We start from the raw sequence: 72,089 nt of genomic DNA on the forward strand, positions 1-72,089 counted from the left end.
ACGTGAGGAGGGGGGATAATGTAATTGGTTAATACAAACCATTAAAAATGCACGGAAGTATGTTTTTAACACAAACCTACGTTTTTTTAAATGGAACCCCGTTAGTTTTGATACCACATCTGAACATATAAACAAATACGTAATCGTTGCTGTTTGTTGCATTGTAAAATGTTAATTACATCCGGAGATATTGTAACCTAAAGTTGACGCTTGAGTACCACTCCTCCGTTGTTCGATCGTGTGTATCGGAGAGCACCGAATTACGCAGGGATCCAAAGGGAACGGTACGGACCATATGTACAGAAGGGACAGGAACAACACATTACGTCCACATGCTAACACCTTTTTATTGGTCTTTTTCACTGAAGCACTTGTACATTACCATGAGGGTGAGGTACATGCACACGGAGTGGAATAGAGTGTGTCCCGCCATGTCAGGCCAATAGATGTTCAATGTGGTGGCCATCATTCGCTGCACACAATTGCAATCTCTGGCGTAATGAATGTCGTACACGCCGCAGAACATCTGGTGTAATGTCGGCGCAGGCTGCCACAACACGTTGTTTCATATCCTCTGGCATTGTAGACACATCACGGTACACATTCTCCTTTAACGTACCCCACAGAAAGAAGTCCAGAGGTGTAAGATCAGGAGAACGGGGTGGCCAATTTATGCGTCCTCCACGTCCTATGAAAAGCCCGTCGAACGTGTACCTCTTCCCTCATGGTAATGTACATGTGCGTCAGTGAAAAAGACCAATAAAAAGGTGTTAGCATGTAGACGTAATGTGCTGTTCCAGTCTCTTCTGTACCTAAGGTCCATCACACGATCGACCAGCGGATGAGTGGTGCTCAAGCGTCAAATTTAGGTTACAATATCTTCGGATGTAATTAACATTTTACAGTGCAACAAACGGCACTGATTACGAATTTGTATATGTGTTCAGATGTGCTAACAACAAAACTAACGGCGTTCCATTAAAAAAAAACGTAGGTTTGTGTTAAAAAACATACCTCCTTGCATTTTTTAATGGTTTGTATTAACCAATTACACTAGCCCCTCTCCTCACGTTCGGTCTATGGAATTGATTCGTCAGTATTTTATGTGGTTTACGAAATATATCCAGCGGTAATGTTAGGTGACTCACCCTGTATAGAAGAGGGCAGAACGAATGGTCACAGGTTTGTTTGACCCGCAGGAGGGTGTCACAGAGATGTTGAATAAACTCAACTGGCACTATCCCGATGAAATCACCTAAAACCGTTTGACGACCAACCTTCAATGGTGAATTTAGGAGGATACTACAACCCCCTATATTTCGCTCCCATAGGGACCGTGAGGACAAGATTTGGTTTAAATGGCTCTGAGCACTATGGGACTTAACTTATGAGGTCATCAGTCTCCCAGAACGTAGAACTATTTAAACCTAACTAACCTAAGGACATCACATACATCCAAGCCCGAGGCAGGATTCGAACCTGCCACCGTAGCGGTCACGCGCATCCAACTTCAGATGTCATCAGTGCCCAGGAACTTAGAGCTACTGAAGCCCAACAAACCCAAGGACTTCGCACACATCCAAGCCCGAGGGTGGATTCGAACCTGCGACCGTAGCGCCTAGAACCGCTTGGCCACTTCGGCCGGCACAAGATTTGGTTAATTACAGCATGCTGATAGGCGTTTATACAATAGTCCCCCCCCCCCCCCCCCTTCATATGAGAGTGGAACGAAACAAACTGTAACAATTGGTACAGTGGGATGTACCGTCTGCCTGCACTTCAAAATGGTATTCTGAATGTAGATATAGATGTAGATTTCTTCCGATCTGGTGTAACTAAATTAAAATGAAGTCGATTTTTAATGCAAGTTAATTAAATCATTGAATAGCACTCGTATCAGAAGTGTAGGATAAACTGTCCCTAACTGAAAAAAAATAAATTATCATAAAAACTAGCTAACACGAGATAGGACACTAATAAACGTTAAATTATAAATTTTAACTTTCATTTCGAGTCAGTGTTAATGGTTTTGTATCATTAAAGTCTCTTCGGTATTTCATAGGTCAGGATTGATGAACTAGATAACACCATGAATATTGTTCAGAATACTTTATTCCACAAGACAGCTACATCAGCTACACCAGAGTCCAGCGATAGAGTAAGAGAAGTGGGAGGTTAAAGGGAGATCGGCCAATCGGAGTCAAGCACCACAATTCCCCCTCTCTCCCACTCCCCTCTCGTGTAACAGGAGTCATTAGAGGTCTATGGTCTGCACAGTAAGAGGACCAAGCAAACCCTTTATGGCTGCGGCGAATTCTTCTACACTTACACTGTTAATTGCGAAGAAGAGGAGATTGTGTCTCAGGGAGACGTCAAGTGAAATTTTATTTGCTTCTGTAACTAGGTAAACGTTTCATTAATTTTTAGAGGATTTAGGGGTTGCAGTATTCAACCTCGCTACGACAACCCTGTGCTTATTAATCACTGTATCCGTTTTGATGCTCGTTATTAGCTCAGGATTATTAGTTACTACGAGGTCAAATGTGTTTTCACAACCGTTTACTAATCGCGTGGGCTCATGAACTAGATACTCGAAATAATCTTTAGAGAGTGCGTTTAATACAATTTCGGATGATGTTTTATGCGTACCTCCGAGTTTAAACATGTGTTTTCACCAATATATGAAGGATAAATTAAAGTAGACACCAACTATAATAGTATTAGTCTGGTACGTGTTTGAAATTAAACTCAAGTTGTCTTTGAAACTTTCAGAAATTGTATCCTCTGAGTTGGGAGGTAGGTAAAAGGATCTAATAATTATTTTATTCCGGTTGCCAAGAACGACCTCTACCCGTACTAACTCACAGGGAGTATCTACTTCAATTTCGCTACAAGATGAGGTACTCTGAGAGCATAAACATCCACCACCAACTATATTTAGTCTATCCTTTCGGAAAACCGTTTGTATATTAGCAAAAACTTCGGCTGAACTTGTCTCAGCTTTCAGTGCCTATAACGACTTGAGCATCAGTCCCTACTGTTAGCTTGGAGCTCTGGTAATTTCCCAACACAGCTACGTCGATTTACGACTGTTTCTACGTTCTTCCTATGTCCGACATGAACCCTTTGAGACTGAAGCCCTTTTCGTATTTCCTCTAGACTCTCTGACCCACCAAACAGCACAGTCCACTCCGCAGAGCCCCTCCTACGTAAGTATCTGTCTCCTACATGTAGTGGACTTCAGACCTGTTCAGTGCAACTCGAAACCCCACTACACTATAGCGCAAGTATTGGAATCTGCAGCCTGCGTCGTCGCAGAACCGCCTGAGCCTCTGATTCAGACCCTTCTCCGGGCTCTGTACCAACGCCTCGCAAACGGTCCTGCCGACTTATTGTGAGCTCTGCTTTCATCTCGCAAGGAAGACTGGCAGCCTTTACTTCTGTTAGCCGCTTGAAATCAGGGAGAATCTCTTCCGATCAAAAGAGACACACATCATTGGTACCGACATGATCAATGAACTGAAGTTGGCGGCACTATGTGCTCTTCGTGGCATCAGGAAGGAGTCTTTCAACGTCTACAGTGATTCCACCCGGTATGTACCCCTCCTTAGCAGCCAACTCCCTAAAGAGATCCAAAACTTAAATAACATTGGAGCTCCCAACAACCAATAGCCCCACTCTCTGTGACTGTCTGGATCTTGCAGGCTGAGAGGTACCTTCGGAATCATGACAAGCGACTGAGGGACAGTGTCAGCCACAGACAGCACCTGTAAATTTTTTTTCAGACTGACGGGGGAGGCATTACGTGCGGCCACCTGGAAAGTCTTCCACCGCCTGCTACGCCCCTAGGAGACCTTCCATTCGATTCAAAATGGTTCAAATGTCTCTGAGCACTATGGGACTTAAGATATTAGGTCATCAATCCCTTTAGAACTTAGAACTACTTAAACCTTACTAACCTAAGGACATCACACACATCCATGCCCGAGGCAGGATTCGAACCTGCGACCGTAGCAGCCGCGCGGCTCAAGACTGAGCGCCTATAACCGTGAGACCACCGCGGCCGGCCCTTCCATTCGACCGTGCGTGAGTATTTAATCTCAGTGTGGTCACTTGTGCGGGCCTATTGGTTGACTCAGACTTGCTGGACGGCCGTCGGATCCACACGGCCGGCCCACAACAGTGGCTCCCATCGACTTCACCTTCAAGCTGTGTAACCGAAACCATCAGCCTGGAGCTTAGAGTGAAGTGTCATCAACTCGGCTCTCATCCGCACACAGCCATCACAGTCTCTGTCCATACCAAAGGCTGTGTAAAACTGCGCTACACAGACAATCAATGACAATCGACACACTCTTCAGAACTCTATCTGTAGACACGAAGGAAAACGTGAGAACAGTGTCCAATAAATTAGATTGACAGGCAGAGATTTGAAAACTGAATTACCACTACACACAGACTGGACTACATAATTCGCTCCTGATTAAGTTCTTGTAATGTGCCACAAAATCGGTTTTCTTTCCGACGCTACTGAAAACGCGAGAACTGTGTCTAACAAATATTAAATTAACACGCAGAAACCAAGGCACAAAGATGAAGCTATACAATTCGCTTCTGGTTAGATAATTTCTTCAAAAAATATAGGTCATCTGTATCTACAGATACGGTGCCAAAATCCCCTGATGTAGACTCTAAGTACCGACGCATTGTCAACATATTTCCTGCTGCCTCCAAAGAAGAAAACTATCGATATCTGCGACTGGTTCGGAAGTTGTAGGTTGGGCTGCAAATAGACTATGCTACACAAACTACGGATGACATTCTAAGAGAATTCTGTGTGGTGTAGCGATATTCATTGATGTTGTAAGCTTAAGACGCGTCTCAGATCTGCAGAATGCGTTCCCGCTGTCGGATGAGTGCCAAACGTTCTATCTGTGCTCACTGGCTGATTGCCACCTATTTCGCTCGTATGTTATGCAGATCGTATACGTTATGCAAAAATCAGTGGATTTATGAAGTCATTTGACATATACCAATTGATATAAAATTCTGTAGAGCAGTTCAGAACAGCAATGGTTAACTGTTGAACGGTTGTCAGTTTCACAGTTGAATTAATTTTGGAGACACACATAATGTATTCACAGTTCCGAACACAGACAACCATTAGTTGTATGAGGAAAAAAGTACATTGAAATTTCATACCGCATCAGGAATCGGCTCCGAATTTCCGCTTTACGCGAGCTTTCACTTAAATGGCTTCAGGTATTCATGCACGAATCACAGCCGGACCCTAATTTGCATATGCTGTCGCTGCTGTGTGTCACAACCTGTACTCGTACACACAATATACATTGTAATTCCCATACAGGGGAAGACATTTTGCTTCGGAGCCTCTGCCTGGTATCGGCAGATAAATATGATATTGCAGTGTCTGTGTCGTTAAGAACAACGATGCAATGTCCGTCCCGACATCCTTGCATGCATCCGTGCAGTGAATGAAGGTAGAATTTTTTTATTTATAATGAGTGTGTGTTTGAATCATCTGTAATCGTGCAGTGAGTAACATACGTGGTATGCTGTGTTTAGTGTAAAATAGCCAGTGCAAGGATCGTAGAAACATTATTTTCTTACTGTCCTTAAGACATGTAACAATGAAGTTATTTACAGCTTATTTACTTATGGGGACTTCCATATTCTTTGAACGATTTAAGTAAATTTAAATTTGGGATTGGTCAACAAGGGAATCTGAGACTGGTCAACGAGAAACATAACCGTACTGTCTGCGAAAATCTGTATGGATGATTGGCTATGGTATGTACACTAGCTCGCACTAATTTCAATATACCTAATAACTCATACCTAATTTCCTGTAGATACCGTATAATAACATGGCTTTTGCTGAGAAAGCCGCGCGGGGTAGTCTCCTGTCAGAGGTTCGAGTCCTCCCTCCGGAATGGGTGTGTGTGTTGTCATTAGCGTAAGTTAGTTTAAGTTAAATTAAGTAGTATGCTTAGGGACCGATGGGCTTCGCAGTTTGGTCCTATAAGACCTTACCACAAATTTACAATTTTATTGTTTAGAGGCGAAATAATGGTATAACACTGATAAACATGTCCAGTTATGCGTGTTTGCTCTCATGTACAACGTGTGACGCGCATATAAAATAGTTACCCATACTGGCATGTTTGTTTATCTGTGCGACGAGTAAATGCCCTTTCCATACGTTGATGTTGTTCCCTGTAGTGTTATGATGACCGCAGTGTACGCCTAGCACTAGTTCGATACATACTATATGGTCATGGTACTTCAGCTTCTTAGTTACAGTTGATAGTGTCCGCATCCTTATTATAGACCCAAGAGGTGACATTTGACAGACAAAAGTGTTGCAGTTGCGGCAATCAGACAAGTAGCTTTACCTATGCCCCAATCTGCGAAACAGTATGGTTTGTCTGTAGGGGGAGTGAACTATATCCTTCATCCCTAGAAAACAGTAATTGGCGTCTAATTCCCTGTAGGTGTAATAACGCGGCTATGGTTGAGAAGCAAAGGAATAGTATAACAATGATGAACATGTCCGGATATATGTGTTTGTTCTCATGTACAACGTGCAATATTATCCAGAAGAGTGTTGTGTACATGGAAAATAACTACCCGAACTGGTATGTTTGTTTACTTGTGTGACGAACCACTTCTAAGTCTACCTCATATAATAACTATAACTGATGACAAATCTATCAGAATTACTACTAAGAGAAATAGGTTCACAACGATTTCCGCAGAGTTGGTGAAAATGAACAACATGAACATACTAGTATCTATTGCAAGAGTAAAAAGGATATTAATCTATGCCAGCTTGGAAGGGTGTGTGTTCTGAAGCTCATGACGAAGAAGAAGAATTCGAATAGGCTAGGAAGCATGATGAGTGAAAGATTCTGTGTGGTCGTCTCAAAGCACTGATTGTAATTGTACTGAAATTCTCTAGCAAGAAGCGGACAGTTCACAGAGCAAGCAAGGAACATCTCTTGAGTACTCTTAAGGATTTGTGCGATCATGCGGACTTGCAATACGTATAAAAACTTATCGACCGCTTGCCTCGAGTTTGTGAGGCATTTATTATATGTAACTGAGCCTATTTTGATCAGAGTAAAATACAATCTTTCTATTTCTATTACATATGTTTAAGTGTATACGATTATATTTTTGGAGAAATAAGGTAATGTATGTGTCCACGTTTGATATATCAAATAACAATCATGATTTATGGGAATTAATGAGCGGTACTGTACCAGTCAGTCAGAAGAGGGAATGCTCAGGTCTTCTGAAGACGAGAGAAATTTGCACACATTCTTGTCAGGGAGACGTGAGTCAGGTACTGCAGAGTGTGGACCAATGGTTATTAAAATGTTGTAATTTAATGCCGCTAACATAATGGTACATCAAGATGGATGCCGCATATGCCACTCTAGAAGCCAAAATGCAGCAGTTGAGAGGGGTTAACGACAGCTACCGAAGAATGTAGAAGATTTCGTGTAACGGTCACGACGGCAGTGGCACTCCCACCTGGGCATTGTAATGCCACTTCCTCGGACGAGAAATGAAAATCAAAAATTAGCCCGAAAATTCTCAAAGATTTCCGGAAAACAAGTTCCAAATTTCATGAAAAATGAACAAGCAAACAAAGTTCCAGTTCACTCTATTATTTGGATATAAACCAGTAACTGAATCAGGAATATAATACTTAGTAATTTATTAACATACGAAAGGAAGATAGGATTCCAGTCAAATCCAACTCAAAATTCAAAATCATACTAAATGGCGAAACTATTATAATTAAATTTCGCAATGTAGAACCAACGTTCCCAAAGAACGTGTGAGTTGTCTTTGAGATTCGTGAGTAATGGCTAAGGATAATTCAATCCATTGTCACTACGTCACGAGAGTTAGCCGAAGCAGGTCATACTTTTGAATGCTCGTATATATAGGCGCAATTAGATTGGTTTTTTTTTCAGAATTGATTATTGCGATCTACTATGACGCAGTGAAACGATACTTTCACTTCAAACGCTACGTTATTTAGAATTCGGATTGAGGGCTTACATATATTAGACAGAAGTTCCTTTTAATTAGATAACCTGAAGTTAACACTATTTAGGAAGTGAACACAGATAGACAATTTCATTCTTAATAACTAATGGACTATGGAACTTGGCGATAGTTACGAAGCATATAATTTATAAGTCCCCTCAACACCTGGGAAAGCTTCTTACTCACGGCTCTGTTAGGAAGTGACTAATGTTGTGTAATAAACGAGCATATAATGTCAATTCACGCATTTATCATTCAAGTTTTACAATTTATATTATAGATTTGAGATTACAACCAGTCTATAGGGAATTTGGTGTCGCTTGAACTAATTTGAACTTATCATTAATATTATAATAGCAACTGATAAACCATCGATTATAAACGATTTAACTACGACATTTGGTGAAGTAAATATCGCGCAGAATTCGTGAGTTCAGTTAATCAATGTTCTGTTTGTAACGTCGATACCGATACGTAATAAATAACAATCTCACTGTTCTACCGCTGAGTGTTAGCCAAGACCGGAGATCCGAAGGACGTTACAGCATTCTGCGTTCGATGTGTTGGCCAGGGCAGAGGACTTCCGTCGGAGGTGAAGGTGGCTGCAGCAAGACTAATGGAGTGCATGTAAACTCTTTGTTACTCCAGCAACCTACAGCAGACCGAGGTGTACGCTCACTTCCGGCGATCTGGTCCAGTGTGAACCCACGGCCTCCATATTACACGGAAGCGGTAATGCCAGCTGTCGATGTCGCTTCCCACGACGGCGCGACCTGGTGTCACGAAAGCGACGGTAGGTGCTGCCCTAATAGTGCCAAGGCCTTGCATGACCGGCATTCCTCGGCAGAGCTGCGACATATGTGGCGGCTTTATGCACTTCTTTTGTCGCTGGCGTGTCTGCTGTGTTCCGCCCAGTGGAGGCGCGTGTCGGGCGCTGGTAGGCGTCCCGCTGCTCGGCGACTATGAGGCCATCCAAGCGACACTCGCATAGTCCGGCAGCGGCCTGTACGAGGGAAGACGTTGGCAGACTCGCGGTAACAACCAGTGCAAAACGGACGCCCTCTCCTATCCCCGCTGTGTCGACATGCCACGTCTGGCAGGGTGTAAAATGACCGAAAGTTTGAATCATCAATGATTCCAGAAGTTTCGATAATTATTGGGAACCTCCAGACTTTCTTCTGATGGGTGACAAAATTCCGTAGAGCTTGTTATGTGGTCATAATTCCGAACTTCAAAATACTTAGTGCTGGTGAACAGTGCAATACTGACCGAACATTCCAAAACTGACAACTAGCGTTGAATTTTCGAAGCGTTTGTTGAATGTTGTAGGTTGCAGTTCTTTAGACATAAGGTTGCATGCTTAATGCTTATGTTAGCTACTATTGAGAGGAAGTGCAATGTACGTGAATGTGATAATGTTAGCTATGATCAACTGTTTGATTTTACATCAAGGCTGGACATGGTAGCAGCTTGTTTAGTGTTCAAGTAGTAATACAGCACAAACGTTTTACGTAGAACTTCTTTTATTCGATTGATTCATTTGGACCTATGAGAAAGAATCCTCATAGCAGCAGGAATCACAACGTTTTATCCATATTACTGATACGTATAGTGCAGTCTGTTTTTTAAACAGCTTTTCCAGGTTGAACTACACTATAGGCCGAGGAAGCGAGTAAATTAAAGCAGCCCGACAAACTACCCCACTGTAGTCGCCGTTGACAGTTAAATTATACCTGTACGGTTCACTGTGATAAAACTGCATGAGAACGAGCATCATTCCCTTAAAACGGAAGAATCATCAATGATACTTACGATGACTTTAAGAAGCCAAATAACAGTTTCGTGAAGCTATGTACTTTGATCAGTACTGATGCCTACACACACAATGAACATATTTTCCTTGACAAATTTTGTTTTCTTACGTCTCACGTTCTGTCTCCAGAGTCAAAGTTACACGATGTCAAGCTGTTTATAGCATCGCTATTAAAATGGGAACAAAAGAGTTCTCTGTGGTAATCAAAATCAATGCAGTACCTCCTTCTTATTTCTGACTATATAATGGCTATTGGTTTTAAAAAGTGGCCCCCGTGAAAAAAGAAAAAAATCGGCTCCTTCAGTACCGTCACTTGCATCTTACACAATTATATTAATATACATACATCGGGTCACTAGGGATTGAACACTCCAATAAAAAATGTAATAAAATACATAACAGTGCATTAAAAAGCGGTACTAAGGTCTCAGCAGGGGTTTAACACGCTGTTAAAAATACCAATTCGTTACATACACTTCTAGTAACAACATGCTTTTATGGCCCAGAAAAATTCTTACAGTAGATTTTTAAATACAAAGCAGACATAGGCTAATTAGTAATAAGTAGAAAAGACAAAACTGAGGACGAATTTCTTAAAGAGGAGGGATCTGTCACGCCACACAATAATGTAGGGTAGGGAATCAGATATTCTTATTGAAACTCATTCGCATTGTCACAAGCGATGTCAGGTTAAGCCAGAGACAAAAGCTGAAGCAAGAAGCGTATCGGTATGTCGCGAGTGTGTCAGTCCTTTGATACAGTACGACACCGTTTGGCTACGGTCGCAGGTTCGAATCCTGCCTCGGGCATGGATGTGTGTGATGTCTTTAAGTTAGTCAGGTTTAAGTCGTTCTAAGTTCTAGGGGACTAATGACCACAGCACTTGAGTCCCATAGTGCTCAGAGCCATTTGAACCATTTGACACCGTTTGCTGAGTGAGAACAGGCATTCAGAAGAAAGAATACCGCGACAGAAACCAAAAAGAAGTGAGACAAGCATATTCGTTAGCTTGCAAGACGTGACAGAAACTGCATCTGATACACAAGGACATGTAGGAGGACCTGATACAGCAGTTAACAAAATGCAGATACAGCAGTTAAATTAATGCGTCAGAATAAGGAGTAAAAGTGCGGCCATTATGAACCGAGCCCCGCCTGACAGCCTCGCCCTAGCCCCATTGAAATACTACAGTATTCGAGCTCTCCCCAGTTGATCGTTAGGATCGATTGCATTAACAATAAGAGTTCCTGATCATATGATTATGATAATATGTCCTACATTGTCCACCACAGGCTATGAAGCAGCGGAAGATGTACACGACATGATGGTCCTCACCTTATGTACCCCATGCTTCTCGCTGCCTAGCATGTTTTTTTTTTTTTTTTGTCATCAGTCTACTGACTGGTTTGATGCGGCCCGCCACGAATTCCTTCCCTGTGCTAACCTCTTCATCTCACAGTAGCACTTGCAACCTACGTCCTCAATTATTTGCTTGACGTATTCCAATCTCTGTCTTCCTCTATAGTTTTTACCCTCTACAGCTCTCTCTAGTACCATGGAAGTCATTCCCTCATGTCTTAGCAGATGTCCTATCATCCTGTCCCTTCTCCTTATCAGTGTTTTCCACATATTCCTTCCCTCTCCGATTCTTCGTATAACCTCCTCATTCCTTACCTTATCAGTCCACCTAATTTTCAACATTCGTCTATAGCACCACATCTCAAATGCTTCGATTCTCTTCTGTTCCCGTGTTCCCACAGTCCATGTTTCACTACCATAGAATGCTGTAGTCCAGACGTACATCCTCAGAAATTTCTTCCTCAAATTAAGGCCGGTATTTGATATTAGTAGACTTCTCTTGTCCAGAAATGCCTTTTTTGCCATACCGAGTCTGCTTTTGATGTCCTCCTTGCTCCGTCCGTCATTGGTTATTTTACTGCCTAGGTAGCAGAATTCCTTAAGTTCATTGACTTCGTGACCATCAATCCTGATGTTAAGTTTCTCGCTGTTCTCATTTCTGCTACTTCTCATTACCTTCGTCTTTCTCCGATTTACTCTCAAACCATACTGTGTACTCATTAGACTGTTCATTCCGTTCAGCAGATCATTTAATTCTTCTTCACTTCCACTCAGGATAGCAATGTCATCAGCGAATCTTATCATTGATATCCTTTCACCTTGTATTTTAATTCCACTCCTGAACCTTTCTTTTATTTCCATCATTGCTTCCTCGATGTACAGATTGAAGAGTAGGGGCGAAAGGCTACAGCCTTGTCTTACTCCCTTCTTAATACGAGCACTTCATTCTTGATCGTCCACTCTTATTATTCCCTCTTGATTGTTGTATATATTGTATATGACCCGTCTCTCCCTATAGCTTACCCCAACTTTTTTCAGAATCTCGAACAGCTTGCACCATTTTATATTGTTGAACCTAGCATGTACTGATGGAGAAACCGGCTCTCTTTTAACAGTACCACAACGCAGAGTGTTGCCAGCACTGAACTTCGAGACAGCAACCAGCAACAGGGTGCGTTGGAGTCCCTACTCCTGCTCAACATTCAGGAGGCACCAGGTGCTGAGACCTACCGGGCCAGCAGAAAGGGGGTGGACCGATCTCACCATTTTGATTCGTCATCAACGGTCATCGTAGAATTTGCAGTGGGGCGAAGTACACTCCTGCAGCCATCACGAGATCACTTCGTGCTAGCCAAAGGGCACCCCTGCTCGCTGGCATCCCTCCGTGGGGTGACACCGCTGAGGTGTTGCGACACTGCCGAGTTCGTGTGGGAGAACACAAGTGGAGATTGTGGTGTCACCGCCAGACACCACACTTGCTAGGTGGTAGCCTTTAAATCGGCCGCGGTCCGGTTGTATACGTCGGACCCGGGTGTCGCCACTATCAATGATTGCACGCCGAGCGCCGCCACGCGGCAGGTCTAGAGAGACTTCCTAGCACTCTCCCCAGTTGTACAGCCGACTTTGCTAGCGTTGGGTCACTGACTTCTACGCTCTCATTTGCCGAGACAATAGTTAGCATAGCCTTCAGCTACGTTAATTGCTACGACCTAGCAAGGCGCCATTATCTGTTGCTATTGATGCTGTGAATCATGTACCATAAAGAGCGACGTTCTCCATTAATGGATTAAAGTTAAGTATTCCACCAGCTACGTCCGTTTTTCTCAATTCTAATTCCCTTGTCATGTTCCAGACCTCACGCCAGCCTGCGTGAGCTGAGACGCGTGCATTTCGGCCTCCTTTAAGGAACACGGTTGGCTCTCCTGCCAACCATAACAGAGATAGTCCTGGCTTTCGCGACAGATAGTGTCAGGACGGTGCAGTGGTTAACGCAGTTGCCTAGTAACGAGGAAATCCATGGCTGTAGTCCCGATCCAGCACACATTTTCACTGGCACGCGCCAATTTTGCACCAAACCCCTATGCAGCGCCTACCATCAGCTCGTCCCCCATTCTTTCCTTTCTCCCTTCTCCTCTTTCAGTATCTATAGTATGTATCACAACTGCGAATTCCACGTGGTGTCTCTTCTTTCAGACATGGCCGAAAGAACAGACACAGCGCCTTCATGTAAACGAAAGAATGCTTGCTTTCTACCATTCGGGTTTCACTTCTTTTTATCTGCGAGGGATTTTTCGCGATCTATATCACAGGTGATTTTCCTGTAAATAAAAGTTTCATACTATGATATTTCTAGTTACGTTTCTATATTACATTTTTCTGCTATTCTCTTAATGCCACGAAAGAAACAATGGTTTGGACAGCACCTTTAATTGGATTAAATCTTAGTTTGGTTCTACATACGATTTGGAAATGTTTTTAATCTATATGCGTCGTCTGGAGCTGTACTTGGTTGACTGCGTGCAACAGCATGTCCAGATATTCACTTCAACACTTCACTTTCACTATGTGTTGGTTATGAGTGTTTTGTGCATACACTGCCAATGTCGCTGTGAGGTTTTCGATCGACTTTTGTTTAGATATGTTGTGATTGTTTCAAGTTTGATGTTAGTTTTCTTCTTATATGAGTGTATATGTTACTGTGCGGCATGGTTTCCCTATGTAAAGGGGGGAGTTTTGAGTGGAGGGAATCGCAATTTTCTTTTTTTCTGTGTGTTTGTGGTGGGAAGAATTAGTATGTAAATATTTAATCTTGTTATGTTATTCATCCTTTTATATTATTGTTTTACTGACTAACATGATCAGTGAATTATTCCTTGTATCTATTTGGTAATTTATTACTTTTCTTTTTAATTGCAAGGACTCTTTGTGTACGAAAGTTTTCCTGTAAAGTTTTCCTGTATTCTTTATTCTAATAATTTTCATATCCTGTTCTATGTTCAGCACCAGGCGTATTAGATGTTGAGCAGAGGTATCATGGCTATTATCATACTTCAAGCACCTTACATACTATTTTGGTCTAGTGTTTGCCTTTTACGGACACCAGTCTGTCTCTGGTGGACCATTCTTGCACATCTCGCCAAAAATTAAAATCTGCAAAACTTTACTTATGTTCATCGAAACGCCACTATAACATCTCTAAAAACCTCTTTCGTAGAAGTGATTTAGCTGTGGTAAAAATATCCCAGCCGTAAAAATTTTGAACCAAAATACGTAAGGTTACGTAATCCAGAAGTGATGGCATAGAGGTGAAATTCTGTAGCATGCAGAGTCTGCAGTTTGTGTGGAAACAGCCTGCAAATCTATCTGCACAGGAAGTGGTAACGTAAATCCCCTGACAGTTCTGTATGACATGCGAGAGCACCGCGAAGTGGAGAGGATAGAATATCCTGTGGGATGAGCAGACGGCAGAACCAACTGGGAGCTAATTCACCCGTCAGGCGCAGATCCGAGGATTACGCTTCTCTTCCGATGGCTTCTGATATCGTTTCGCCAAAGAGACGCTGAACGCTGCCTCCACCTTGTCAGCTTTCGTCGTAGTGTATAACATTACTTGCTCGCTTCCCTTGTGGCACATATTCGAGCAAACAAAGATGTCCACTGGGGTTTTATTATGTTTGTAGTAGGATTTGCTATCAAAGCAACAGTTAATTACGTGTACTAGCTCACAAGTTATAAGCAGGATTGTGGGACTGGGTAATAAATTGAAACTGTTAGGGCGATTCTAATGAAGATCGTCAAACTGAGCGAAAACGAAATGCAAAACTGTCTGTAGCGTAAGCAGAGTTCCTGGACCAAAAATAGCGCGTATTCTAAAAAATGCACAAATATTTCACTTGTTCTCGGAGATTTTTCTTTGGTTTCATATCAGAAATTTTAGGTCAGACTCTTATTAAAATTCGAATTCTTTTTTATCACAAGCGTTTCTCACATTACACGGTGATTAAACTGTAACGTCTTGTGTGACTGAAAGAGCACGTTGGTATTGTTGTTGGTTAAGGAAATTAACAATGCTGAAATTTTTTAAAGGCGGGGAGTTGTATACTTTCAATTACAGCTCTGATTCTAATTTATGTATCTCTATCTAATCCTAAGCGCACAAATGTAGAGACGGTAATAGGCGTAGCGCATCGCCATGTGGGAAACAGTATGTTTTTTTGGCCTGATTTGCAAATCGCATCCACCTGAGATAATAAAATAGAATCATGTTTCCACCAGCATGTAACACTGAGGCTTACAATGCTTTAAACATATGGTTCTCTTCTATGCCATATAATCGTATTTTCGTCTCATTCTTACCTGAGAATTATCGGTTCTGGCCAGATTAGAAACAATTAGCTACGTTGTCACATACACAATGGTACTATGAGTGTAAGTCGCGAACATACTAATAAAAACTGCAAAGACCAACAACTTACCATGCCCCAGTTCGATCGCCGGCCTGAGTGGCCGTGCGGTTCTAGGCGCTACAGTCTGGAACCGAGCGACCGCTACGATCGCAGGTTCAAATCTTGCCTCGGGCATGGATATGTGTGATGTCCTTAGGTTAGTTATGTTTAATTAGTTCTACGTTTTAGGCGACTGATGACCTCAGAAATTAAGTCTCATAGTGCTCAGAGCCACTTGAACCATTTGAGCCCAGTTAGTTCTCATATTCTTGTAGATGAAGTCATAGCATAACATTCATAGCCACTTCCACAATAAACTTTTCACCAATACGTGACGCTGCCCTACCGTATTCATTTTTCTCCCGTATACCGGAAAAGATTAACTGATGATGGAAACCCGTGTTCCAGGCCGTCATCCTCTGATGCTACAGAGCACTGGATTCGCTAGAGAGAAGGCCTTTGTGCGCAGCAGCATGTTCCTCTCTTCCACTGGCGATCATGGAATAAGTCACAATCACTGAATAACAGATAACATTGCAAGACATTCCGCCTATGGTCCATCGACGTACAAAGTCACGTTTGCTGCCGAACAGTTGGCCTAGAGAGACACGCCGGCGTCAAGTTTCAGAACACCAGTTCCTATCCTCGATTTGTTCCTCAGCACACCATCTACAATCCCTAGAAATTTTTCGCAATATTTCGGCGACATCCAGTACATACAGGGTATTGGGAAATTCGCTTTATAAACTTCTAGGGCATGTGGAGGGTAATGAGTGCATGATGTTTTGAATAGGAACCCATGTCCGAAAACGTACCGTTTTTGTTCTACGATCGATTCAGATGTTTAGTTCATCCACTTCTTATATGAAAGCGCGGTGTCTGTTCCTTCGAATGAACAGACACCACGCAGATACCGCTGCTGTGAAACACTGTATGTAAGGGAAGGGATTCACTGCAATCAGCTGCAGCGGAACATTAAGCGGAATCAGCAGCGACGAGCGAAAATGGTTACCGCACCCGGTTTCGAACCCGGGACCTCCTGTTTACCAGGCAGGTGTGGTAACCAGTAGGCCATCCGGGACACAGGGACTGCTAATAGGTGCTGCTTGGTAGGAGTGTAAATCGGCCCTGAAGCGTATAGAAATTACCGCATCAGCCCAACAAGCAGGACATCCCGGGTTCGAATCCCGGTCCGGTACACGTTCTCGCTCGTCGCTGCTGATTCCGGTTAATGTTCCGCTGCAGCTGATAGCAGTGATCCACACTTCATTTACATACAATCATCCACTTCTGCTCGAGGAATTCTATTAGGTTTGACGCATATTCTGTTTCACACTCTCCATGCCACCGGTATCTCTTCTAAATTTCCAGTGCAGCGATCAGAGCTCGAGCCAACAGACCATCTTCTGTTCCTTTAGGAGTCTCGTAAATTAATCTTGGATGTGTCACCACAAGGAACAGTCTATAAGAGTTAAATCTGGCGATCGCGGTGGCCACCCAGTTGGATCCACTCGGCCTATCCACGTTTCATCGTATCATCTGTTGAGACATTTCCGAACTGCACGTGAGACGTGATGTGGCCCACCATCATGCTGAAATCACGTCAGGTGACCGTCTGACGTAGAACATGTCATCCTGTCTATCCTACTGCATACCATAATAAGCAACTCTGATACTTTTGTCTTTCAAAGGGTCCAAATGGCTCTGAGTACTGTGGGACTTAACATCTGAGGTCATCAGTACCCTAGATTCAGAACTACTTAAACCTAACTAACACACACATCCATGCCTGAGGCAGGATTCGAACCTGAGACTGTAGCAGCGGCGCGATTCAGGACTGAAGCGCCTAGAACCGCTCGGTTTTTGTCTTGCCTTCAGCAGACGTAAGGCGCTACACATCTGAACTGAAGCCGTCGTTGAAAATAAACGGTACATTTCCAGGCATATGGGCTCTTCTTCAGAATTTCATGCACTCACTGCCTTGTAAAACGGTACGTGTCCGGGCATGGGTTCTTATCCGGAATATTATGTACCCCCTGCCTTCTACAAGTCCAATGAGCTTGTAACGGGAATTTCAAAGACCCTGTATATCCACTCTTACATCTACAAACATCCAATATAAGTTATTTCCACCATTAAGCAATACAGTAATTCTGCCATGCTTCTGTACCAAGTGTTTTAAAGATTACGCTAGTTTCGTATAAAGTAATATTGTTGGAAGGAGTGCTCATATTCTAGTTTTTATGCTTACATTTGAGAAATGAAGTAATCCTGGTATCTGCAGCGACATTATGAGAATGAACATGATACTAAATAGCAGCTACTCATCAACACTAATCATTCCTAATACTTTGTAAGATTCTTCCTGGAAAATAGTAAATCAAATTTAGCATATTTTTCGATTCTTTGCGTTGAAACAATGTGGCGGAAAACAAAAATAAAGCGACGTTTATACATAATCTAAAAGTGGAATTTCCTCTCCGAAATCCGTTCTAAATATTCAGAACGAAATCAAAAGAGAAGGGTTGTGGTCTGTAGTTCGAATATTAATGTTACTAAATATGCGATCAGGAATTGTGCATGAACATCCGGATTACGGTCATGATAAAGATGCGTACTGCGTCGCAAGCGGAACACTGAAACAGCAGATGCAACAAAATAGGGTACCTGCACACAGCCGGCTCAGCCCGGAAAGTTTTGGTTCCCTACTGGTTTTATATCCCCGTCTGATAATTTGATCAGCGTCAACAGTATTTCCATTCATCGAAAGTTACATAAATATTTCTCAGAGTATCGGATTTCATACTGTCATCTGGTTATATGACCAGCATATACAGTGCCTCTCTTCATCAGAAAGGTTTATAAATTCACCTACAGTATTATTCTCATACACTGGAACTACGCTGCGATACCTCTCCTCTCCATCGTGACCAAAATCCGCCTCCATCACCGCTAGAAGCAACTATCTCTGATAGTTCTGCCATTGCCAGATCACATCAGTGTCAGTCTAAATAATGAGTTCTTTCGAAAGCAGATAGTAAAGATACAAAGTAATTGTGTAATGGTTTAAAGAAGAGTTCGTTCATTGGAAAGCAGGGTGTTCTTTTTAGAGCATAAGTGGCTCCTTTGTAGCAATGAACAGAAACACATGAATACAAGAGATCATTTACTTTGTAGGCTGGGCGTCGAAAAACCATCGAAATGCTGCTGTATTATTTTACTGATGTTCAACTAACAATGGTAGTATCTTCACAATTAGTCGTAAACATGTTCATTCATTGACGAAATCCAGCACTTATTACAATGAATTGCGGCTTTCTTGGTCACTAACAGAATAAAAAAGAAACCAAAAATTGTGATGTAGTATCCTATAACCGAGTCATTCGTGGTTGCACTTAGCATAATGCGTGAGTCATTATTGGTTGGATACAAAGCGAAACGGATTTCGGAATGAATTTAAAAAGAGAACAACAAGAAAAATAGTAATTACCAGTATTACAGGTTTTTAGTTTGGTGTTTCATCTGGATTATCCTTGTGGCATATTTCGACAGCTTTCGTCATAGTCAAGTGCCAAAAATGTGTCATATTCATAAATTTTAATTACATTTCGTTTGTCGCTAGCATATACGTCGTAGGTGAGCACTGCTGAAGTTTTCATTTTTCCTCTAAAATGAGAACTGCAAATGCTACCTACTTATGAACAAAACATCTTGCGATTGCATTTTAGCTCACAGTGTGCCGTATTTTTTCAGCGGTGTTAGTTACATTAAAGGAAACACAATGAAGTACTTTCACAGACAAAGCTGTTTGTCTGCAGTTACTGTGGCACAACGAACAAAATAGAGGAGCTCAGCCAGACATGTTCTGTGGAACTTTCAAGCCTCAAATGAATACTTCATCATACGGATTTCTGGGTGCAACCCGTGTAAGCAACAGACAAGGAAGATAATAAATATACATGTCACTAAGAAGAAAGTATATAGAAATTTTTACATTTTTAATCCTGTTTTACAAGTTATGGCGATATTTTGTCAGAGGTAGTAGTTTTAAAATTATATTTGTTTCTTACTAATTGTTAGCCCCACACAAAAAGCATTTACGATTAATCACTGAACCTTTCAGTAAATTTAAGTTTTGTCTTTTGAATGATTTATAACATTGTCCAGCTCTGGAGGCTAGTTTGTACTAACTAAATTCATCGGTAATAAACAAAAACGTAAGTGTAATATTCACAATTAGTGACAAGTAATACTTTTAATTGTCATATTAATCAACTGTCCCAAGTTTGCCCACGCGTAAAAGAAAATAACGGGCGTATTCTTATGTTGGTGCAGTTCCTGAATTCTGTGCACAATACGAGGTCCTGTTGGTTTTCATAGAAGTTGAAGCACTTCTTCCTGTCAACCTCGTAACTTTCGCTCAACACATTACTTGTGTTCTACCACGATCCTCTATGTCCTTCTTCCTCTACTATCACGTCCAGTGCTGCCAGTAACCAGTAATTAAATCTATCTGCCTGTAACTTTTCTTTACTGTGCTAAATTTTGTAAAGTAATACAAACTGCGCTTATTGCTACAACAGCTATTGCTGGTTTCACTATTTACGTTTTGTTACTACTTTGTATTGTATTCACATTACATGTACTTTTTTATAAAATAATGTACAAATGATAATTAATTCTGAGAGCCAGACAGGTATAAAAGAGTGCCCCATGATGCTACACTTCTGTAGATTGTACATTAACATTAAAGAAGCGATACGTAAAGTATACAAGGCCCTCTGGGATAAGTGTATAACTGTAGCAAAGATGAAAACATGCTCGTAGACCTTGTTGTATGCACTTTACTGTACATGTTTTCTTGTTCTTCTCGATACGACCACGTAGAATGAAAAACAAAGACCTTGCTGTAGTACATGGCCAGTACCTGACATTCCAGCTGCACACCACACAACAGGGTGCTCTGGGTTGCCACCCAGTCAAGACGCCTGCAACACAACCACAGTTCACCTTGCTGGCGTCAGCTGCCGCATTATGCAAGGGCACCACATACGACGGCTACAGCAGGCACTAGTAGCTCGGCAACCAATGTGAGTTCCAGTCTCGACATTGCAAGTCCGCGAGGGTCCTCGTCGGTGCAGCACCGCCGATCAGATCATAAGACATCATCGCTAGTGCACCCTACATAGACTTTGCCTATGGTATGGTTTCTTTGTGGTCTCTGACATACTGTGTTTCCAGCAAGTATCTTCAAGAACTCTGATTGTCTTAGTGATAAACTCTCATCAAATCAGAATGAAGTTTTAATTGCCTTCCTTCGAAACTGTTTTAGCTGATATCTAGTACCAAACGTCATATAGTATTTTCTGTATTAGTGATAAAGTACTATTGTTACTGGCTGTCTGGGCACATTCCTTGTAGTATGCATGGGTTTAGAGCTCATGTTTACTAGACTTTCACCTCTCAAATGTCGTTCCTGTCATATCTCTGATTATTTAATATTCCTCATGGGACACGCTGTGTAAGTCAAGCAGAGACGAATGGGGAAACGTATGAGCGATGGAATAGGGCGCAAATGGGGAAATCCATTGACACAAGCGAAACTGATAAGGACAGAGTGTTGTGGACAGGCGTGTGGGAACGACCATCATGCAAAGGGCGAAGCTGTTCGGCTTTCGTTCGATGCTGTCCTGAGCCTCTATGGAGAGTGGTAGCCGGTGGAGAACTGAGTAATAGGAGACAAGGTGTTGGGCGTTCACTCTTCTGCATCTAAATTATTACTTTGCAGTTCACACTTAAGTCCCTGGAGAAAGGTTCTTCCAATTATCCACAACGCTGCTCTGCAATTCACATGTGACTGGCTGGCGGCGTTTTCTTCGAATCACCTTTCTCTACCGTTCCACTGTCTGACAACTCATGGGACATATTAACACTTGATTCGTTTTGTTCAGTCTCGAACTTCGCTTATTTTATTAACATGATCATTTGTCCCTATGGTGGATGGCAACAATAAAACATTTACACATTTCGAGGAGAAAGTTGGTAAATGAAATTTCGTGAAAATATCTCGCCGCAACGAAAACTGTCTTTATTTTAATAATTGCCACCCAAACTCACCTATCATATCAGTGACCTTTTCTCGCCTAGTTCGAGATAATACAAAACGAGGTTACCTACTCTGGACTTTTTCGGTGTCTTTTATCACAGAAGTGGAGTTCGGAGGTCGCATGTTCTATAAAACAGGATAGGTGATTATCTGTTAGATATCTGGCGACAGAATACAATGCTAGAGCAGGCGCAAGTGTTTCGGAGCTCACCATTCAGTACACGTTGTTCACCATGGGAGTCCGCAGTAGACGTGATCATATGTTACCTGACATCGCGTCAGTGTTCTGCTGATAGTTTTTTCTCATGCTTTTTCAAATATTTGTGAGACAAACTTTCCTCGGTATAAATGTAAAATAAATCCAGCACAAATAAGCGTAGGCATAAGCATACATGGTATACTTCTCAACTAGCCAGTACGAAAATCAGATCGTTAATTTATTTAGATTTTTATAGACTGCACGAAACAGATATGGCTATGTTAAAATCACTTAAGAATATGAAAGGATTATAAGCGAGCACTCAATGAGGCAAAGAAAGAAAGTGACATGTTTAGCATAGCGTCATCCAAAAATACCTACAAAAATATGGAGTGTAACGAACACAGCAGCAAAAAAAAAAAAAAAAAAAAAAAAAAAAAAAAAAAAAAAAAAAAAAAAAAATTTGAATTTAATATCTTTTATGCAGAGTGTCTTACGAAGCTTTTGAAAGCATTGTTAGGCCTCATGTAACGGTATCTGATATTATAAAATGCCACAATGTGAGCTATGCATTGAAAAACAGTTTTTTTCTCCAAAGTAAAACTATATGTTGTCTTAACTATTCTAAATAATGTTACACCTTCTTATGGTGTAGATATATATGATCTCCCTAGAATTTTTTTTTAATAGATAGTTGGTTGTACCCCCCCACCCCCACCCCCTCCCCCCCATGAACCATGGACCTTGTCGTTGGTGGGGAGGCTTGCGTGCCTCAGCGATACAGATTAGCTGTACCGTAGGTACAACCACAACGGAGGGGTATCTGTTGAGAGGCCAGACAAACGTGTGGTTACTGAAGAGGGGCAGCAGCCTTTTCAGTAGGTGCAAGGGCAACAGTCTGGACGATTGACTGATCTGGCCTTGTAACAATAACCAAAACGGCCTTGCTTTGCTGGTACTGCGAACGGCTGAAAGCAAGGGGAAACTACGGTCGTAATTTTTCCCGAGGGCATGCAGCTTTACTGTATGATTAAATGATGATGCGTCCTCTTGGGTAAAATATTCCGGAGGTAAAATAGTCCCCCATTCGGATCTCCGGGCGGGGACTACTGAAGGGGATGCCGTTATCAGGAGACAGAAAGCTGGCGTTCTACGGATCGGAGCGTAGAATGTCAGATCCCCTAATCGGGCAGGTAGGTTAGAAAATTTAAATAGGGAAATGGATAGGTTAAGGTTAGATATAGTGGGAATTAGTGAAGTTCGGTGGCAGGAGGAACAAGACTTCTGGTCAGGTGACTACAGGGTTATAAACACAAAATAAAATAGGGGTAATGCAGGAGTAGGTTTAATAATGAATAGGAAAATAGGAATACGGGTAAGCTACTACAAACAGCATAGTGAACGCATTATTGTGGCCAAGATAGATACGAAGCCCACACCTACTACAGTAGTACAAGTTTATATGCCAACTAGCTCTGCAGATGAAAAGGAAATTGAAGAAATATATGATGAAATAAAAGAAATTATTCAGATAGAAAATTTAATAGTCATAGGTGATTTGAATTCAAGTGTAGGAAAAGGGAGAGAAGGAAACGTAGTAGGTGAATATGGATTGGGGGTAAGAAATGAAAGAGGAAGCCGCCTAGTAGAATTTTGCACAGAGCACAACTTAATCATAGCTAACACTTGGTTTCAGAATCATGAAAGGAGGTTGTATACATGGAAGGACCCTGAAGATACTAAAAGGTATCAGATAGATTATATAATGGTAAGACAGAGATTTAGGAACCAGGTTTTAAATTGTAAGACATTTCCAGGGGCAGATGTGGACTCTGGCCACAATGTATTGGTTATGAACTGTAGATTAAAACTGAAGAAACTGCAAAAAGGTGGGAATTTAAGACATAGGACCTGCATAAACTGAAAGAACCAGAAGTTGTTCAGAGTTTCAGGGAGAGCATAACGGAACAATTGACAGAAACAAGGGAAAGAAATACAGTAGAAGAAGAATGGGTAGTTTTGAGGGATGAAGTAGTGAAGGCAGCAGAGGATCAAGTAGGTAAAAAGACGAGGGCTAGTAGAAATCCTTGGGTAACAGAAGAAATATTGAATTTAATTGATGAAAGGAGAAAATATAAAAATGCAGTAAATGAAGCAGGCAAAAAGGAATACAGACGTCTCAAAAATGATATCGACAGGAAATGCAAAATGGCTAAGCAGGGGTGGGTCGAGGACAAATGTAAGGATGTAGAGGCTTATCTCACTAGGGGTAAGATAGATACAGCCTACAGGAAAATTAAAGAGACCTTTGGAGAAAAGAGAACCACTTGTATGAATATCAAGAGTTCAGATGGAAACCCAGTTCTAAGCAAAGAAGGGAAAGCAGAAAGGTGGAAGGAGTATATAGAGGGTCTATATAAGGGCGATGTACTTCTGGACAATATATGGAATTGGAAGAGGATGTAGATGAAGATCAAATGGGAGATACGATACTGCGTGAAGAGTTTGACAGAGCACTGAAAGACCTGAGTCGAAGCAAGGCCCCCGGAGTAGACAACATTCCATTGGAACTACTGATGGCCTCGGGAGAGCCAGTGCTTACAAAACTCTACCATCCGATGAGCAAGATGTATGAAACAGGCAAAATACCCTCAGTCTTCAAGAGAAATATAATAATTCCAATCCCAAAGAAAGCAGGGGTTGACAGTTGTGAAAATTACCGAACAATCAGTTTAATAAGCCACAGCTGCAAAATACTAACTCGAATTCTTTACAGACGAATGGAAAAACTAGTGGAAGCCGACCTCGGGGAAGATCAGTTTGGATTCCGCAGAAATACTGGAACATGTGAGGCAATACTGACCTTACGACTTATCTTAGAAGAAAGATTAAGGAAACGCAAACCTATGTTTCTAGCATTTGTAGACTTAGAGGAAGCTTTTGACAATGTTGACTGGAATACCCTCTTTCAAATTCTCAAGGTAGCAGGGGTAAAATACAGGGAACGAAAGGCTATTTGCAATTTGTACATAAACCCGATGGCAGTTATAATAGTCGAGGGACACGAAAGGGAAGCAGTGGTTGGGAAGGGAGTAAGACAGGGTTGCAGCCTCTCCCCGATGTCATTCAATCTGTACATTGAGCAAGCAGTAAAGGAAACAAAAGAAAAATTCGGAGTAGGTATTAAAATCCATCGAGAAGAAATAAAAACTTTGAGGTTCGCCGATGACATTGTAATTCTGTCAGAGACAGCAAAGGACTTGGAAGAGCAGTTGAATGGAATGGACCTTGTCTTGAAAGGAGGATATAAGATGAACATCAACAAAAGCAAAACGAGAATAATGGAATGTAGTCTAATTAAGTTGGGTGATGCTGAGGGAATTAGATTAGGAAATGAGACTCTTAAAGTAGTAAAGGAGTTTTGCTATTTTGGGGAGCAAAATAACTGATGATGGTCGAAGTAGAGAGGATAGACAATGTAGACTGGCAATGGCAAGGAAAGCGTTTCTGAAGAAGAGAAATTTGTTAACATCGAGTATAGATTTAAGTGTCAGGAAGTCGTTTCTGAAAGTATTTGTATGGAGTGTAGCCATGTATGGAAGTGAAACATGGACGATAAATAGTTTAGACAAGAAGAGAATAGAAGCTTTCGAAATGTGGTGCTACAGGAGAATGCTGAAGATTAGATGGGTAGATCACATAACTAATGAGGAAGTATTGAATAGGATTGGGGAGAAGAGAAGTTTGTGGCACAGCTTGACTAGAAGAAGGGATCGTTTGGTAGGACATGTTCTGAGCCATCAAGGGATCACCCATTTAGTATTGGAGGGCAGCGTGGAGGGTAAAAATCGTAGAGGGAGACCAAGAGATGGATACACTAAGCAGATTCAGAAGGATGTAGGTTGCAGTAGGTACTGGGAGATGAAGAAGCTTGCACAGGATAGAGTAGCATGGAAAGCTGCATCAAACCAGTCTCAGGACTGAAGACAACAACAACAGCAACAGTTGGTTGTATAGTATTTCCTCTTACTTTTTCCATAAATAAATGTTGAAGTAAAAGTGTATTTCCAAGGATGTTGGAATTATCAATATTTGTGCCTATTTATAAGAAGAGAAACAGAAATTGACACCAGTGTTTTCCAAAGTTTTAGAATCAGTCATCTATTACAAGTAGTGTTATTATTTGGAATACAATAACATGCACTCTGCTGCTCAGCATTAGGAAGGGCAAATCTACTGTTCATTCAATTGATTCTTTGATTAAAATAGTGCTTACTGCTTATTAGGAGAGAAGCTTTACTCAGGCTAATTTTTATGGTCTTACAAAAGCCTTCAACTGTGCAGAGCATGATATACTTCTCAACACACTACTTCATTATGGAATCATTAACAACAAAGTAGGTAACATTTTAAAACATTTCTTATAACCGTAAGCAAATTGGGTTTATTATAAAGGAGAGGTTACTAATAGCTGAAATTAAGGATGGAGGGTCACCATGTAATTATAGACGATTTTTTGTTTTATATAAATGCTCAGTTCATTCTCTGAGCCGATGCCACCACATTCTTCAGTGTCTGTTGACACTGCAATACCAATCTAATTATAATTAAGGACATCCTATCACAGACATCAATCTGGTTTCAAGCTAATGTATTCCTCCTCCACACAGAAAAACTAGTAAAATTCCATATAATTTACGGGATTAGCCACTAGAAGAGAAGTAAATTGGCCTCAGATCCACACATTAAGTATGATAGTGCAAGGTTGTCTAGAGTACTGTACTTGTTAAAAAATTTAAAATGTCATGTACCCTTGGCCTATGTACGATTAGCCTATTTTGCTTTTTTTTCACGGTATTGTATCCTACGTGCTTTTACTTTGGGGAAATAGCACTCATGTTTAGATCATTATGGTACTTACAAAGAAAGTTATTAAGATTGTTACAAACTCAGAAAAAACTTGCCCATTGCAGCCCATTGTTTCTGTACCTAAACATACGAGGGTTGGAACTTAAATACTGGCAACTACTTATTCAAAACCGATACAAAAGATTTACTGTCCTTCAAAGTCGTCACCAGCGTTGTGTAGAGCCCATTGCCAGCGATGTGGAAGGCGTAGGAGTAGTGTATCCTTAGCAGAGCCTGTATCCTTAGCAGAGCCTGTTCTGATGATGGTGCGAATAGAGCGGTCTACTGCCTGTTGAATCTCTGGAGCAGTTCTGAAGCGAACACCATCTTAGGAATTATGTAAAAGTCACAAGGACTTAAGTATGAAGGAGGGTACAGTATTTCCCAGTCCCACAGACTGAACAGAGAACCCACAGCTTGCGCTGTATGCACCCACGCATTTCGTGTAAAATGTTGGGTGTGTTGCGCAGAAAGTGTCGCCGCTTCTTTCGCAAAGCTCGTCGCAGGTGATGCTCCAAAAACGAACAGTAATACTGTGCATTTACGGTCTGCCATGGAGGAACGTATTAGGTTAGGATAACACCACCACAGTCGTACACGAGAATCGCCTCAATTTTAGACCGCTCCATTCTCTCCATGAACAGAACAGGCTCTGCTAACGGTATACTACGATTTCCACATCGCTGGCAACGAGTTCTACACCACACCGGTGACTAGTTTGAAGGACAATAACAGGTGAAAACATGTAACTGTTTTGTATCGGTTGAGAATAATTACTTGCTACTATTTAAGGGAACGTCACCTACTTCACGGGGATTGTTTCACCTTGATATTTCATTGCTTTGTCCGATTCTTCTCGCAATATTGTATCTGCCATCTCAACTTCTCTTTCAGTAATATTTTCCAGAAATTGTTTTCTTAAAGAAAGACCCACCCCTTATATTCCCTCGACTTTTCAGCTTTCCTTTCGTTGTTTAGTACTGACTTGCAATTGGAGCGTATGATATTCATAGAGCTGATTCCCTTTTCTAATAAAGTCTCTTTAATTTTTATCTAGGTGGTATCTGCCGTTCCCTAATCATGTGTGATTGTACAGTATATCTTTAGTCTCGTATCCATTTTTGATTTAGCCATTCTGCACACTGCACTTTCTGTCTCTTGGTAGTTTTATTCCATTAGCATCCGTCATCTGCTACATTTTTTAGGATTTTTCCTTTCTTCAGATAAACTCACTATCTCTTACGCTATCCAAAGATATCTATTAGGCTTTCTTCTTTTACCTATGTGTTCCTCTACTGACTTTCATGTTTCCTGTTTCAAAACTATCAGGTTTCATTCCTCTTCCGTGTTTGTGTCCAACGGTGCTTAAGGATTCCTATGGATCTATCACAAACGTATGGTTCCTTCATTGTTTCCATATCGTGCCTCCATTTTCTATCCTTTTGCGATTTTTTCATTTTATAACCAATAACGTAAGGGCAGCGTTCACTTCTACTCCTGGAACTATATTAGTTTAAAATCTAGTTTCTAAACTTCTGCCTTACCTCTATATAACCACTTAACCTAACAGTATCCTTCCACGAATACAGCTATCTTGCATAGTTCCTAAACCTAGCCTTAGCGATGATAAACTTTATGTTCTGTGTGGAATTCTACCAGCCAACCCCGCATTCATTTTACCCGTCCATCCTGTCGTACTGCATTGCGCAACATTATTCAAGTATCACTTAAACCCCTAGTTGTCTCCCATTGAAACACACTAACCATGAAATTTGGCTCAAATTTGTCTACAAAATTTCTCTGTAGTCATGCAAAGGCATGACGCCCTGCGAACTCATCCTCAATTTCAGTTGGGCGCCGTCATATGCGGGAAAGAAGGCCACAGATGAGCAATTCATGTGAGGTGTTAAGTGGATTCATGATGTCACGCTAGCACCAAATCATCACAGATCTGCCCAATGCCACCGTAGACGTGTCACACGTTAGGGTTCCCCACATTTAACCCCTTCTTTTGAAGTCTCTACGATGGAGGTCAGAACCGTGACACCCAACGTTGAAATCACGCGGTTTTCTTATGATGATAGAGGGATATATTTCAGATTCTCAGAATCGACACAAAAGGCTTCAGGGGATGGCATTAAAAGACGTCAATGGAACCACCCCGTCCCTTAGGACGTTGATTCCCACGCGTTTCGCGTTCGAAAACGACGCTTCGCAGTGGGATGAGCGACAGGACAACGTTCGACACTGCTGCCATCCGCCGGGTGTTTACCTCACACTCTGACACCGTAAGGTTGCAGCCCAATTTAACGGGATCTGACCACTTTCGAGCGTAACATGAGAGCAATTTCGTCTCTGTTGCACAGCGTGCTATCACTAAGTATCATTGAAGTCCATTCGATGAAATTTGAACGTGATGCGAAGCAGCTAAGGGTGATTATGCTTTTCAGCCGTCTTGTTTCGCGCCGCCTTGTGGCGTGATCACGGGTCGAGGCAACATTAACACGTGCGTGAATAACACCGCAAAGGGTCCTTGTAAGATCCCCAGTTCGGCAAGTCACCCACGCACCTCTGTTGAGGACTTGCAAATGTATCTGTAGGACGCTTCGACACCAGTACAGTTATAACGTTGCTCTGAAGCTTGAGGGTTAGGCAGTCACTTCGAGAACTTTCCCTACTATCTAATTTCAGTCACCCACCAGCATTACATTTTCATCTCTCTTAAATACTGAATAATTACCTTCATATCAGCACTAATTCTTTCTATTTCTTGATCGTATGCAGTCCTATGTTGCTTATAAGCTTCTCGAGACTGTCTTGGGTACAATAACGGGTTCATTGTGCTGTTAATAGTAACTTAACACATTCACATTTTTTATACAGTAGTAGGAGTGCTGTTGCATTACACCTGTTTGATTTTGTATTGATAATCCTGTACCGTTTTGACCAGACGTCCTTCCCCTCCTCTCATCTCGTATATCTAAAGTCAACGTGTCCCCTTCCCATTTTAAATTCTCTGTCTTACCTACAAAAGAAATCTAACATTCCTCACTCTGACCTAAAAAACGCCAGTTTTATTTTTCATGAGGACAACATACTTTTGAGCTGTCCTCGTCCGGAAGTCCAAAGGAAGGAGTGTTTTATCTTCCCCGTATTTTACCCAAGTGGTTGGAGTCTATATAAAGTTACACAGTATAACTGCATGATCTCAGCAGAAAATCTTGTCTACAGCTTGCACATGCTTTCAGTCGTTCGCTGTACCAGCACAGCAAGGCCACGTTATCTAATACCACAATCCCAGAATAAACAGTCACACTGTTGCCAGTGCAAGTTCTGGAAAGGTTGCTGGAGCTGTTCAGGAACCATGTCTTAATTTGGTTGCATTTAAGGTAATGACTGTCTGTATCATTGAGGTACATGAACAATCCCATCTTGGCAATGGCCATGATTCATGATGAAACATAACCGCGGTAAATTATAAAAAGCAGGGATCAATTAATTGTGCTTCACGTCACGTCACGTATTTTTGGGGAAAAAAATCTGTCGCTATCGATACAACAGATTTTAGAAATAACATCTGTGTTAAGGGAGATTTTGTGTGTGGAGTGTATTAGGTGAGTGGAATGGATAACAGAAGAAAGGTAAACTGTACACATGTAATAAACTTTTAATTTTACATTACATAGTTAATTTAACAATGGAAATTGAAAATTATTTGTTCATACCGTCAGGGTGTTACTGGGAGGCCGACCCTGTGCAGATGGATACCTCCTTCATCCATTTGTTGAAACTTTCTTGCTTCCCAGCTGGGGATGCACTGTGTCACTGTGTTGTAATCTTGGTAGGAGCCTTCGGATTGTTGACATTGACAAACAATTTGTTGACCTTGCTCGTTTAGAGACGGTGTTCAATGCAATGGTAAGAACTTTCCAAAGTCGAGATCACATAACAAATTCTTTATTTGTAAACAACCAGTGTCGACAGATTTTACTGTCATCTTCAGGTCTCTTAAAATTTATGTTATGAAATGAAGACACTTCATAACAGAAACTTCTGAACACCTGAATATGACAGCAAAGTCAGGAGGAACCTTTTGTATCTAAATAAAGAAATAATAAATGCGATCTTTGCTTTACAAATTTTTTACCAAGTCAGTCAAATTGCTCCCTCTGATTTCTCAACACGAGAAAACTGAAAGTAATGCGATGATTAAAAATTTCGTGAAAGGTTACCTCACATTTTGACATTTTTCTTGATTTGTCATGTAGTCCCATGAATAAGCTCGTAAACAGATTTCCTCATTCTGATACATGGAGTGCGTTGTATGGGCGTTTAGCCATGTAGTGACAGATCTCTTGCAAGTAGGGAGTGGCTAAAAGTCTGGTGGCATGATTGCTAGTAACTCAAAATGGTCGGTCGCAGTTTAATTTATCAGGATGAGTATTAGTTCACTAGTTTTATGAAGTTTTGCAACCATTCGACACTGAATCCTGTGCACCAGAGATTATGGTTCACTGCATGTGTGGCAGGCGTCGCTCCTGATCACGTGTATAAAGTTATTCTTCAATGGATTCAGAAAATCTTATACATGAGGTCCAAAGTAAAATATACTGCTTAAAAAATGTATTTGAGGCAGAATTTATTAATTCAGTCAATAAGTGTATATTGAAAAAGAATAAGGATGGCCCTCAAATGGGATCCAAGCGGAGTGTTATAACAGTTCAGCCATCTGATCAGGCGAATGAAGAAGTATTTTTAGTAGACTACCATATTTACGTTCCATCTCGAAGCAAACTGACTATTCTATGATATGCAAGAACATCATTCGCGCATGTTTGGCTCTTCTAACCAAAGTGCACGACGTAGACCTAAAGAAAGTGTTTTCCTGTAACAAATACAATGTAGCGGTTGTTTAATGTATTAAATGAGATGATTTTCCGAAAAATACGTAGGGTAAACCGGCAGGTCTTTTAGTAAAATGTTCCAGGAACCTTAGTTTAAGAAATTACAAATTTGCATTAACCTCGCTCCTACAGAAAGATGGCATAGTATCACAGGTGTTGCTGAAAATATTGTAATTATACATAGAAAAGAAAATGGACACATTTTAAATGTACTGGAGGAAGAGAAAATTTTTAGTTACAGAAAAGGTAGTAAACAGAACATGTTGAATAGTCAATTGGACTTGAAGCATCAAAATATTTTGAAACATTGATTGCTTGTACAGTTAACTTTAATGCATGAGAGCAACCCAGTGTACAGTGTGACACAGCATCCATGTGATAGTTATTATTTACCTGCACAGTCACTCTTTCCTGGTGGCCACTGGAGGAATGTCTACTTTAGCAAACTGCGCCTTCCGCGTCTTATTTGAGATAGGTAAGTAAGCGGCATGCCTATATTATCCTGCTTTATACCTACGATCTTAAATTACTTCCTCCATTAATTACATTATGAGATATACCTTCGAAATTGCTTTCACCCTCCAGAGTTGTTTCTTTTTCTTATAGATACTTTGTATGGTGGCGTGGTCTCCTGACATTCATTTCCTCCATATTCCGTCCTCACAGTCGTATTCTGCACATCAAGATGCTTCAATCTAATCCAAACTCGATAAGGTAGAGTTAATTGTGTATGAATTCATGTAAGTGATATTCTAATCTAATAAGTAAATCGCAAGTGCGCACCAAGGATGAAAAAATCGAGGCTGGTGTACACAACATGAGGGCCATAGGAATTTTCATTCTAGGGAGGCGGCCAGCCTGCTGGGAGGCTCCTCCCTTCAGAAGGGTGGGTAGGCGCACACCTACTTAGCCAGAACGACCACCTAGAGAGAGGACAGTTTTTGGCAGAGCGGAAGGATAACAACCTCGTGTTCGACTTAGAAGCAAATTCCGCTACATGATGTGGGAGCGCCCAGAAGACACAATTTTTGAAGGACTGACTGTGTAGTTATGGAGTTGTCACAGGAGGGCAGTTTACGCATAACAGAGATGCTACATCTTTCTGCATTGGTCGATTTGAACGAAACGTCATTCTCCCATTTAAAAGAGCACCTTTGATTGTTGGAATATTTCTGACATAAAAGGAGTGAGGGAAGACAGCGAATGATATAACCTGCCAACGTTTCCAGAAAAAGGTTTCGTTCCATTGTCGCTTTTGGAGTGGGAACATATAACAAGAGCGAGTGCAACATACGTGTACGCAAAGAGTGAGGAATTGTACTTCACTGGGAGAATCACCTATGTCGTTAGTGAATCAGAGTGATACTCTACATTGAGTTGCTCTCGATTAAGTGTTGTTCAATGTGTAGGCTTCCACACTCATTGTGCGGTGTGCACACGGACAGAGTACTAATTAGAGTGGCATCGCGGTGGACTGGTTATCTGACCGGTGTACCATGTCAATAGTTAGCCTAGGGGTGGATAGTAGTCCTTGAATTCATCAAAACATAGGGAGAGTTTGACTGGAAAAAGTCAATCGAGATAGAAAGAGATAGTTGTGTTATTTGTCAGCAGTGAGTGACGCAGGCAGCAGTCGTCATAGCTCATGGTATTTTCCGCTACAGCGTCTGCGATTTCCATCTGTCCTCCATAACAGTACACTCCATTACATTTCTAACAGGACAGCCTTGACCATACCTAAAAAAAAGTCATTCAAGTTGTGTAGGCGTGATTCTCAGCCATTCTTCCGGGTAAATAACATTCTTAAAGAAATGGGAGAAAAGAACCTTTGCATACTTTGTAAATTAATAGCATTCCTATCCATAAAAGGCAATGTACTGTTCCGAAAAGAACCCGGAAATTTATTAACTTATAAGAAAACTTTTCACTTGATTTCTCAGAATTTTTTTGCAATAAATAATATTTTTGTTCGTTTAATGATTTTCTTATACTAACTAGCAGTACTCCAGTACCCAAGTGATCCACTAGTTCCGCAAGAATATGGAATATTTTTGTGTCTTTTCCTTACAGCGGACGACTCCAAAAGATCTTTGTTGCTAAATTTTTTTCAAGCAGTTATTGTTGGTATATTAAGGTCATCTGTCTGACTTCTGTAGTAGTGTGACGTGAAAATTATTTTTTACAGAAGCGAAAGGGTATTTGCTGGATCAATTCACCTTGCAACTTGACAAAATAAAACCCACACACTCACTACTTCTACAAGCAATGAACGGCCAGTATATCAGTTAGATTTACCTGGCAATATTATCACAATAATTAGATGGAGCACCTTCTCTGTTAGCTTTCGTTCTTTTGGATTTTTCCAAGTGTTGAAAATATTTTCAGGATGGGAAAATCTAGACTAAGAATGTTTAGTTCATCTATTATTAACTACTGTAGTAAACTTTAAGCATAAGACTTGAAATTACCTTTTATGTAATAGTATAAATTTGCTTACAATTTATAATTATATTTGAGTTCTTAGATATGTATGCTGCACACAAAGATGTTGTTGCAAATCTTGAAACCGGTAGTGTGGTCAGTTATAACAACCAATGGTGTTTTTCGTTCATCATGACTTTCAGGGTCTGCCTGCGGCATACATTTTCTTTGCAGTCTTCTCTCTGGGATTGATGGCTCTTGCTTTTATGTAGCTCTTCTGCATTTGGCATAATCGCATGCAGCAATGTGTGAATGGTACATTTGTGTAGTCCATGAGCACTGTTTTGGACTCTTGTCTGTATCTGTCGCACAAGACCTCTGTCGGTCTGGCATCGTTGTTTTCTGTGTTTTAGGGTATCCTGCATAATACCGCACTGTGAGATAAAACAAATTAGGCTGAGAAACCTTTCGTCTAGGCTTACAAATACGGGGTATATGTAGCCATAAACAAGGCTACAAGCACAGTAGTCAGTTGACCATATGAAATTGAAACCAATTCCGCCATAAAACATTTTTTAAAATTTTTTACTTTATCTTTATTAACAATTTCATAAATGTACATAAGCATCAAATTAACACTTCTAGCATTTTTTAAAAAATTTTCATTCATCTATGAAGAAGTAAAATCTAATAATTAAAAATTTTCAGTAAGTATCCTGTGTTGAGCATCGTATGTAAGATTCTTCTGTGATGTCACAATATTCTTTCTGCGAGTCATATTAATTATTTAAATCAGATAATTTGTTACAAAATTATATTAACTAATATCAAGACTTGCTTTCGGTTGTGTAACTTTTCCAAAACCGAGAAATTCATTGTAGGTTTTGAGAAAATTATTTAGAGGATTGATGTTCCACATCTCGTGTGCGAAAATTTCGTTTCTTCCATTTTTCAGGTATACATTCTGTAGGATGATTTGATCGGATAATGAAGACGACTGATTATTCTTACAATTTGTCTGAGATGTAACAAATACGAAATTTGGTATATCAAATTCTACTGACTTATAGTAATTAATAATATTTAGTTCAAAATTATTCTTACCACTCAGTACTGCAACTTCTGGGGTTTGAAGTTCATAAAAAGATATTGGAGGCATCGGATTTTTCAGTATGTTTTCGCTTTGTTCTAACTAGCAGTCTGCATCATTAACAACTGGTACACGAATTTCCATGGATTCTGCAACAATTTTTCCTTTTGTTGGAAGAGAGTCTTTTGTTTCAATTCCTGCATCATTATAATCAGATCATCGAAGAACAGAATCTCCAGCACTTGATGACGATGTAAAATTTACTGTTAAATCTCCCTCCACATAATTTGCTTATAATCTTAAAAAAAACACCAAGAATTCCTAATGGATAAAGCATTTCATTTTTCTTGCCCTTTATTTTTCAACTATTAAGTATATGCCCTTCCATGCATATTTTATCAGCAAGGGATGAATGCAAATGCAGTAACACTGATGAGGAAATAAGAGGATGATCTATTCTGGACATAACATTATATCCCACCTTTATGGTTACTATTTCCACAGGAGCGACAGGTCACTACGTGTGGGGTTGAGTGGGTTGCAAGAGTTTTCAACTTGTTCAGGTTGAACCCTACTGTCGCCTACGGTACTCCAGATCCGCTGCCAAGCATATGCACCGTACCAGAGATCTCCTCCTCCGTCGCAGCTGCTGTTGGGGCTTCACCCACAACCTTGGGCTAGGGTCGTGCATCAAACCGCTTCAAACTGGGGTGAGAGAGATAGGAAACTCAAAACACCTTCAGGCCTGGAAACCTAATACCATTCGGGTCGAAAAACAAGAGTTGGCCAACGGAGGCCGACAGGAAAGGAAACAGGAGGAGTCTGACACAAGTAAGTGGAAGCAATATCAGACTCAGCTCGGGGCCCCATGGATGCCACCCACAAACTTCTAGATGAAGTCTCCAGTTGTTTGGGTCGAGAGAAAGCTATGAACGCTGGGCAAATTCGTGGCTTTTAAATACGAACCAGGCGATGTAGTGCCTGTGGCGAGGACACTCCGCCTGCGTCTGCAAAGGTGAGGATAACAACACGGCGAGTCGTATTTACCGGTTTCAAGCATTGCCGTGAGTGAGGGAGCCAGGGATGACTCTAGTCGGTGGGGTAGCCCATTGCAGCTAACTGACTGGGCCTCAAGCTGGGCAGCCCCAAGCCAATAAGGTGCCAGTCCGTCCCCCACCTTGCACTTCTATGGGTATATGGAGCAGCAACCATCTCGCAGTGCTTGATACAAGGTGGGTTACTGACGCACCTGGAAAAAACAACTTTAAAGTAGCTCATATGAGCAAAACCAACTATTCAATAACCCGATTTGCACAAGGAATGTCAGAACTATGTTACCCAGATATGACTCTACTACAGATGCTGCCCCTACAGTCAGAAAAACAGCCATAATTGACAGAGAACACCTGCTTCTTCACGTTGATGTGGCTGCTATACAGGAAACTCGTCTCTCTGGGGAAGGCAGCCTGCGTGAAGATAATTACATCTTGTTCTGGAAAGGGAGAGAAACTAGAGAAAGACGTGAACACGGAGTTGGCTTTGCAGTGCGAAACAGTCTTCTCAGCTGCTGCGAACAACCCAAAATCTATGTCTGAACGATTAAAAACTTTGAGATTAAAGACAACATCAGGCTCAGTCACGTTAATCTCTGATTATGTTCCCACTATGAGAGCGCCACCTGAAGTCAAAGACAAGTTCTATGAAGACCTGCAGAAATGCCTGTAAAATGTTCGTGGATCAGATAAACTCATGTTACTGGGAGACGTTAATGCCAGAGTTGGGAATAAACGGAACAACTGGGCCGACTGCAGTGACCCATACGGCATTGGAAATATGAATGAGAACGGTCAGCGAGTGCTGGAACTTTGCACCTGTCTTTCTCTCTGCATCACTTACACTTACTTCCAGAACAGAAACGTGCACAAAGTAACATGGAAACACCCACCTTCAGGCTATTGGCATCAGCTCGACTTCATCATAACCAGAAGAAGCGACCTACGTCATGTCCTTAATTCCGGCATTTATCACAGTGCTGAATGTGGTACTGATCACTCTTTAGTTATGACCAAATCACAGTTCGCACCAAAGAAGATTCACTCAGCTGAAAGTTTTTGTCGAATAGTGAAGATCAACACCAAAGCCATTCAAGATGATGCCCTATACAAAAACTTCTGTGAAGAAATTGAGATGAAACTGAATCCTGAGCAATTTATAACTGCACAGAGAGCCGAAAATTTGTGGCATCTAGCTAAAGAAAATAGACAGCTATCGGAACATTTTGGATGCAGGGTAGGACTCAAAGTGACTGGTTTACTGAATGTGAAAGTGAGTTGTGTCCATATATAGACAAGAAACGTAATGCTCATATACAGGTTTTGAATAATCCTAAAGACCAACGAGCAATAGCTAAATACAAGCCCTGCAAAGAAGATCTACAACGAGTTTCTCGCCATTGCGCTAATAGATATTGGACCAACATTTGTAAAACTATTCATATCTGCAGAGATTATAGTGCCATGTATCAAGGCATCAAAAAAGCCATTGGACCAACAAGCAGGAAGTTCGCTGCAATAGATGATCTAGATGGAGACCCCATCGACAATAAAAACCAGCAGCTAGATAGATGGCTGCAGCACTGTGCTAAACTATACTCTGAAGAGGTCAACATTTCTTCAGATGCTCTAGGTACTTTACCAACTTACTCAGTTATGTCTGAGCTTGATGATCCTCCCACTTTTGAAGAATTAAAACTCGCACTTAAAAGTCTAAAGGTAGGCTAGAGTACAGGCCGTGATAACTTACCAGCAGAAATCATCAAACTTGACTATGTTTTGCCGATATTGTATCAAATCTCACTGCAGTGCTGGGAAGAAGGCACAGTACCTCAAGACATGCGAGATGCAAATATAATAACAATCTATAAGGGAAAAGGCGACAGAGGTAACTGTAACAACTATAGAGGAATATCTCTCTTGCGCATTGCTGGAAAGGCGTATGCAGGGATAATCCTGAAGAGACTGGAACCTTGGCTGCTCGGATCTACCCTCAGTCACAGTGTGGATTTAGAACTGGCAGATCCACAAGTGACACGATATTCACCTTGCGCCAACTACAAGAGAAGTGTTGCGAACACAGAGTGCCGTTATATGTGGCTTTTGTTGACCTCAACAAAGCCTTTGACACCGTCAGTAGGGAGTAACTCTACAGTATATTGGAAAAAATTGGATGTCCCCAACTTTGCTGTCTTTAATAAGATCTTTTCATGACAATATGCGTGGCTCTATAATCTCCGATGGCAGAACATCTAAACCATTCAGTATGAACAGTGGCGTAGGACAAGGCTGTGTGTTGGCACCTACACTTTTTTTGAATTTTCCTCTCGAGTCTGCTCCAAGTGTCTTTAGAGAATTGCAATGTAGGAGTACATCTGCATACTAGGAAAGATGGAAGGCTTTTCAATGTCAGTCTTCTGAAGAGTAAGACAAAGCGCTATGAGATAGTCGCTCATGAACTCCTGTATGCTGATGACACTGCAATTGTTGCGAACTCCGCAGAAGAGCTGCAAGAGCTAGTATCAAGATTTAGTCACTCATGACACCTACTCTTGATGAGTGTAAACAGCAGTAAGGCCGTAATTATGGTTCAGGGTACTAACACAAAGCTCAATATCACACTAGATGGCACTACTCTGCAAGTCGTAAATAACGTCTGCTATTTTGGATCGACTATAGAATCAAACATGTCTGTTGACAAGGAAATTAATGCTCGCATTGGAAAAGCTGTGACTACTTTTGGCCAACTGTCTACATGTGTTGGGAAAACAACGAACTCTCTCTGACCACCAAAATTCTTGTGTATCGAAGTTGCGTCCTCAGCATCCTTTTGTATGCACCAGAAACATGGACTATCTATGGTAAACAAGAACGTCGCCTTAATGCTTTCCACATCGGTGATTGAGATCTATCCTCGGAGTAACGTGGAAGGACCGAGTGAGCAACGAAGCAGTGCTATCTAAAACTAACTGCAACAGTATTACAGCTATCTTGAAGCAGAGACGACTCCGCTGCCTGGGACACGTCCACCGTTTGGATTCTGACAGATTACCACGTGAGGTGATGCGTGGCGAGATCTCTATAGCCAAAAGACCTGTAGGACGTCCTGTATTGAGGTTCAAGGACTCCTGTAAACGAGATATGGAGAGCTCTGGAATCGACACAAAGGGATGGGAGGCACAGGCTAGCATGAAACCAGAGTGGCGTGATGATATATCATCTGGAATTTCGAATCATGATGAAGGCTTGTTAGAAAGATTAAGTCAGAAAAAGCTTGGCAATGCTACCACTGCTCCTGCCTCAGCAGCCAGATAAACTTGTGACAATTGTGGCAAGAGATGCCTGGCTCCCATTGGCTTGACAAGTCATGAAAAAATGCAACCTATAAACACATAGACACTGCAACAATCATCTACCAAGATATCGTGGCCAATATATATTATGGTTACTAAATCAAAACGTTTTGTCACATAACTATCGATTAATTGGATAATATGTGCCATCACTTCCAATAATGCTGAAATTCTTTTGTAATTGGGCATGATTAGAATGAAGCCAATTATCACCAATATTTACATTAGTTTCAATATCCATGTTGGGTACATATAATTATTTTTAGTCTTCCCATTCACAGGGAATGAGCAAAACTGATAACTTGCAAGTTTGTTTATGATGCAGACAAATAGTGATTTAGCTACTGCTGATTATTAAGAAAAAAAATTATGAAGCGATTTCTAAAACAACTTTTACACTAGCTCCATTGATGTCAATCAGATTACCATTTTCATCTGTTACAGTTATTTCTACATTTTGAAACTGTCGCAGCCTACCAACCTCGTCTGTGCATTGGGTCTTGCTGTATCACTTCAGCTAAGTAATGTGGATTTATGGACAGGTACTATGGTGCTATAGTTTTATACTTGACATGGCCAAACTTTGGCATGCAATAGTTTAGTGTCAATAGCTTCTGAAGAATGCCAAATTATTTTGGCTGAAATCTAGGTAAAGATAGGCTTCTATATGCAACTGAGGCTGACATGATATATAATTTAATTTGTTTTTATGATATTTCACATCAAGATAATCATAATAATAAACGTAAGTAGTACACTTTAGAATATGTGAAGAATTAGCAATTAGAAGTGACTCATACTTATTAACTATGTATTAAATAACGATTCTGTCATTTATCAGATTTGAAAAGATAATTTTTACAAACGTAATGAGTATTATTTCCTTTAAACTGAAAGGGAAAATTGAGCAATTCACAGTTCCTCAACTTCACGATGTTTGGGAAGGTCAAAAGGATAACTACACAGTTGTTCAATGACATTATTACTGTAAGACAAAGAATTTAAAAGGATATAGTAAATTAACGATAGCTGACCTAATGGCATTTATTATAGGCATCATACAGTGAAAGTGGGTTCCCCCTCAAGTCGAATGTTTGGCAACAATTACCTGATCATAACACTGATAATTATGATGAAATTTTCCACACTAACTATGGTCAATCATAAAAAAATATTTTCATTTCCTACCAATGTGTTTGTGAAACTGAAAACCAAAGATTAACCATTGAAAAATATTTCTATTTCTACGGATGTGTTTGCAAACCAGAAAATTAATGAAAACCATCGAAAAAAATATTTCAATTTTCTACTGATGTGTTTGTGAAAGAGACAACTGAAGGTAAATCATTGAAAAAATATTTCCATTTTCTACCAACATGTTTGCAAAACAAAAAATCGAACTAATGAAGAAAACTAATTCCCTTTTAAGCTTATTTATTTGAGAAACCAAGAGCCAAGAAAACGGTTAGAGATTATGCAGTCGATACTGTATTTTTAACCAGATTCAAACAATAAATTTTGAAAATAACATCAATTCAGTTGAACATAATCATTTCTTGAGTGCAGTAAAACCGAAAATTATGAGAAATTGTAAAAGACAGCTTAAGAATACATCGTGGATTGAAATAAATTTAAGATATTGTTGTACCAAATGCCAAGGAGCAGAAATATTATGGAATATGGTTTCCAAACACAGAACTTATATGCTCACTTATAAAAGAGAATTAATTAAAAATATTTTATTGGTAGACAATACATTTTATCAAGTATGGATGATTTTCAAGTGCATGGATCTGGATGGTCATTACAAAATATTGTTGGTTCATAATTAGGAATTACCAGATATTTTCCACTGAGAAGACCATCTTACATTGTGTTATCAAATGAAAGAAAAAGTAAAAAAAAGCATGTATTAATGTGAAAAATAAGGATCAAAAATATTCTCTTTGGGCTATAAAATCAACATTGTATCCTGTAGATAAAAACTCAGAAAGGGTAACAAAACATAAAAATATCCCTTACAGTTGTCCATCAAGAAATAGGCTATGTTGCTTTATGTCCAGGATTAGACAAGTTTTGTTGCAGCACACAGCTAGTGCGTAGTTTATGTACCCAGGAATATTCATTTTTTGTGCATTTGTGATAGTGCTGATGCATCTGGTTTATACTCATTTATTACAACATAAAAAACACAGTTCATTGTGAACAATAATGTTTCTACATAATTATTCATAGAGCAGAATTCAAATAACTAAGTCTGTCAAATCCTCATGAGTTTCACAAAATTCGTTGATAGTCTCTTCAGGGGAGTAATTAGTTTCTCCAGTATTGGATGCTAACAAATTCTTGTAGAAAGCCAGTTCTTCATTAACCTTTCACTCCAATCCAAAATGTTTTTGTAGCAAATGCTCTACATCCTTAATCTTGGCTATGTTCAAGGGCACTCCTGAGGACACAACTTGTTGAACCTTCATGTTCATCAAACGTTTACCTTTCTTTATCATGAACCTTCCTGAATAACAGTCTACATTGTAATTCAGTTCTCCTTGTACTGTCACGCTTCCTTCAGACGTTTTACACAAGATGAACCGCTTTGCTGAAGAAAATTTGAAATGACAGCTACTTGATTTTTTCATCATATTGCCAGCAGTCTTCTTCCAGTCTCGCATTGTGCAATCCACACCCAATTTAGAAACCTGAGCATGCGATGCGAAAATATCTTCATGCTCTTTTGGGTTTCTAATTACTGTCCTGGTCTTAATGTCCTTTGTTTTTCCTAATACTCTGTCCAATGGCAGAAAGGAGTGTCCTGGAATGGGAAATATCAGTTCAATATGCTTCATATTTGGAGGACTTACTTTTGAGAGAAAATAGCAGCACATCATTATCACTGCAGAGTTTCTTTTCTGTCCTCCGCAGCCATCAGCACAAAGTCGCAAACTTGAGTAGTTCGATAAATCACATTTAGAAAGTCTGTCAAATATTGCGAAGGATATCTCATTTGATCCCTTTTCGTATTCAAGTTCCATCCACGTATATGTTATTACATTTTGTGTTGTCAATGCAGTATGTGAATGGCCCATCACAACTGCAGAATTATAGGTATATATCTGACGACTGTAGTACGCAATTTGATCCGGTATTCTAGAATTAACCAGATTTTTCTGACAGTCAAATGACATTGTGATCATATCATGCCTTTTTTCTTGCACCTTTGCGTAAAAAGCTTTAGCTTCTGACTTCTGATTCCTAAACTGGATAATCATCGAATTCTTTTCTTTCGTATCCTTTGCGTGCTCAATTTTTCCCTTTAATCATCGAATTCTTTTCTTACGTATCCTTTGCGTGCTCAATTTTTCCCTTAAGTTCAATGCACGTAGAACAAAACCGATGTTGTAACCCGTTGTGAAAATGTTGCGAAAGAACCATCGCTTCATCTCATATCATGACAAACCTTTGCGTTATACATCCTGTGTCACTTCTCAGTGCTTAAGTTTCCGGGAAAATATTTTCTTTGTAACGATTTTCCTCGACAATAGTGACTTTCACAGCACTTAAAAAGTTCAATAAAAGACTTTACAAAAAATGGCTCTGAGCACTATGGGACTTAACATCTATGGTCGTCAGTCCTCTAGAACTTAGAACTACTTAAACCTAACTAACCTAAGGGTTGTATACAAAACACTCAGACATCACGAGGCAGAGAAAATCTCTGAGCCCGCCGGGAATCGAACCCGGTAACTGGTGTGTGGGGAGCGAGAACGCTACCCCAAAAGACTTTACAGATTGTCTTTTTGCATCGTACTGTGGCCCGTCGTTTTCTCAACCTTTATACATTCACTGATCATTGACACGAGAGCCTAAATCAGTCGTGTAAACACACTGCACAAATGTGACATCTTTCTTACCATTTATATTTTTCCTTGGTTTTCTTCCATAGAGCAGGATCACTTTAATGGCATCTTGGTTTGCATTTGGGAGCTACAGTAATTCTTTCTTCCATCATAATCCTATTTTGTCAGAAAACTGCACACGTCTTCAGACTTTACCGACGACAACTGTAAAAACGCCGGCAAAATATCACGCGTTTCCTTTCACTGGAATATGAAGAATTTAATTGGATGGTAGGATGAGACGACTACTGGAACGACACTCTGAGCAAATAAGGCAATTTTAGGAACAATGACCGATTTTTAGCCAATGATTTCTATGGTAAAGAAAAACTTTTAAGTGAATATAGACTAATCAGTCAATGCGACAGGTACTGAAGAAAATCGGAATAGGCATCACTCATTTCATAAAAAAAATTGATAAGACTGGTTTAGGAATGGACTGCACAATTAACGTATCTATCAATGTCTATTCGTTGATGAAAAGTACCAAGTGCATCCATTAAAAATTTCGAAATGTAACAAAGAGAAACATATAAACCAACTTTATTTCAAGAAAGAAAGGAATTAAAACTGTTGTTACATAAAATAATTACTAGACTATTTCCAGTCAAATTATTAAAGACGAAGAAGCAATATTTATTCGTGATTTTGGTTTATTCCTTTTCACAGGCAAAGAAAAATTAGATAATCACAAACCAAATTGTTTCACTAGCAAACCACTAAAAGTATAAATGCTAGAGAAAGGTTCATATGTTAATTTTAAATATTATCAACACACACAGAAAGTTCCATTTGTGATTTTGAAAGTTTACTGTTATAGATGGAAGACTGTCAACTCAATCCAGAAAATTCATATACAATGAAATATCAAAAAAATGAAACAAGAATTCTGTCATTACATCAAGTGTGCTAATGGGTTTTACAAAGATGGTCCTGTTTATAGACGACCAAATTTTGATAAGCAACTTATTGAATGCATAAAAAATAAGTTGAAAAAATTGGAAGAATTTATTCTGAAACTAAAGAAACGAGTCCATGGTAAAGCTGAAGTTTGTTCACTGTGTAGATGGTTTGTTCACTGTGTAGATGTCATTATACAAGAAACTACAAAAAGGTTCGACATTACGATCGTTTGATTGAAATATATATCCATTATGTAATGAATGTAATTTACAGGTAAAACATTTGAACGTTGTTCCAATTTATTTACATAATTTATCTGGATATGATTCTCATGGGTTTGTGAAAGAACTTGGGTATGATAAGAAAGAAAAAGATTTAGTACCTAACAATGAAGATAGATATGTTAGTTTTGGTAAAAGGACAGAAGGTCTGAAAGTGAGATTTATTGACACATTTAAATTTATGGCTTCTTCAAGAGAGCAAATGAAAAATATTAAGAATTTTTCAAAGCAGAATTATTTAATTTAGTGATCAGAAAAGGTGTCTACCATATGATTACGTGGATTCTTGGAAGAAATTTGAAGAGACACAATTACGAACAAAAGAAAACTTTTACAATAAACTGAATGACTGTGAAATAAGTGATGAAGATTACAAATATACAATAAGAAAAATCTTGGTGAATATAATGACTGGTGTTTGGAAACTGATGTTTTGTTATTGGCTGATGTGTTTGAAAATCTTAGCAAAACTTGTGTACAAGCTTATAATTTAGACCTTACTTGGTATCTTACAGCTCCTCGTTTGTGTTGGAATGCGATGTTGAAAATGACTCAACAGCCACTTGATTTCTTACATGATTATGGTATGATTCTGATGATTGAAAAGGGAATAAGAGGAGGAATATCACAATGCTGCAAGAGTAATGTAATGACAAACAAGAAATATCTGAGTGCTGGCAATATGATTAAGATATCACATTATTAAGCTTCTTTATATGCAAACAATTTATATGGATATGCTATGAGTCTATATTTACCATATAGAGGATCTGAATGCGATGAACCACATTCTTTCAACTGTAGAAAAGTAAGTGAAATGTCAGCTACTGCTAAAATGGATGAATTTTTGAAGCTGATTTAGAATATCCAAATGAATTACATGATTTACATAGATATTAATCACTTGTATCTGAAAATAAAATTCTGCCTAACACTAAAGAAAGCAAGTTGATGACTACTCTGATTGACAAGCATAATTATGTAGTTCATTATAGAAAACTTGAACAGTATATCTCTCTTGGAATGAAACTCACAAAAATATCCACGGTCTTAAAATTTAAATAATCTTATTAGTTGAATTCACAAATGTGAACTAAAGCAAAAGATCATTTTTGAAAAATTTCTACAGATCGCTCTACAATTCTGTGTTTGGTAAGACAATGGAAAACATAAGAAACAGAGTGGATATAAAATTAGTATCAGATGGAGAAAAATGTGACAAATTAATAGCAAAACCAAACTATAGAGGAATAACCATTTTTAATGAAAATCTTGTGGTCAATCATATGAACAAGACAAAACACATATAATACACCCATATATATCAGGATGAGCATACTTGATGTAACTAGAGAGTTGATGTATGATTTTTACTATAGCATAATGAAACCAAAATATGGAAAAATTTTGAGTTGTGTTATCAAGATATGGAAAGTTATTTCTACTGTATAGAAACTAAGGATTTTTATAAAGACATCAAATCAATGACTGATTACTTTGATACAAGTGATTATCCAACATATAATATTTATGCAATTACACAAGTAAACCAGAAACATTTACAAAAAATTAAAGGTAAATCTAATGGAAATATAATGGAATAATTTTGGGGTTTGAGAGCTAAGTGTACACTTATAAAGTTGGCAAAAAAATCGAGGAAAAATCAAAAGTAATTCCAAAACGTGTAGTCAAAAGTCTAGTAAGATTGTTTACAAAAGATTGTCTGTTTAACAAAAGATGACATTACAGAAAAATCAATATGGTTTAAACTGAAAGAGATGTAATTTACATAGTTAAAGTAAACAAGAAAGTATTGAGTCCTCAAGATAATATAAGATGTTCTCGAAAATGTAATAGATTCACTACCATATGGACATTACAAATTATAAGAATCTAAAGACACGTAACGTGTATCCACAGGACATGTGGCCTGTAGTTGAAGAAGTGTGATGATGATCTCTCCATTGGCAAAAAATTCCGGAATAGTCCCACATTCGGATCTCCAGGAGGGGACTGCCAAGGGGGAGGTTACCATGAGAAAAAGATTGAATAATCAACGAAAGGATAACGTTCTACGACTCGGGGCGTGGAATGTCAGAAGCTTGAACGTGGTAGGGAAACTATAATATCTGAAAAGGGAAATGCAAAGGCTTAATCTAGATATACTAGATATAGTAGGGGTCAGTGAAGTGAAGTGGAAGGAAGACAAGGATTTCTGGTCAGATGAGTATCGGGTAATATCAACAGCAGCAGAAAATGGTATGACAGGTGTAGGATTCGTTATGAATAGGAAGGTAGGGCAGAGGGTCTGTTATTGTGAACAGTTCAGTGACCGGGATATTCTAATCAGAATCGACAGCAGACCAACACCGACAACGATTGATCAGGTATACATGCCGACGTCGCGTGCTGAAGATGAACAGATAGAGAAAGTGTATGAGGATCTTGAAAGGGTAATGCAGTATGTAAAGCGGGATGAACATCTGATAGTCATGGGCGACTGGAATGGAGTTGTAGTGGAAGGAGTAGAAGAAAAGGTTATAGGAGAATATGGGCTTGGGACAAGGAATGAAATAGTAGAGGGCCTAACTGAGTTCTGTAACAAGTGTCAGCTAGTAAAAGCGAATACCCTGTCCAAGAATCACAAGAGGAGGAGTTATACTTGGAAAAGGCCGGTAGATACAGGAAGATTTCAATTAGATTACATCATGGTCAGACACAGATTCCGAAATCAAATACGGGATTGTAAGGGGTACCCACGAGCAGATACAGACTCAGATGACAATATAGTAGTGATGAAGAGTAGGTTGATGTTCAAGACATTAGCCAGGAAGAATCAATACGCAATGAAGTGGGATACAGAAGTTCTAGGGAATGACGAGATACGTTTGAAGTTCTCTAACTCTATAGACACAGCAATAAGGAATAGTGCAGTAGGCAGTACAGTTGAAGAGGAATGGACATCGCCGGCAGCGGTGGTCTCGCGGTTCTAGGCCCGCAGTCCGGTACCTACGGTCGCAGGTTAGTTAGGTTTAAGTAGTTCTAAGTTCTAGGGGACTAATGACCACAGCAGTTTAGTCCCATAGTGCTCAGAGCCATTTTTGAATGGACATCTCTAAAAAGGGCCATCACAGAAGTTGGGAAGGAAAATGTAGGTACAAAGAAGTTAGCTGCAAAGAAACCATGGGTAACAGAGGAAATACTTCAGTTGATTGATGAAAGGAGGACGTACAAACATGTTCCGGGAAAATCAGGAATACAGAAATACAAGTCACTGAGGAATGAAATAAATAGGAAGTGCAGGGATGCTAAGACGAAATGGCTGCAGGAAAAATGTGAAGACATCGAAAATATATGATTGTCGGAAGGACAGACTCAGCATACAGGAAAGTCAAAACAACCTTTGGTGACATTAAAAGCAACGGTGGTAACATTAAGAGTGCAACTGGAATTCCACTGTTAAATGCAGAGGAAAGAGCAGATAGGTGGAAAGAATACATTGAAAGCCTCTATGAGGGTGAAGATTTGTCTGATGTGATAGAAGGAGAAACAGGAGTCGATTTAGAAGAGATAGGGGATCCAGTATTAGAATCGGAATTTAAAAGAGCTTTGGAGGACTTACAGTCAAATAAGGCAGAAGGGATAGATAACATTCCATCAGAATTTCTAAAATCATTAGGGGAAGTGGCAACAAAACGACCATTCACGTTGATGTGTAGAATATATGAGTCGGGCGACATACCATCTGACTTTCGGAAAAGCATCATCCACACAATTCCGAAGACGGCAAGAGCCGACAAGTGCGAGAATTATCGCACAATCAGCTTAACAGCTCATGCATCGAAGCTGCTTACAAGAATAATATTCAGAAGAATGGAAAAGACAATTGTGAATGCGATAAGTGACGATAAGTTTGGCTTTAGAAAAAGTAAAGGCACGAGAGATGCAATTCTGACGTTACGGCTAGTAATGGAAGCCAGGCTAAAGAAAAATCAAGACACGTTCATAGAATTTGTCGACCTGGAAAAAGCGTTCGATAATATAAAATGGTGCAAGCTGTTCGAGATACTGAAAAAAGTAGGGGTAAGCTATAGGGAGAGACGGGTCATATGCAATACGTACAACAAGCAAGAGGGAATAATAAGTGTGGACGATCATGAACGAAGTGCTCGTATTAAGAAGGGTGTAAGACAAGGCTGTAGCCTTTCGCCCCTACTCTTCAATCTGTACATCGAGGAAGCAATGATGGAAATAAAAGAAAGGTTTAGGAGTGGAATTAAAATACAAGGTGAAAGGATATCAATGATACGTTTCGCTCGTGACATTGCTATCCTGAGTGAAAGTGAAGAAGAATTAAATGATCTGCTGAACGGAATGAACAGTCTAATGAGTACACAGTATGGTTTGAGAGTAAATCGGAGAAAGACGAAGGTAATGAGAGGTAGTAGAAATGAGAACAGCGAGAAACTTAATATCAGGATTGATGGTCACGAAGTCAATGAAGTTAAGGAATTCTGCTACCTAGGCAGTAAAATAACCAATGACGGAAAGAGCAAGGACGACATCAAAAGCAGACTCGCTATGGCATAAAAGGCATTTCTGGCCAAGAGAAGTCTACTAATATCAAATAGCGGCCTTAATTTGAGGAAGAAATTTCTGAGGATGTACGTCTGGAGTACAGCAATGTATGGTAGTGGAACATGGACTGTGAGAAAACCGGAACAGAAGAGAATCGAAGCATTTGAGATGTGGTGCTATAGACGAATGTTGAAAATTAGGTGGACTGATAAGGTAAGGAATGAGGAGGATCTATGCAGAATCGGAGAGGAATGGAATATGTGGAAAACACTGATAAGGAGAAGGGACAGGATGATAGGACATCTGCTAAGACATGAGGGAATGACTTCCATGGTACTAGAGGGAGTTGTAGAGGGCAAAAACTGTAGAGGAAGACAGATATTGGAATACATCCAGCAAATAATTGAGGTCGTAGGTTGCAAGTGCTACTCTGAGATGAAGAGGTTAGCACAGGAAAGGAATTCGTGGTGGGCCGTATCAAACCAGTCAGTAGACTGATGAATTAAAAAAAAATCTAAAGAAATTTTTTCTATATACTGAAGACCCTAATCGAGAAGCTCAACAAGCAAAGGGTCTTGAAAGAGATAAAATTTCTAACTGAGCTAGAGGTACGCGTTTTATATAATGTCCTGGATGTGCATATTTAAATACAGGTTATGTAGAAAAAACTTGTATTGAGCTTAATAATGATTTTAAAATTTTTACCAGATAATTAATTACGGACTGGGATGTTCAATGTTTTGAAAGTGGACAGATGAAATTGAGATATAAGAAGATGAAGAAAATTAAACGTAAGTATAATCAATTTCATGATCTGGAATTCATTATTTGAATTTTTTCCCCTGCTGCTACCAAAATTTTGAAATGCTTTATAACATTTATGTTTAACATTTTCTTGAACCTTAATTCAATTATTCATTTTCTTACATTCACCTTTTATGGGAAGTTAATAAATATCTATTTTATTACATGCGCCTTTTATAAAAAAACAATAAAATTCTTTTTTCTGAATTGCACCTTCGTAAAAAGTATATTATTTTAAATGAAAATGGGGTCAGTTAGACCTGAAGAGTTGAAGTGCAGAAGGAGGAAAAGGCAGGTTCCGGACAACTGCCTTAATTTGTGACGAATCTGGAGGTTGAGGCAGGAATTGAGGCAGTGAGCCAGAACCCACCTTTTCCACAATTGAGCCAGTGAGCCGGAACCCACCATTTCCTCCGACTCCCGATGCTCTTTTATATAGATTTAAATCCTCCTTTAACTTATTCAAATCTTGGACTTCTGTAATGTACAGACCATCTGCATAGGCTTTACAAATTGTGTGTGATTTTCTCACGTTTATACCCCTACAGAATGAGGAGATTTCCCATAGTAATATGTCAGGCGACATGGCGAATAGTGTCATAGTGAATGTGCAACCTTGTTTTACTCAGCACTTGATAGGAAACAAATATATTGTTTCTCCGTTGATAATTATTTTAATCTTCGAATTTGTCAGTATGTTAAAGATTGCAACTCTAAATTTATTTTCGTATCCTAGAGCGTCCTAGTATCCTTGACTGTCATGCGACAAGACCTTGTAGACCTTTTTTTTAAGACTATTGACATTATTACTGTGGGTGTGTGGGTGGGAAAACGAGACGACGACAGCCGCGTGAGTCAGATTAATGCAACTAATAACCTGTAAATACCATCTCCCTCTAGCACGATGTTTCACGGTACTCCTAGAAATGACTAGTCACTGAAGGTAATGGGTACTGAAATTGAGCTGCTGGCTGCAACACAAACATACTGTAAAAATTTGATGCGACTATACTGACAGGGCGTGATTTACAGTCCATGGGAATTGAGAGGTAACATGAGGATTACATAATGCAATAATCATTTCTGCATTACGCTTTTGGTGAGCATAGGAAGAAAAAGTTATAGCACAATAAAATGCTTAGAAAGTGTGAGAATGTGCTGCATTGGTGACTCATGGTCACGTTTCTTTAATTTGTTTGGTTTTCATTGCAGAGACGCTGTCAACCATAGAGGTTACAGGAATTTCGCCATGGACTACGACTAAAGCACATTCTCACAATACGTAGCTGTTATATAGCTCTGTAATCGTTTTTTCCTTACTGCCATTCATGTTCTTTTATATATTTCCTTTTGCAGGTACACCTGATGAACAAGGGCATGCAAGAAACCTTCAAGTGATTCCTAGAATTTAGAAACACTTGCCAATAACGAATAAATAAATAAGTAAGTAATGGCTTCTTTCAGCAACAAACATGTAAAAGGAAGAATAGAATAAATTTTTGGCAAGACACGACTCCTCCCGCTGTTCCATCCGGCTGTGCAGCCCCGTGTTGTAAGGTATGCCTACGAGCGAGAGTGTTAGGCGGGTTGCCAAACTAGCCGACAGCAGCTGCCCAGTGCCAGCGCTGTAGTTCTCGCACCCGGAACAATAAACTGGGGGCTCTGCCGGGCCATTCTTTGTCGCGGGATTACGCGGCGTTAGTCCCCGCAGTCTAGAACGGACGAGCGGCTCTAAGCGGCTACAACTTCCGTCCCTTGGCCAAATCACTGAGAACGATTCATTTCCTGATAGAGTTCGGGTCGAGGGAAGAGCTTCAGTAGCTTCTCGTTCTCCTTGTAACCTCGAGGAACGCGCATTAACCTCCTGATAATTGCTAGAGGACACGAAGTGCTGAGGTCTGCAACTAATAACCTGTAAATACCATCACCCGCTAGCACCATGTTTCACGGTACTCCTAGAAATGACTAGTCACTGGAGGTAATGGGTACTGAAATTAAGCAACGTGTAACATTAGTTGAAGTTTCACTAATATACATAACCTACTGCTGACTCTTACGATTGCCGCAAGCAAAACAAATAATTCTAAAGGTTGTATACGTACAACAGAAGTTTAGTAATCCATTAGCGCAGCTGGAGGGCCTCGTGGCAGTCATGATAAAGTAATTGATAATATATCTCTTTTCGTGCAGTGCTGCGACGTTCCTCAGTCGCGACAAAAGCGCTTCTGTCTTGTATTAAGTAAGTTTCCTATAGAAGGTGGTTTGTTTTCTTATTTACGACTAGCTAATAGCATTCACTTAACAAGTAACATCACATAAAAAAGAAAAGTAGAAGGGCGATTAAAAAACGTTAAGTCACAAGTCCCCTGTGAGAAAAGGTTTACTCGGGGAATAAAAATGATGCACATGGGTATTAAGACAGCCCCTGTGCACTGTATTACTTTTCCACAGTAAACCTAAGCCAGGAAAGGAATAAATTCAGTAAGGAAAACTACGTAGATAACCACAAACGAACTGAAAATCGCATAACAAACAAATACGGAGAAGATAAGAATAATGGAACAAAGGCATAGTAGAACAGATGGAGGGAGATCAGAAAAAGGGAAAATACGTTTACGTTTATAAAAAATTGAGTACAAATTCTGTAGTAGCAAAAATATTACTGAAAAACGAATGCAAATTTGTGGTAAGGACTATCGGACCTAACTGCTGAGGTCATCGGACCCTAGGCTTACGCACTACTTTATCTAACTTAACTTAAGCTAACTTACCCTAAGGACAACTCACACACATCCATACCCACGCCCCAGGGAGGGGGGGGGGGGGGGGAGGTTTGAAGCCACGTGAACCTTGACAAGATGCTGCAGACCGCATGTACTGAAAAAAAAGGTGAGGCGTGTGCTTTTTTGCAAATGAAGGGGGAATATTAGTGACAAAGATGAGGCACGTGCCTGTTGCAAAGAATTCATTGCATAACTCTGCGGTGATAAAGACTTATAGTAAGAAAATAATCTAATGGAAAACATCAATGTGTGTGAAAGTGAAATGAATGCCCAGTTACGAGAAATAAATATGGAAACGTCCTACGGAGTCTCAAAGACTGAGTAGCAACCGGCATTGATGACACCCGTCTTCAATTGCTAATTATTTTAGATAAATACACGAAACGCCAGCTTTCGGGGTATTAAATTATTATTTTGATAGAGGAATCAGGCCCAAAGACTTCACACAACGTAGAAACTTTACCATACCTTAGATATGAAAGACAGTTGAGTGCACCAGTTGTAGATCATTAACAGTGGTAGCAGCTTCCAGAAATATCGGATGAACGAACTGGGTTTATTGCACGCAAAGGAACCCGTGAGCAGATCCTAAACATCCGGCGGCACGGAAAGGCGAGTTAATGTAATATGAAGATTTCATATGCTTTGTGGATTAAAAAAAGCTTTCGACAAGGTGAAATGGTCAAAGCTATCGATTATTCTCGTGGGGGTGTATCGTCGTATCACATGGTATACTTAATTCAGAACTGTACTTTCCGAACACTGTGACAGCAAGAATCAGTATCACCTTTTCAGTTATGTTTTCTACTAAAGCCAGCGTAAGAAAATAATGCTCGCTTCGCTGTTGTTTGACAAACATAGTGAGCGCATTATGAGGGACGTTTTTGAAGACTAGTATCGCGGCATCTTTTTAGGTAATAGAAAAATTCACAGTCTCAGGTATGCAGATGATAACTGCAACAGACGACCATCAACTGGAAAGCATCAAACCATGGTTGGCTGAAAGAAGCAGAAAATACAATACAAAGAAGAAAGTGATTATTGTAGATCGCCCTAAGGAAAACAGGCCTGATATCACAAATTTTGCTGAATACGAATATTTGGGATCTGTCGTCACTGATGTTGGAGGCTGCGAACCTGAGATACAGATGCGCATTTCGATTGTGAGAAATGCTACAGTAAACTTATCGAATCTGGAAGGATACCCCCTTACCGCCAAGACAGAGCTCACCCTCGTTCGACCTTTAATCTTTCCTATGGTGACCTATGCAGAGAAACTTGAACGTAGCAGAAACCTGGACGATGTGACGACGGATCGTCAGAGAGCTGATGCTCTGGAAATGTGGTGCTATAGAAAATAGCTTCAGACACCATCGACACCACATCAGACTCATGAATTGATCTTGAGGCAGCTCGGCATCAGAACAACATTGTCGACCCTTGTCAACGACAGTTCGTTAAAATATTTTGGTCACATTAGTACAAGGAAAGAGGCAATGGAAAGAACAATAATAGAAGGAAAATTCGACGTCCGAAGACAGGGGTCCAGCACTTTTACGGTGGACAGATCAGATTAAGAGCTTGTCCTGAATGGATTGACAGCGAGCATCTCATCGTCCCCAAGTCAGGGCTTCGTGGAGATAAGCCCCCAAGGGGCTTATCTCGTGATGCAATCGCACCCTTGAGTAGGTTTGGAGAAAGGCAGAGGGCAACGTTATCACATGGCTTCAAAATATCTATCAATATATTTCAGGGAAGGAAAAAAGGAAAATTATGTAAGTATATTGGAGAAGAACAGGTTGAAATTAGAAAAGACAAACAAGAGCAGCAATTTTGGCTTTTCACATGTTACTAGAGAGAAGGATAGGTGTGATTACATAGACTACTCTTACTGTTATTAATTTAGGGAAAGCTTTTAACAACGCGAATTTAGGTCTACTCTTTAGATCTAGGAAGAATGTAGAACTTGTAACGTTACCTGGCAGCACACATAACACTAATAAAATGAAATGACATTTAATTGTACTATGTACCCCACTATGAAGCAATTCGAATGTACTGTAATTGTTTAACAAATAACGTTATTTAATTTTGTGTAAAGGACGTTGGTTATTCTGTAATGTTTTCTGTAATAATATTCTCGATGTATTTAAGATTGTAATATTTCTATACTTATAATGTAATTACGAAATATGCTAACATCTCCGATGAAAAAATGTAAAATATAGCCACAGAGGAAAATAATGTAAGATTACAAACAGACATTCACAATCAGCAATAATATAAATATCGCTAAATAATGTGTATTCTTTGTCGTCTTCCTCTAGAGCTGAGAGAGAGAGGAACCTGTGACGTAGCATTATATGAATGAGTAGACTTCGTTTGTCTGTATCTATCTTTAGCCGCCATTAGAGGAGAAATTGTACAGGTGTGTTATTTCAATTATTGTTATGGTCTAAATACATTATAATTTATCAAAATAGTGTATTATTAATGTAAATTAGCTTGCCCACGTCATCTATAATATTTCTTTAAAGAATTTTCAGCACTTTTAGCGATTATCGTTGGTGTTGCTGGGCTGTGCCGCGACCGAAGGATTTGCAGCGGCGGCACATTGAAAAAATTGTTCCGCTATAAAATTAACCAAACCCGTAATTCGAGATCAGGTAAAATTAGCAGTGAATTACGAAATATTTTTCTTTTACAGCGATCCTGAGGCTGACTGAATTTATTATTGGTTTTACATTTGTGCATTCATAGGCGGATAATTAACGTTGAAGTTGTTAATCTGTTGGTTCTTTCCATTGCTGAAGCAAATAACTTAAACGTATAGTGAAGTGTGTTTTGTCAATGATAATCAAACGTTCAGGTCAGCTTGGCAACATTTAACCATTTTATGCTAACAGAGACAGTCTTGTGTTCCATAGCTAACGCCGGGAAAGAATTAAGTAAATATTTAAATACGCACGGCATCTAGAAAATGTGTGCCAAGGCCGAAATAAAGAAAAAAATAATTTAAATAAGTTTCAAATAAACATTATTAATCAGTTAGTTTGAATTTATCAGCATGAGAGGGTTGCTAAGGTTCACGTAATTTTAAATGTGCTTAATTCTGTCTAAATGAATTTTTATTACCACACCTAAATAACGGGTTCTACAACAAAGTTCGTACTGAAAGTGTAAATAACATAAATATTTAAAGCCATTTCTTCCCCCCCCATTTTTTCATCCATTCATTCACATTTTTGCATAATAAATATTTCATATCTTTTTTTTCATCAAAAACTGCACTGGAAGAACAAGAGAAATATAATTCGATTCTATCAGAACAAAAGTACAAAATTAACCGATGAGGTAGAGGAAGAGGCAAGGATTTGAAAAGGAGTCAGACTAGAATGACCTATTTCCGTTTTTACTTAATGTGTTCAACGTAGAAAACTGTTCAGATCACGAAGGAGAAGACAAATGCAAGAAAAGTTAATAACAGAAGGTCACATAGAATGTGATTTCTACATCTACATCTACATCTACATCCATACTCCGCAAGCCACCTGACGGTGTGTGTTCCTGATAAGATAGTAATAAGTTCAGATTCCAAAAAGGAAAGGGATAAAATGTGACAAGTCCCATCAGGCATTCTGAAACTATGAAAGTGGAAAAACGGAACGTGAATCTAATACGTAGTAGTGCACAAAAATATATACGAAATTAAAATCGACGTAAAAACTGACAATCTGAGAACTGGTGAGGTGAAACAATGTAGTTACCTCCGTAGTATATTTATAGAAATCACTAGGTGCTTAACGGAAATGAAGAGAAAGACTGTATTGGCAAACCAAGCGCTTACTATTAATAAAAAAGTTACCCAGCAAACATGTGAATATACTGCTAGATCACAGAAAATCCGTTATATACGTTTTGTACGGAGTACACTGCTCAATGGAATTGAAACTTGGACTCCGGATAAATTTTAAACGAATCTAGATGAAGCTACTGGAATGTTTCTATGGTTGAAAATGACATGAACAAGAAGAAATGAAAGAAAGACCAATGGGAAATGTTAATGGAAGTCATGAGAGAAAGAAGATAATGAAAGGAAATAGGAAGGACAAAAATAAAGTTTATTCATCATGTCCCCAGAAACACTAACAGCACTATCATTCGCAAAGGAACTGTTCTGCTACAGAAAGAATCGGACAGTCTAAGAAGAAGTATAAGGAGGGCATAGAGACGAGGACAGGATGTGACAATTATGTGGAAGTGAAACGAACAGCAATGATGGAAGAGAATGGTAGCATCAATATTGCATTAGCCTTTTGAATACGTATTTACTCCCAAATGGCGTGTCAGTTGTACCCAGCTGTCAGCTAATAAATTGGTTCAAATGGCTCTGAGCACTATTGGACTTAACATCTGAGATCCTCAGTCCCATTGAACATAGAACCACTTAAACCTAACTAACCTAAGGACTTCACACACATCCATACACGAGGCCGGATTCGAACCTGCGAACCTAGCGGTCGCGCGGTTCCAGACTGAAGCGCCTAGAACCGCTCGGCCACACCGGCGGGCTCAGCTTATGGAAATCCTGGTGACAATATAATGATTTAATGCGCTATTTCTCTCATTTAAGGTGAAACGTCCCCTTTGATGAATTATACATGACTGTGCTTAAACTGACACACAATAATTTTAGCGCAACGGAATCTGACTTTCAAAAATCCCTACAAAGAATAGCCCTGACTAACATTAACCTATACGTTTCACAAATCACTTACCTGACAAAAATCTTGGTTGCTCCAACTACTGAAATACAGCGAGCGCCACTGCTGCCAACTAAATAAAACATTCAAACAACTGAAGGCACTAACTACTGATAGGCATAGTTAGCAAATGAAATATTTAGATAGAGAACAAACAATGTATTTATCTCAATAGTGTTCAAAAGTCGTGATGTATATAGCAGTTCATGACATCCAGTCTTACAAATTTCAAAACTCCGCCATCTCTCTTCCCACATCCATCACTGCTGGCGGCTCACCTCCAACTGCGCAACGCTACGCGCTGTTAGCATCCAGCTGCCGCTGCCCAACACTACAATCGCAGACAACAATGCAAACCAGCCACAAACTACACACGGCATAGCCAGTGATTTTCATACAGAGCGCTACGTGGCGGCGGCGTTACCAATAAAAAAACCTAAACAGCTTACTTACGTAGCCCCCATGCTCCCCAAAAAAAATTTACAAATTGTTTTGGGCAGTGGCCAATACACATTTGAAAATTTTTTTCATAATTAAAATAACGAAGAAATGAAATGCACACACTTATCGATACAATGTTGGTCAAAAGATAAAATTTTCACACAGTCCATAAAGACATTCCTGATCATTCATCAAAGTAAAATTGCAGTGTTTTTCTCAAAGTCTGAGTAGTAATAGAAAATGCACACTGAAGTAGTGGATTTCCATGCAGTCTTGAAGAAGTAGTGTTGTCCTTACAACGGAAAGATAGTGCTGACTCTTGACATGCAGACAGGTAATGGGCCACAACAGAGCAAACCTACAGCAAAGTCAGTCGAAGTTGTGAAGAATATTGGTAGGTAGGTGAACACAGAGTAGACCCATTGCAGTCCTGGTAGAGATTACGGTATTGGTGGGCGACCAGAGGTGCAGACCCACTGCAGTCCTTGTAGAAATAATGGTATTGTTGAGTCATCAAAGGTGTAGACCTATTTTAGTCCTTCTAGATATGGCTAGCAGCCAACTGTTGCGACTGTGCAGGTGCACAATCACCATTGAAAAGTCTTGTGGGCAATATAGCAAGTCCATAAACCACCACTTGTCCACTCACAAAGAATTTGTTTGAAATGTGCTTAGAACCAGCAATGCTGTTATCCAGTCCCTTGCTGAATTATTAACACTCGTGCAAACACTATCAGTCCCTACTTCTCACATATTGTCCATATACTATGACCAACAGAAACGTGTGCAGTGAAATGTAACTTACAAATTATTTAATTTGATCAACTGGTGTCAATTACAATTTTATAACATAAGAATATAATAACAAAGGTACAAAATACATCATTAAAAACATAACAGTGCAGATAACATTTGTAGTAATATGGGCTTTACAAAAGAATTGAAATAACAAATGAATCAGTGTTACAAAAATTATGATATAAGTACATACATAAAAGATCAGAATAACTTTTGAAACATCAACTTCACACATGTCACGTGCAATCAAACATTAATACCCATACCAGAGTCGGGTCACAAGAGATACTCGTAGCTGGATGAAACCGGCAGTCATATTGATGGAGTGCACATGCAAGGGCACTTACTGTGCTGCCATACTCTCCGTCGTTAAAAGAGGAGTTAACCCTCTGCAGTGCTCTTCGTCGTTTCATGAATTGCAGGTTCTGGTTCCTCCAGTTCCATATTAATGTAGCCGGGTCTGATTTACAGGCAGTGCAAAGTTGCAGGCTTTTATTTCTGTTGATAAGGTTATCTGCTGTGCGGGTAAGTGGTTCCTTTCAAAAACTCATTCCGAGAACGGCAACGGTGAAGACATAATTTCATTCTTCTCGTAAAACATGTGATGTCCCATGTTGAATCAGTGTTGAACTACCACTGATTTATCTGAATGGAACAGGCATGAATGTTGATGGATTTTAACACAACGCTCTATCACACTGCGACATATCTCCCCAACATAAAATTTTCGACACTGGCATGGGGTCTTATATAGGCATGCATTGCTTTTTCTAGAGCTTAGGACGTCTTTGATCAGTCACAGTCTATATGAGGTACTTTTCTAAAACATATACCCTCATCAAACCCCCTAAACCTGCTTAGCTCCGCCTGACAAAGAAAGAATCAGGAAATATTTGGGTAATTTTAGACCCAAAAGTATAACCTGAACATAGGAGAAGACGAAAGAGTTGGCGGTAGTCATGGGAGGATAGCATGCATAATTAATGAGCCTATAAACGCGATACGTCTTTGCCGCAGTGGTAACACCGTTTCTTGTCAGATCACCGACGTTATAGCCCTCTCGGGCTGGGCCAGCACTTGGATGGGTGACCATGCGGTCTGCCAAGCGCTGTTGGCAAGCGATGTGCACGCAGCCCTTGTGAGGCAAACTGAGAAGCTACTTGATCGAGAAGTAGCGGATCCGGTCTCGGAAACAGACAAACGGATTGGAGAGCGGTGTACTGACCACATGCCCCTCCATATCCGCATCCAGTGACGCCTGTGAGCTGAGGATGACACGGCGGCCGGTCGGTACCGGTGGGCCTTCATGGCCTGTTCAGGAAGAGTTTTAGTTTAGTTTTATAAACGCGTAATGCTGTTTTGACCATGATTAATAAATTCCTTCAATTTGGGAGCGAGAAACGGCTTCCCAACACAAAGAGTTATTGGGGTAAAGTCCACATAATTTTCAGCTTTCTGGCAACCAAATTAGTAACATAGTTCCAAAGCGGAGTGTCTGTTGAAAAGATGGAGTCTATCCCTAACATTCAGACTCGTTGCACAGCAACGGTCCCGCGAAGGGAGACGCTGTATTTTCTCAGCAGGACGTCTTTTTCTCTTTTTCAGAACGACCAGCGTGAAATTCAATGCATCACTGCAGGATGAAAGCACTGCCTCCTTAGGATGGCAGTAAAGGTCTATTTTTCTCCAGTGTAGCTACACTAGTGCATTCGGTCTGAGGTGCTGAAACCGATGGAGAGGGGGAGGGGGATACGCTTCGAAGACCCACTCTAAAGCAGTTCCTGGTCACGATCGGTCGGTTACAGTTTATCGGAAGAGACTGGTAAATGCAAGTCTACAAGATGTTATGGATCGTGGCGACGACACGTCCCCGTTCCTGGACCTGTGGCAGTCCACTGACTATGGTACATAGAGAGTACTGGCGATAACCGACGCTCTGAGGCGCTCAAGTCCTTGTTTCCTCGTCTGACTCTCATGGTTATATGTATGCCTTCCTTCGGTGCGTTCCCCATAAATACTATGTGTGTTTCTCTCGAAACGCTGGATGAAATCTCCTTAATATTTACTTCTGTAATTCATGCATGTGATTTGAGTGTACAGGTTGCTGTAACTATTTGTAATCAGGAATTGTGGATTATTGGCTACTCCCATATCGTGTCATATTGTTTCGAATTTGTTCGTGAAGCAATATACAGACTTTAGTTCAATATGCAGTATCTAATTTACTTCTGTAGCTCATTCTCCGTCCATAAATAGTTTTTAACACAGAAACTGAAACAACTGTTCTCGTTTGGGAAATCTACATCTACATCTACATGACTACTCTGCAATTCACATTTAAGTGCTTGGCAGAGGGTTCATCGAACCACAATCATACTATCTCTCTACTATTCCACTCCCGAACAGCGAGCGGGAAAAACGAACACCTAAACCTTTCTGTTCGAGCTCTGATTTCTCTTATTTTATTTTGAGGATCATTCCTACCTATGTAGGTTGGGCTCAACAAAATATTTTCGCATTCGGAAGAGAAAGTTTGTGACTGAAATTTCGTAAAAAGGTCTCGCCGCGACGAAAAACGTCTATGCTGTAATGACTTCCATCCCAACTCGTGTATCATATCTGCCACACTCTGTCCCCTATAACGCGATAATACAAAACGAGCTGCCCTTCTTTGCACCCTCTCGATGTCCTCCGTCAATCCCACCTGGTAAGGATCCCACACCGCGCAGCAATATTCTAACAGAGGACGAACGAGTGTAGTGTAAGCTGTCTCTTGTTGCATCTTCTAAGTGTCCTGCCAATGAAACGCAACCTTTGGCTCGCCTTCCCGACAATATTATCTATGTGGTCCTTCCAACTGAAGTTGTTCGTAATTTTAACACCCAGGTACTTAGTTGAATTGACAGCCTTGAGAATTGTACTATTTATCGAGTAATCGAATTCCAACGGATTTCTTTTGGAACTCATGTGGATCATCTCACACTTTTCGTTATTTAGCGTCAACTGCCACCTGACACACCATACAGCAATCTTTTCTAAATCGCTTTGCAGCTGATACTGGTCTTCGGATGACATTACTAGACGGTAAATTACAGCATCATCTGCGAACAATCTAAGAGAACTGCTCAGATTGTCACCCAGGTCATTTATATAGATCAGGAACAGTAGAGGTCCCAGGACGCTTCCCTGGGGAACACCTGATATCACTTCAATTTTACTCGATGATTTGCCGTCTATTACTACGAACTGCGACCTTCCTGACAGGAAATCACGAATCCAGTCGCACAACTGAGACGATACCCCATAGCTCCGCAGCTTGATTAGAAGTCGCTTGTGAGGAACGGTGTCAAAAGCTTTCCGGAAATCTAGAAATACGGAATCAACTTGAGATCCCCTGTCGATAGCGGCCATTACTTCGTGCGAATAAAGAGCTAGCTGCGTTGCACAAGAGCGATGTTTTCTGAAGCCATGCTGATTACGTGTCAATAGATCGTTCCCTTCGACGTGATTCATAATGTATGAATACAGTATATGCTCCAAAACCCTACTGCAAACCGACGTCAATGATATAGGTCTGTAGTTAAATGGATTACTCCTACTACCCTTCTTGAACACTGGTGCGACCTGCGCAATTTTCCAATCTGTAGGTACAGATCTATCGGTGAGCGAGCGGTTGTATATGAGTGCTAAGTAGGGAGCTATAGTATCAGCGTAATCTGAAAGGAACCTAATCGGTATACAATCTGGACCTGAAGACTTGCCCGTATCAAGCGATTTGAGTTGCTTCGCAACCCCTAAGGTATCTACTTCTAAGAAACTCATGCTAGCAGATGTTCGTGTTTCAAATTCTGGAATATTCCATTCGTCTTCCCTGGTGAAGGAATTTCGGAAAACTGCGTTCAATAACTCCGCTTTAGCGGCACAGTCGTCGATAACACTACCATCGGCACTGCGCAACGAAGGTATTGACTGCGTCTTGCCGCTTGTGTACTTTACATACGACCAGAATTTCTTCGGATTTTCTACCAAATTTCGAGACAATGTTTCGTTGTGGAACCTATTAAAGGCATCTCGCATCGAAGTACGTGCCAAATTTCGTTCGTCTGTAAATTTTAGCCCATCTTCAGGATTTCGCGTTCTTCTGAATTTCGCATGCTTTTTCCGTTGCCTCTGCAACAGCGTTCGGACCTTTTTTGTGTACCACGGGGGATCCGTTCCATCTCTTACCATTTTATGAGGTATGAATATCTCAATTGCTGTTGCTACTATATCTTTGAATTTGAGCCACATCTCGTCTACATTCGCATAGTCAGTTCGGAAGGAATGGAAATTATCTTTTAGGAAGGCTTCTAGTGGCACTTTATCCGCTTTTTCAAATAAAATTATTTTGCGTTTGTTTCTGATGGATTTGGAAGAAATGGTATTGAGCCTAGCTACAATGACCTTGTGATCACTAATCCCTGTATCAGTCATGATGCTCTCTATCAGCTCTGGATTGTTTGTGGCCAAGAGGTCAAGTGTGTTTTCACAACCATTTACAATTCGCGTGGGTTCGTGGACTAACTGCTCGAAATAATTTTCGGAGAATGCGTTTAGGACAATCTTGGAAGACGTTTTCTGCCTACCACCGGTTTTGAACAAGTATTTTTGCCAACATACCGAGGGTAGGTTGAAGTCCCCACCAACTATAACCGTATGAGTGGGTTATATATTTGTTACGAGACTCAAACTTTCTCTGAACTGTTCCGCAACTGTATCATCGGAGTCTGGGGGTCGGTAGAAGGAGCCAATTATTAACTTAATTCGGCTGTTAAGTATAACCTCCACCCACACCAATTCGCACGGAGTATCTACTTCGACTTCACTACAAGATAAACCACTACTGACAGACACAAACACTCCACCACCAATTCTGCCTAATCTATCTTTCCTGAACACCGTCTGAGACTTCGTAAAAATTTCTGCAGAACTTATTTCAGTCTTTAGCCAGCTTTCTGTACCTATAACGATATCAGCTTCTGTGCTTTCTATTAGCGCTTGAAGCTCAGGGACTTTTCCAGCGCAACTACAACAATTTACAACTAAAATTCCGACTGTTCCTTGATCCAAGCACGTCCTGTAATTGCCAAGCACCCTTTGACATTGCAGCCCATCCCGCACTTTCCCGAGGCCTTCTAACCTAAAAAACCGCCCAGTCCACGCGACACAGCCTCCGCTACCCTTGTAGCCGCCAGCTGAGTGTAGTGAACTCCTGACCTATTCAGCGGAACCCGAAACCCCACCACCCTATGGCGCAAGTCTAGGAATCTGCAGCCAATACGGTCGCAAAACCGTCTGAGCCTCTGATTCAGACCCTCCTCCCGGCTCTGCACCAAAGGTCCGCAGTCGGTTCTGTCAACGATGCTGCAGATGGTGAGCTCTGCCTTCATCTCGTAAGCAAGACCGGCAGCCTTCACCAAATCAGATAGCCGCTGGAATCCAGAGAGAATTTCCTCAGATCCAAAGCGACACACGTCATTAGTGCCGACATGTGCCACCACCTGCAGCTGGCTGCACCCTGTGCTCTTCATGGCACCCGGAAGGACCCTTTCCACATCAGGAATGACTCCTCCCGGAATGCACACGGAGTGCACACTGGATTTCTTCCCCTCCTTAGCCGCCGTATCCCTAAGGGGTTCCATTACGCGCCTAACATTGGAGCTCCCAACTACCAGTAAGCCCACCCTCTGTGATTGCCCGGACCTTGAAGGCTGAGAATGATCCTCTGAAACAGGGCAGGCGGCTGCATCTGGCTCAGCCAGAGACAGTGCCTGAAACTGGTTTGTCAGACGCACCGGGGAGGCTTTCTGATCAGCCTCCGGGGACGCCTTTCGCTGCCTGCCACGCCTTGGAACGACCTCCCAATCAACCACAGGCGAGGGCTCAGCCCCACTGCGGGCAGCAACCGGGGCAACCACAGCGGCGGACCGATCCGGGGACAGACGGGACGAGGTTGACATCCCCGTGATACCCGAGTCCGGCTCCCCACAGTGGTGCCCATTGGCAACAGCCTCAAGTTGCGCGATCGAAGTCAGCGCCGATTGCAGCTGTGAGCGAAGGGATGCCAAGTCAGCCCTCATCCGAACTCAGCAATCGCAGTCCCTGTCCATTCTAATCGATGTTTAACAACAGTTACCGAAACACGAGTCCGTGCCTAGATAACGCAAGCGGAACACGCAAAGAATGTATCAACTAACCTGTACAAATGCCTAACGACTGCGCTACAATCTGCTGAATTTACGATTACAGTAACTAAAACTCGAAATTGAACCTCCGATACGAAACTCACACGCAATTTAAATAAGAATCTACGAAGTAAACACTAAAGCGCGATGCTACAACTGTCAAATACTATAATACGCCCGAAATATATGAATTAAACAATGCAAGTACCCAAAAACACGCAAAGAAATTAATTAAACTATCTAACAAATAAGTAAGCTAGGGTTATACGACTTGCTGCTGCAGCTGCTTATCCAACGGCGGCAGGGAGCACACTGACTGGCCAACCAACAAAATGTGATGTTCACGGTCATGTTCGAGGCAGTTTTAGAGGCAAGGTCAGACTTATCACGAGATTACAGGTATGAGTATCTGAACTATACGTAAATTTTGAAACAATCATACTTTCTGTTAATTAATCTCGTCATGAGGGGTGACAGGACCACCAACTCTGGAACGTCTCAGCTATTTACCTTGACTGCTCGGACATTAAATCAAAATGTTTCAAGATTTTCACTGGACAAAAAGCGCTTTTAATATCGTGTTACTTCAGGATTATTTCTATTCTAGAAGACATGCCTCGAAAATCGAGCCGATCACTGTGGCCGAGCGGTTCTAGGCGCTTCAGTCGGCACCACGCTGCTGTTACGGTAGCAGGTACGAATCCTGCCTCGAGCATGGATGTGTGTGATGTCCTTAGGTTATTTAAGTATAAGTAGTTCTACGTCTAGGGGACTGATGACTTCAGATGTCAAGTCCCATAGTGTTTAGAGCCATTTGAACCATCTACTTCGAAAATGCCGCAAGAAGGTTGCTGTAGTGAGTGCGCCTGCACCGCTATAATGAACTCGCATCGATCGGAGTCCATCTCTTATCACGTGTAAGAACAATTTTTCTGTGTCAACGCCGTTCTTAGGTGTTGCAGTTCAGCTCGAAGGCTTTCGGGATCGAAGACTATACGTGCTCTGTATACCAGCGAGCATAAATGTTTTTACAGGGCTCGCTGGGGTTTATTAGTAGTAGATTTGTGACAATGATGGTTTAAACATGTGCTTACTCCAAACTATTTTTTATTTAATAACTAGTATTTGAAAAGGTGTACGGTGACTCGATGGAAAGTACTGTGTTTCCCGTGGTCGCCAACTGTTTGATGGAAGATCATGAGGAAAAAGCATTGCGATCGGCTAACTCTAAATTTCAGCTTCTGGCAGTGTACTGATTATACATTTGTGGTGTTGCCCCACAAAACAAATATATTTCATATGTTTTTCGAGCATTTGAACTCGCTCTATCCCAATACTAATTTCACAGTGGACGTGGAAACAGGTAGCAGTTTACCATTCCTGGATGCCGTAGTTAGAAGAAAAGCCAACGGAACTCTGAGACATTGTGTCTATGTGTCTACCGTAAATCGACTCACACGGAGTTACGATTGCAGTTAAATATGCGGTAGTTTCTTATGCATCCTAGTGATGTCAGTTATCGCTAAAAAAACCACTTTCCAGTTTCGTCGGGTTCTTTTCCATCCCAGTTTAATCTATTGGTTAAAAATTCTCGAAATAACCGGTTTCTGAAATAACCGATTTCCGATTTTTATTCCTATTATTTCCTGTGATAAACGTAGAATTGGAAAATTTTGACTCTCTCACTCTCAGAATACATAGAAACAAAATTTAATTCAAAGAAGCCAATTAAAGTCTTTCGCCACTCTTCTCGAAAAGTTTGAATACTACAGAGAAATAACCAGTAGTCTGTTACTGATTCTAATTTTTTGATGGCCTGCACAAAATCGTGTTGTAAACGGGGATCATACCACTATTTCGGCATTTCTAACAGTCAGTGCTAAATGGTGGAAGCTAAGTTTGAAAAATTCTGGCTTCATGTTAGAAGCAGATAAGGGCATATTATTTAGACATAGGCAGAAGACAAGCTACTTTCTGTTTTTATTGTATACTATGAATGAAATGTCAAGTTTTTAATTTATTACTGTTACAATAATTTCCTTCCTCTTTTATTATTTCGTAGAAATGGCACACAAATCTCCGATCTTATTAAACAAATGAATCATTGTCTTTCATTGCTATGACGTCGAGAAACTACCGTATAGAGCGTAGAGTGGGGAGGGGGGGGGGGGGAGGTGAGGGGAAGTCTTGGACACTGCATATTCAAACGTACCTTAAGCTACGACGGCCTGCAGAAACATTATTTTCTCAGTAATGCTGTACCACTTCTTATGATATGTTTTAAGTGTTCGTTTCTGTAGGCATTGTTATTGAAATAGCACTGACTGATTTTCCCATTTTCTACAGTAACTGAAACAAATGCAAATTTTGCACATAAAGATTACATCTTTATTAGGAAACATTAACTAAAAATGAAAAAAATTTTGCTCCGCTGCTATGCTTATTTGATATTTAGGTACTTTACCCTATATTTAGTATGCAAAATGTAAAAAAAATACACCTGTTATAAGCGTGACCAAACAAATACTTAGAAAAACCGGTTATTCAGGACTAAAATATCGGTATCAGTATCGGTTATAACTGGTCGGCTTCTCCCAGCCCTAACGCTTCCTCATAACCGGAGTACACTTGGTCTCGGATGCCGACAGCCTGTCAGGTGAGCTGTTAACACCTAAGAATACAGTTCCGTCTGAGCGATTATTCAGTTAATCACAAACGCAATGCATTCCGTTTGGAGCGAGTTCAAGGTAGTGATGTAAATGAGGAGGCAGAGGCACCCATTGCGACAGCCTTCTTGCTGTATTTTCCGTGTCGACAGGAATAGAAAGAACACCTTACAGAAACGACACTGCGATTTTCGTCCACCGGCAAAATTCAGGAACTTGTTGCGCCCAGTGAAAAATGATCTTAGCCACAGAAAACGCTGTGTGTATAAGATCCCATTCCAGTATGGGAAATCGTACATTGGGCAGACATGCAAACCCGCGCAAAGCGTTATGTTGACCACCACAGACATACTTACCTGGGACTACCTCATACATCAGCGATTGCTGAGCAGCGCCTGGACATGGTACACGGCATGTTTTAAGAGAAAATTTAAGTTTTATTCTCAATAACATCGTTCTGGGATTGGGTTTTTAAAGAAACTACACACAACTGTACGGCAGACAATTTCATCAACAGGGATACAGCATTTCACTTACACACAGCCTGGAATCCAGCTGCTAGTGCTGGATCAGCTGTTAGATTAAAACTAGATAAACAAGTATCTCCGATTTTTGAGCCGACGAAGGGTATTGCAGACATTTAATTCAGCTCTCAACAACAGGAGTGTCTGCCAGCTAAAGCATTGGCCACAACGCTTACGGTTACTGCATGTGTTCGGTTCTTGGTAAGAAGCAATATGATTGCCAGTTTCATCCAACTGCAAGCGCTACACGAGCATGCGTAATTTTTAATGCTGACCGGATATATTTCGACGCCGCTGCGCAATTATGATCTGTTAAGTCTTGCAACAGCGACGACAGAAACAACAATATCACCACCTCAAGTTTTCGAACAGTTGTATTGATGACATAATATGGAACTTACACAGGTTTATTCGGCGCAAGTCCAAGCAGTGTATTCCAAACAATATTTTTTTAGCGTTTCTTCATTTCTTTTTAATTTATACAAGGCATTTTTAGTGCTTCAATATGTTTCAACGAGGTAATCAGTATTTTAGGCCCAAGCAAGTCAACTTAAAATTGGGAAACATGGCCCAATGTAGGTAACAGCGTAATCGGTCCGAGGCGTGTTCCAACAATGATTCTCTGGAAGAGAAATACCTCGCTGGTGCTTTCGCATTCATTGCTTTCGCAATCCGCAACCGATCTCGTTAATTAATTTTTCGACCCGAGCAGAGTACGGTAATTTTTGTATTCACTCCGATCAGTAGGACTCGCAATTAAATTAGATTAACTCGAAATACGCTCCAACTTTGCAGCTTTGTGGAGAGAAAGCTCTCTGCCTGAACAAAGGACTTCCATCTGGCGCCGGTATCGGGGAACGCATTCTGTGCAGAAAGCTTTGAAGGCTTATGGTAATGGCTTCTGTGCATCCAAATATTACAGTTATGTACTGGGACATGCGCATTACTTGGGAAATTCACGTATGAATCGATAGGTGGAGTCACTTATTATTTTCCCGTTGTATTACATCAAAGTGCTTTAGTTTGCAGTATTGCCAACACGGCAGATCTTCATTTCCGCTTATAGCTTGATTTTCAAACAGCGGAGCATCATCCAAAACTGCTACTGTGCGTATCAGCTGACGATAAGGTTTTATGGCTTTTATGTGATATACTAGTAAGAATGCAATCCTACCTGATCTCATGCAGTCGACAGAGAAGTAAATTTTTTTTCTTTGATTTAATCTAAAAATCATTAGAAGAGATTGAAAATACCGCTTCATTTCTAAGGTTCTTTCCATTTAGAACACGACCGGTTTCGGGCTCTTATATCCCATCATCAGGTGTTATAACCATGTGCTGTGACCACGAGCGCCTCAATGGACGAGTCCATCGCAGCTCTCGCGTCACAGCACGAAGTTATAACACCTGATGACGGGCGTACAGGAGCCCGGAAACTGTCGAGCTCTAAATAAAAAGAACCTTACAACTGAAGTGGTGGTTTCTACCTCTGCTAGAAAGCTCAGACCCAGATGTTCCTCCGACGCGGTTGTTTCTGATAAATCACAGTACCAATGAAATGATCAGTCATAGATTTTTCTAATATCTGTAACCTGCTTGAATCTGGCATTCCCATTGTGCCGTAACGGGGGGTACCCGTACTATTCTCTTCAGAATGGAGCACAAAATAAAATTATATTTATTTTATACAAATATAAGAATTCGTTAAATGCCCGAGCTGCAGATTTACATTCTGCCGAGCCTTCTTTTAGTTCAGTGTACCACTTGAAGCGATTAATCTTTTTTTGTTTCGTCTCTTTCACAAGGCACTATCATACGAACAACGTTATTAATTTTAAGTAATTGTTAAAAATATAACCAGACCAGCCGTGTGGTGACGCCACTTCCAGAATAGGAATGTGAGCCGGCCCCATATCGAATCTGTCAGGTGGATTAACGGTGAAAATCGGCGTGCCGGCAAGCCTACATGTGGATTTTTGGGGCACTTCCCACGTCTTGGAGATGAAAACCGAGCTGGTACCCAAGTCCCGCCTCAGTTATTCGCACATGATTCCTAATTGTTTCAAACACTTTCGCTCGCGTTCACATGCCTAAAACGCTACAGACAGTTAGTTGGGCTGCACATATTCCGTAGCGGAGGGTTACGCGGTAACGACGCGAGGGAAATCGGGCCATCACTTCAACTAACAGTGCCAAATTCTTAAATAATAAAACCGACTTGAAAGGAGTATACTGGGGCACACTTGTATGTGGCACCGGAATAAGATAAAAACACTACTGGCCATTAAAATTGCTACACCAAGAAGAAATGCAGATGATAAACGGGTATTCATTAGACAAAAATATTATACTACAATTGACATGTGATTACATTTTCACGCAGTTTGGGTGCATAGATCCTGGGAAACCAGTACCCAGAACCACCACCTCTGGCCGTAATAACGGCCTTGATACGCCTGGGCATTGAGTCAAACAGAGCTTGTATAGCGTGTACAGGTACAGTTGCCTATGCAGCTTGAACACGATACCACAGTTCATCAAGAGTAGTGGCAGGCGTATTGTGACGAATCAGTTGCTGGGCCACCATTGACCAGACGTTTTCAGTTGGGGAGAGATCTGGAGAATGTGCTGGCCAGGGCAGCAGTCGAACATTTTCTGTTTCCAGAAAAGCCCGTACAGGACCTGCAACATGCATTATCCTGCTGAAATGTAGGGTTTCGCAGGGATCGAATGAAGGATAGAGCCACGGGTCGTAACACATATGAAACGTTACGTCCACAGTTCAAAATGCCGTCAATGCATACAAGACGTGACCGACACGTGTAACAAATGGCACCCCATACCATCACGCCGGGTGATACGCCAGTATGGCGATGAGGAATAGATACTTCCGATGTGCGTTCACTGCGATGTCGCCAAACACGGATGCAACCATCACGATGCTGTAAACAGAACCTGGATTCATCCGAAAAATGACGTTATGCCATTCGTGCACCCAGGTTCGTCGTTGAGTACACCATCGCAGGCGCTCCTGTCTGTGATTGAGCGTGAAGGGTAACCGCAGTCATGGTCCCCGAGCTGATAGTCCATGCTGCTGCAAACGTCGTCGAACTGTTCGTGCATATGGTTGTTGTCTTGCAAACGTCTCCCTCTGTTGACTCATCGATCGAGACGTGGCTGCATGATCCGTTACAGCCATGCGGATAAGATGCCTGTCATCTCAACTGCTAGTGATACAAGGCCGTTGGGATCCAGCATAGCGTTCCGTATTAAAATCCTGAACCCACCGATTCCATATTCCGCTAACAGCCATTGGGTCTCGACCAACGCGGGCAGCAATGTGGCGATACGATAAACCGCAATCGCGATAGGCTACAATCCGACATGAATCAAAGTCGGAAACGTGATGGTACGCATTTCTCCTCCTTACACGAAACCTCACAACAACGTTTCACCAGGCCACGCCGGTCAACTGCTGTTTGTGTATGAGAAAGCGGTTGGAAACTTTCCTCATGTCAGAACGTTGTAGGTGTCGCCACTGGCGCCAACCTTGTGTATATGCTCTGGAAAGCTAATCATTTGCATATCACAGCATCTTCTTCCTGTTGGTTAAATTTTGCGTCTGTAGCACGTCATCTTCGTGGTGTAGGAATTTTAATGGCAAGTAGTGTATATTAATAAATTAAAAAGATACGA

The sequence above is a fragment of the Schistocerca gregaria genome, chromosome 4 (genome assembly GCF_023897955.1).
Source record: "Schistocerca gregaria isolate iqSchGreg1 chromosome 4, iqSchGreg1.2, whole genome shotgun sequence".
In the NCBI taxonomy this organism is placed as follows: domain Eukaryota; kingdom Metazoa; phylum Arthropoda; class Insecta; order Orthoptera; family Acrididae; genus Schistocerca; species Schistocerca gregaria.